General features: G+C 28.1%; 6 protein-coding genes, 1 long non-coding RNA gene and 1 pseudogene across 7 annotated transcripts in view; 3 read left to right on the top strand and 5 right to left on the bottom strand.

The window, feature by feature from the left end:
- Nucleotides 1-1,688, top strand: part of LOC112693722 — a 10,743-nt gene extending 9,055 nt beyond the window's left edge. Inside the window, exon 5 of the mRNA XM_025568909.1 lies at nt 575-1,688. Within this exon, the coding sequence (XP_025424694.1) occupies nt 575-851 (277 nt within the window). The 3' untranslated portion in view covers nt 852-1,688. The remainder of the gene's footprint in view (nt 1-574) is intronic.
- Nucleotides 1,689-24,096: 22,408 nt separating this feature from the next.
- On the top strand, nt 24,097-32,186 carry LOC112693675 (CCR4-NOT transcription complex subunit 4). Its single transcript, XM_025568858.1, has 15 exons — nt 24,097-24,139; nt 24,370-24,748; nt 27,646-27,732; nt 27,800-27,989; nt 28,076-28,172; nt 28,237-28,364; nt 28,599-28,743; nt 28,812-28,978; nt 29,503-29,613; nt 29,678-29,850; nt 29,917-30,038; nt 30,106-30,245; nt 31,473-31,547; nt 31,611-31,827; nt 32,096-32,186. The coding sequence occupies exons 2-14, from the start codon at nt 24,377-24,379 to the stop codon at nt 31,751-31,753; spliced, it is 1,950 nt and encodes a 649-aa protein (XP_025424643.1). The 5' UTR covers nt 24,097-24,139; nt 24,370-24,376; the 3' UTR covers nt 31,754-31,827; nt 32,096-32,186.
- Nucleotides 32,187-35,540: 3,354 nt separating this feature from the next.
- Nucleotides 35,541-39,478, bottom strand: LOC112693662 (deformed epidermal autoregulatory factor 1). Its single transcript, XM_025568840.1, has 8 exons — nt 38,690-39,478; nt 37,682-37,795; nt 37,452-37,616; nt 37,137-37,382; nt 36,446-36,709; nt 36,231-36,364; nt 36,089-36,170; nt 35,541-36,023 (listed from the first exon to the last, which is right to left on the bottom strand). The coding sequence occupies exons 1-8, from the start codon at nt 39,161-39,163 to the stop codon at nt 35,865-35,867; spliced, it is 1,638 nt and encodes a 545-aa protein (XP_025424625.1). The 5' UTR covers nt 39,164-39,478; the 3' UTR covers nt 35,541-35,864.
- A 154-nt stretch (nt 39,479-39,632) lies between these two features.
- Nucleotides 39,633-42,182, top strand: LOC112693663. The gene is made up of 2 exons (XM_025568841.1): nt 39,633-41,003; nt 41,089-42,182. The coding sequence occupies exons 1-2, from the start codon at nt 40,723-40,725 to the stop codon at nt 41,273-41,275; spliced, it is 468 nt and encodes a 155-aa protein (XP_025424626.1). The 5' UTR covers nt 39,633-40,722; the 3' UTR covers nt 41,276-42,182.
- Nucleotides 42,183-42,347: 165 nt separating this feature from the next.
- LOC112693650 (transcription elongation factor SPT5) lies at nt 42,348-46,803 on the bottom strand. Its single transcript, XM_025568819.1, has 14 exons — nt 46,580-46,803; nt 46,409-46,509; nt 46,295-46,352; nt 45,933-46,165; nt 45,670-45,807; nt 45,289-45,614; nt 45,072-45,193; nt 44,604-45,014; nt 44,286-44,539; nt 44,032-44,227; nt 43,819-43,950; nt 43,068-43,752; nt 42,848-43,006; nt 42,348-42,764 (listed from the first exon to the last, which is right to left on the bottom strand). The coding sequence occupies exons 1-14, from the start codon at nt 46,637-46,639 to the stop codon at nt 42,439-42,441; spliced, it is 3,201 nt and encodes a 1,066-aa protein (XP_025424604.1). The 5' UTR covers nt 46,640-46,803; the 3' UTR covers nt 42,348-42,438.
- Nucleotides 46,804-48,690: 1,887 nt separating this feature from the next.
- Nucleotides 48,691-50,028, bottom strand: LOC112693660 (cytidine deaminase-like). Its single transcript, XM_025568839.1, has 3 exons — nt 49,848-50,028; nt 49,732-49,784; nt 48,691-49,103 (listed from the first exon to the last, which is right to left on the bottom strand). Exons 2-3 carry the CDS (start codon nt 49,778-49,780, stop codon nt 48,706-48,708), a joined length of 447 nt encoding a protein of 148 aa, XP_025424624.1. The 5' UTR covers nt 49,781-49,784; nt 49,848-50,028; the 3' UTR covers nt 48,691-48,705.
- Nucleotides 50,029-54,766: 4,738 nt separating this feature from the next.
- On the bottom strand, nt 54,767-56,068 carry LOC112693678. Its single transcript, XR_003149504.1, has 3 exons — nt 55,888-56,068; nt 54,922-55,276; nt 54,767-54,840 (listed from the first exon to the last, which is right to left on the bottom strand). It is a non-coding gene; the product is annotated as an uncharacterized LOC112693678 (long non-coding RNA).
- Nucleotides 56,069-58,636: 2,568 nt separating this feature from the next.
- On the bottom strand, nt 58,637-60,922 carry LOC112693716 (annotated as a pseudogene).
- Nucleotides 60,923-72,089: the final 11,167 nt, after the last annotated feature.

Here is a 72,089-nt window from a genome sequence, read left to right as displayed (position 1 = left end):
ATTTGCTGTTTTATCAACTTCTTACCATGCAAATTACGTATAGGAAATAAGCGTAACACGTATAATTTATACTACCGCTAACATAAATAAACGGTGCTTATAATGATCATAGTGATGGTAGTTACGATATAGCAGTAGTGATGGTAATGAAGTTTGTGCTTTTAAAAGTTATGTATGACCATCTGAAATATTCCCGTTCCCATATAATCATAATTTTCAAAACCAAAAAATGTGTTCCACCAAAAGTGGTTCCTAAAAACATGATACAAAATAATTTATATCGTTCAATATTTTCCCGTGCAGCGGAGAAAATATCAAGTAGCGCTCTACAATTAAATTGATGGTAAAACAAAAATAATTTCTAATGTTTGACCAATATTACTCGTGACACGTAGTACGTGACACGCAAGTACGACTTGAATGCGTTTTTACAGTACATTATCAACACTATAATAATATAATAATATTCAGTGTTCATCTGACTTCCGTTCACTGTAACGACACACTCCACGGTTTCGGAAATCGATTTCGGCAATAATTTTCTAATTTCGATATATAATCGATCGTGTTGCAGGGTCGTCGAGTTGCCTGAAGTACTGTCGTCGAACAACAGCTCACAGTCCGGCGAGGAGGAGGGAGGAGAAGAAGAAGAGAGCGAAGAGGGCGTAGACCCTAGCGAAGAGGCGCTCATCCAAGCATTCGGTGAGACTGCCGTGCAAGGCGTCACGTGGCTGGTCAACGTCATGGGACTGAACGTGAACCAGTCCAATAATAACGGGACCGCGGCCGCCTCGTCTAACCAGCAACAACCATTATCCCCTACGACGCAGCCCGCTCCCGTGAACGTCTAATCACGGCGATCCCGGATCTATACGTGAATTTAAAGGATCGTATCCGTAGTACAATCGATCCCTTTTCGATGACCCATCATCAACACAAACCTATATTTATTATTATTATTATTATTTTTTTTTTTAATTATTGTTATTATTATTAAGTTCAGTAGTTTCATTCGGCGACGCTTAGTTACCCACTACCGAGTTTCCCGCAACCGTTTCCCGCATCACGTATTTATATTTATATTTATCCCTTTTCAAGTCATCGAGAATGGTGACGAAACCGGTCCTACATTACCGACCACCATTTTGATGTCTCCAGACGTGAAGACATTCGCTTTATTTTAAGATTATCCGTGTAAAAGATTGTAAAAGATTTAACGATACGATGACGTCTTTAGTCTCGTTTCATCTCGCGGTCTCTTGACAATTCTAAACACCAAACATAACTTGGCCTGAAAAACACGACTTTGTAATGTCACTTCAATCATACGAGCTGTCGTAACTCAGACAAGTGTAACTATATTATTATTGCATTTATGTCGCACTCATCCCATTTCGCAACTACGGTTTCCTATAACAATGACTTTATATTTTTGTAATTTTAACATTATTAACTGTACACGGTTGAATTATTTTTATACGGTTTATCGTTTATATTTATTTTGATAATAAAGTTTATTTATTCTGTAATTTACTCGAAACGTTTTTTGGTCATCAGAACTTCCGCGTTGTGTTGCAATTCAGCATTCCTTTCCTACTCAATAAGGATCGAAAACCAGAACAACTATAATCATGTTGAGCGGACTACAAGAGAACTGTTTGTACTTTTAAATCTTTCACAATATGTTTAAAGGACAAATGTATTATTGTACCATAGTATATCTGTACAATATGGTACAAATATAAATAATATAAATAATAATATAATATAAATATAATATAGTACAAATTATTGTATTCAAAAAGTGAATTTTTAACGATATACTCGTATTAATAATTTGTTACATTTTTTCTCTAATAAACAACCAACTACGATTTAGTGACGAATTATCACAAACCGGTATCATATATAAGTTCATTCATAATATTAAAGCGTGAAACTATAGATTGTGTTAATTAGTAGTTCAACTCTGTATAGCTGTGATAAGACAAATATTTTAACTAAAATTTATAATCATCGTAATTTAATAATGCGTGTCGGTTAATTATTTTCAAATAAAATATTTATTTTTAAGCAACTGTATTAGTCATCTACTTCGACAAAATCGGTGATAAGAAAATACATTTTAATACTTAAAACGTAACTTATATATCCATAACAATTTTTTTTATTTAAGAACTTTCATTAAAAACTATTATAACTCAACAATTACTGAATTATATAAAATCCATAACAATAAAACATTCAATTTTACAGTGATATCAAATATATATCGAATTGAACTATGAAGATTCAGTAATAATACCAATGTCACGAAAACACCATTCAATGACTAAATTGATTTTCACACAAAACACATAAATAATGATTGATTGAATGCATTGCTCTAAAAAGAAAATTATTTATTTTTCTGTTATATTTATTATACTTTCCTGTTATACTTCACTAAATTAAAACAATATTATACATATATATATATATATATTAATTTGACGTAATTAGGTTAGTATACACCTCCATAATTTATACTATTCGATGTATAATTCAATAAAATGTAATAAAAATTGAGCGTGAGAATTTTAAGTGCCAGAAAAATTTAACATAGGAAAGTTATAACTATAAATCCCAAACAAAACTGGATCTGACTATTGTCTATAAATTACAGACAATTTTTCAAAGTACTAAGTTTTTATTCAAAACTATCTATTCAAAGAAGATAAGTATACAATAGTATTAATTAACACAATCAACTTATTTTTTTGTCAAACAATCTTTAAATACATTAAAATATATTTAAAAATATATATCGAGTTCTATGTTATTTTATGCAACCAAAATTATAAAAGAAGTAACAAAAGTTCATTAAACCACGCCATGCATAGTTTTTAATAATACGTCTATCAAATGTAGTCTAGAAATTATATGATATTCCTTAGAAAAATATCAAATTTTACTCAAAAATACATGAACATATTTATAAAATTTTTCAAAAACAGATTTTTTTAGTAAAATTCAATATCTCATTAAAAATGTATTATTAAGTTTCTACATTTTTTTTACCATACTCATTACGAAAACCAAAGAATAACATGGCTTAATAAACTATTATTTTTTACTATCAATTTGGTCCACTAGGTAAGAGTTAAATTCGAAATCTTCTTTATTATTATGTTTGTACATAATATAATAGGTAGATTATTTAAATCATTTCAGTAAAAAAGCACATATTAATGTGGTTTAATAAAATTAGGAAAAAGCTTTACTGATGAAAGTTAATAAAATTGAGTTTTATTTAAATAAAATACTACAAGATCATAGATTCAAAATAATATATTGAAAATATGGTAGTTAAGGCAGTAATTTAATTGCTAACCAAGTTTTCTTTATACAAATACAATATTTCAAAAACTTCCAGGCACATAATTTTTAGTTAGTAATATTTCTTAAAGTAGTTTCATTAAAAATATATAATTCTGTCATTTTTTCAAATCTTAAAATAGTAAATTGCACTTAGTATCATAACTATGCAATATGTTCATACAATCTTCAAACATTTTTATTTAATTATCATTAATTTAAAAATGAAATAAGTTAATTGATACTTTATGAAGATATAAAAAAAATCAATATAAAAAAATCAATATTATTAAATAATTTTTAATTATAATTATTATATCTTTCAAGAATTCATGGCTTTTATACTTAGTGAACTATAAATTATAAAATTTACTATATGTAAATTCATAAATTTGAAATTAAGCCAGGGAAAGTAAAATGGCTATAATATCGATAGTTATTGTGTATATAATTTGGGAATTTTTTGACGTTGTACTCAAAAAACAGTAAATTGTACTGTATGCATTATCAAAATTACTTTTACGCAGATAAGTAATGTATGATATGGAATTAATATCACCTATAATAAAATAATAAAATAATTGAATAATAAAAAATAATAATATTTTTTTACTAACTATAATAGACTATAACTCTTAATTATGTGTACTATTAGCAATTAAATTCACCAAATTTTGAATAAATGATTCTGATCCAATAATTCTCCTTTCTAACATTAATAATTAAGTACTTTTTATTAGTTCATAACAGTAAATCAATCAGACAATTAAAAAAATGTGATAAATAATTCTAATTCAATTATCAATTTTGAGTACTTAATCCCGCGTTAAGTTTCTTTTTCATTCAGTATATTACATATCATTTACACACAATTATTATCTAGTAACTTTTCTGTACTAAACCTAAATACATTTTTTTTTTCGACAAATTATAAATTATATTTTATCAGAGATCAATACTTTTTAAAAATAACTTCATTAGATTAAATAAATTAAAATATTAACTGAAGATCTCACAGAATTGTTATTGTAATAATGAACATATTTAATTGTTTAATGGTATCAAAAACGTATACCGAATATTTATTATTTACCAATGAACATGTAACATTATAAAGTTCAATAAGTTGTATGTATGCATTTATGCTTTTAAGAAATATATATAATTTTTATTCAGAAACCCTAAAACAAAGAATTAGCAAAAAGGTTTTCGATTTTACATACAATTAATTTACACTAAGAGATTTATTAAAGTTGTTACGATTGATAATATTTTTAAATTTTTTTATTGGTCTTAACTAGAAAATCGACAACTAAGACCATTAGATTATAGGTACATTTAAATGTTCAATTATTTGATTGTCTTATATCAACCAATAGAAAGGTAATGAAAAATAAATAACTGAAAAAACTAAAGTTCAGAAAAAATGATACTTAATTGATATTTAATGCTTCAAAAAAAAAATACAGCTATTTTTATTTTTAAAATGTTTTCAGTACAAATAACATATTTTAACTTATATTATATATAAGCTATACAATTTTTCGGTAAAATAAGTAAAACGTGTGCAAATAAACTGCAATAATAATTAATAATTAACGATATAACTTTTATTTGTTTTTAAAAAATGAATAATATCATGTGTTTTTTTCGGTAAGCTTTTAAATTAATAAAATAAAAACTGGTAATAGATGTATTCAATTTTTTATATACGTACTCTTTCAATCTCAAAATGATTGACTTAAATAATTTTACTGTTTACAGTATATATGTTCAAAATAAAACATTAAATAATTCAATACGTACTACCAAGATCAATTTTAAAAAAACCATTTGTTCGATATACTTATTTTATGTGCATGTCTATTATTGTATTTATCCAAGTTATAAATTTAATCAGTGGTAGCGCTATAAAACCAAAAGTAATACAAAATAAATCTCTATGACCAATAATGCTCTTCATAACGGTACTTTTTTTTCATGCACTACTCACTCATATAACGTTTTTTTTTTTTTTTCAAACCGTCAGTTTTTGAACACATACACATGTCATTTCAGTTGGATAAACACGATTTAAAAACATTGATCCTCGTGCTTCATACAATATATGCTCATATGGTCGTTCATATACATATACATATTGTATACACATTTCTATACTCTTATTTCTTTCTGGGATACATGAATAACTGTATATCTTGAATTCCCGTGTGTTTACGGTGTATAATAATAAATAATCTCTTCAGAGGCATATATGAAACGCAGTCCAATCAGCAATTAGTTTAGAATTGATAGCAGAACCATCACCAATTTATTTCATAACGGTAAGATTTTTTCGTTTCAAAAGCCCCTGATTACAACTAATTGTTCCAGTATTTGTGAAGTTAAAACTAACTGCTATTTTTTTAATATTTAACTGAATTGTCAATTGAGCTTATAGTAATTGTCATATTTAGATTATATTTATTGTAAATAAAATAAAAATTTAAAAGAAATATATAAATAAAATAATAAATATTTATATCTTGTTGAAATTTGAAATAAGTATTAAAATTGTGTGTTAAAAGGTTTGTGAACTTATTTTAGTATATTTTCATGAATTAAAAATAGTTTTAAACGTTTTGATAATTGAAGAATTTGATAGGAAATAATGTTATTCTCAGTAAAGAATAAATATTAAAATTAGATACGAAAAATATACCGGCCCATGAACTACAAAATAATAATCCTAAGCAACTGTTATTAGGTCATCATAATCATCTTTGCTGTCCAATAAACTTAAACCCGAAATTTAACCTAATAATATAATATTTTTATGATCCGAAAAAAAATTGTAAGAAATACTGATATCCTATACTATAAATTTCTAAAATATTTTCATCAAAATATCCTTCTTTCAAGCTTATAGCCTCAATGCAAAATAAAAATAAATAATTACTTTTATCTACATATCGTATAATTTATAATTATTTCTACCACACGCATTTATTGAAAAAAGGAGTATACCCTTATAAATGTTCGTTTATTCATTAGTTGTTTTTAACGATTCGTTAGGTACATTGAACCAGAACCAATAAGTACTATATGGTACAAAATAATAATAAAAAACTTACCAATATATGTATTTTGTCTCATATTGTGTTTCCTTATTTTTTTCTGCCTTTTCGATATTAATGATTCTTTAAAAATAAGAATAAAGACAAATTAAAAATGAACCTAAAAAACACAAATCTCTAATTTTTTGTAGCATTATTAATAAAAAAAAGAATTTTTATTTAAAACCCTATACCTAACCTATGAGTCTCTTTTATTTAACAATAATAAATTAAAATATATACCAATAAATATTATATATGGTTGTTTTGTATGTAAATTTAAAAAATGTATTTTCCACTTTAAACTAAATTATCATAATTCATTATTATTTACTGAAGTATATTAGTTAAAAATATTTTATTTATCAACATATTCTGATGCATAAGAAAAGAAAAGTTTAATATTCATTAAAAAAAATGTCATCGACAGTCCTAGTTTTAATAAAAAATGAAAAAAACAAGTCTACGATTATCATATACATTCATGAACTAGTTTTCTATTTTTCATAGCCGGTCAATACTATTATATATTTTACTTTAATACAAGGAGTTCTAAAGATGAAACAAACATGAAACAAAATTGCAACACTTAATGATTTACTAACAAAATTATAAATGCATTTTTTCTAGTTATAAATCTGTAAATCCATACGTGTTTGTTACAACTCTCCAGATTTTTTTATCGTAACACAATTCTTTCAAGTCTCTGTAATTTTCATTATTAATATCCTGCATTATCTGTGTCATGTATTCTGTCCTTGATCTTACTCTTGTAATGTATCCTTTAAAATTTTAAATTATTTTCTTTAATAAGCTTCCATGCCTTAATATGTATCCTATTGTCTTGCCTCTTCTGGATTGAATATTTTTCCATATGTGTCGTTGTCCAGTAGCGTATACATAACTTTAGTATGGGAAGGGATAATTTGCAAACAAATCATTTTTTTTTTAAGTTTCTAACGCCCTCACAGTAAGAACATTATTTTATAACATTTAAAAAAATGCCTAGGAGGGATCTGACCCCCATATCATCCCTTTTATACACCACTGTCGTTGTCCCTTTATTCTATCTATAACCTCTTTATTCGGAATCCTCTCGGTTCATGGTATTAAGCATTTTCAGCAGAATATAAGCCTAAATTCAAATATCAGTACAATAGTAGTTATACTAATTTATAATTTAAAATAAGGTTCCCCTATTTGTATATTCGACATTTCATAATTTAATTTTTATACAAATATCATTATTTTATTGTATATTTAATAGTACTTAAATATATTGTACTTCTTTTTCCTATTTTTATTTGTCAGATATTTTAATCGTGGTATGCATTTTAGTTTAAAATAAATTGAGAGCTGAATAATTAACAAAAAAAAAAATTAAAAAAAATACTATAAGAAAATTAACTACAATCAAAAACATTATTTTTAAACTAGAAAACAGTATGATTTATTTCAAAAACTAGATAGTTAGATTAATAAATTAATACTATTTATGAGATTTCATAACATCTTCATATTCAATCTTCACACACCAATACATTGTTAATTTAAACAGTAAATTAGTAAGTTTACATAAGTACTTCCTGTTTATAAAAGCCTATTGGATACGACTCTGAAATGGTCATTGATTCACTGACATGTAGTTTATGAACGTATACATATACACAGTACAACCTATTTGTGTCACTGGAACAACTTAACTTTGTGTGTTAGTGGTGTCTTTACAAAGAATCGTAATCACGCATTAACCGATACGTGATTAATAAAACATGCAATAGATTCATTATCGTTAGTTAATAGTCTATAGGCGAATAGGTATCTTTGACTATATATAAATTTTCACTGAACTAAAAATTTAAACAATATAGATATGCGTATTCATAAATCATGCAATTATATATTAAAACAGGCAATTTACAACAGTAAAACACTTATTTCAAAAAATTGCGCTACGTTTGAATTATGATGTGATAGTGCGTTTTGAGAGTTCAGATACTATGCGTCCTTCAACAGTATAGATATATGATTGACAACCGGCAAATGTATAACGTAGGGCATAAAAAGTATTATGTATTTACAAATTATATGATATAACATTTTTATTTTAAATTTTAATTACATCATAACATCAGTAAAAAATTACTTATTAATATTCGACGATTTGAGCAATAGATTTCTATGTTATTACATATTACATATGTTATAACATAATTCTATATTATTTTGCACTATCCTGATAAGTATTGACACTAAGTCCTTTTCAGGTTCATTATCGCTCAGGATATAATTTACACTAATTGATAGCCCTAATAGCCCTGAATAAAAAAACTAATCAATTTTAACAAAACTTAACCCTATTGTCTTCTTTTTAATGTTTATGATTTAATTAATGCAACACATTTCAAAATAATTTATGTTTTACTTAAATATTTAACTTAGATACATAGACGTATAAATATTTTTTCTAATCATTGGCAAAATAAAAAATCGTTAAGTCTTCATCAGGAATTAAGATATACATATCTTGATTCGTGGTGGTCTCTATAATAAAAATAAATTATAACTAATAAATTTCACATAATATTAGCGCTATCTATGAACCATTTTAGGTACCGAAAAGTTATATTTTCTTGAATATCAATACTACATATAAAAAGTAAAACGCCATGTTTTATACAGGGGCGGACTGAGAGTACTTCGGCCCTGGTGAAGATTTGAGCGGCCCACATTTTTTTTTGTATGATCAAAAAATTTGCAGCTCGCTATGCTCGCTCATCATAGGCTAAAATCTCCTAAAAGGGTGTTTAGCACCGCCAATATATTCTGGAAATAAATAATACTTATCATAATTCATAATATTATATTATATCGTTTTTAATACTTAAAAACTTTTATATCTATATTTGGATATAACTGAGACAACAATTTATCAGGTACTTATTTTTCAAATAACTAATGATAAAGCCATCATCATACATTTGTACTATTTCGACTTATTATTATATAATAAAATTCTTGATTATATTATGTTCCTTTTATTATTTTATAAGTAAATTTTTATTTTCATGAATTCGTTTCTGTTTATTTTAATATTTGTTTTAAATATTTGGCAGAGTATTTGAGATTTATGCGGAGTGTGAGTGTCAAAGCCCCCAGGAGTTAATGATAAGTTAATTTTGGAGGGACTTGAGTATCCCCAGAGTACTAAGTGGATTTCCGCCTATGTCGCTTATGATTGGCCAAGCCCTGGTTATGATAATTTGGGGCCCGGGACCAAACAATTTTAGGGGCCCATAACCATTATCAAAAAATTGATGACCCACACATAAATATATTTCAGAGACAAAAAAAAAATTATATTCTAATTTATAAATTTATTTCTTGCTTTTTTTAATACAAAAAATAAAAATGTTATTCATATAAATAATTTTTTCTTTCATTTTGGAAAACAAACCCTTAAATTATATCATCGGTATTAATTACCTTTAAAACAATTCTCTCTGAACTCAAAACCATAAAACTATATACTATTTTATACTTGTTTTTATACGAGCTGAATAAAGAGTTAAAAAACCTTCTATCCACCAGGTGCCTACTATGGTTTGATATTCGTTGTGGACCCAGGACCATGGCCCCTCTGCCCGCCACCTTAATCCAGGTATGTGATTGGCAAATTTTACAGCCTTTACATACATTTATAACAACCCTAGGTGGCTAGATTTAATCTTTTTTTACGTCAAATATAATTACAGCACAAAAATTCATCAAATACATTATTACCACAAAGTAGTGAATTCCTTATTTTTGCATAAATAGTTTATAATAATAATATGAGTATAATAGGTAATAAATGAATGAATAAAATATCAAATGCTTATTATTTAAATTTAAATTTATAAATTCAACATTTAATGCATTATGGTGAATGATTCTTTTAAATAGTTAACGACTTCCGATACATCGATTTCATCCAACAGCACTTTTTTTTACTAACATTAAAAGCAGACACTCCAAATTTTCTTAATTTTAATCTAGTTATAAAGAATTTCAGTTTATTAAATGTACAATCACAGATAACTTCTGTAACTAATAAAGTTAAAAAAAAATGCATAGCAGACATATGTAAATTTAAATTATACATCAAACTTAGACAGAATGCAAGCAATTTTTCTTGTCGTTGTTTACTGTATATTGCATTACCTGAAACCATAAACAACAATACTCGTATTATTGATCATGATTAAATAAACATTGTAAATAAAACGAATATTTACACTATACATTTTACAAGGAAACATATTTTTATAAATCCCATCAACTTCTTTGTTTTCTAATTCAATTTCCATGTCACTTTTCTCTTCGGTTTCGCACTCTGAGTATATAAATTTTGTTCTTTTCTCTACTGGATTAGATATGTTTAGGTAAACTTTTGAAAAATGTTGAAGTTTCAGTTTTAATTGATCAAGAACTTTACTTGCTATAGATTACTAGGTATATTAGCAAAATGTAGATATATCTACGATATTACCATAAATAATAATATTATATAAAACGTCGTGTCCTAGGATTCAGAGCTGTCCTGAAGATAAAAATCAAGGGAGGTGAATAATATGAAAAATGCCGAATACATTTTTTTTACTCAATGTATATATGTGTCAGTGTCTCACGTTCTTAAAATTGACAATTTAATTATATATATGTAATAATATTTTATATTGTATAATAAGTAGTTCTATAAATTTTATTCATGTATACACTATATTACGAAATATGTAATATTTGTTTTCCGTAAGTAAAATTAGATCCTTCTAGGTTATAATGAAATAAGTCCGACCACCGACTTTTGTTTTCGTTGGGAGGGAAGGAGACCCCCCAAAATCCCCCTTCGGGACAGCCCTGCGTTCTATATATTTCTACAAATTATTTGTGCATAGTATTCGCAACAAAATTGCGACATTGATAAAATAAATTATGACGATCTACCATTACCTCATTGGTATATCAGGGTAGTGGGCATACTATCGGTTTTTAGGGCGAACAAAATTCCAACCGTACTCTGAGTAGCCACAGGTGGTATTATTTGAACAGTCTATGTTTTTTACCTATTATTATTAAGTTAGCGTTCTTTTTTGGTTTCCAGAGCTTATAGAGTTAATGATACGACGTACGTGTATTTACTATAAATGCAAAAAATTTAACACTCACGTCAAATTATTGAACTTGCCCTTCAACAAGTATTTTTAACACGAAACTGTTGCTATTTGAAGTGTCATGTTTATGTATTGAAAACATGAAAAATTTCAACGAAATCTACTTTCAAAACTTCAACGAGGAACGTATTACGTACACACCTCACTCGCTTCAAATATTTATAGTATGCTAATTATGAGGTTTAACCTGATATGTTAATGATAAAAATACTTGTTAAGTCCAATATCAAATCATTATCGAGACTTGAATTAATTGAAGTTCTTGAATTAATGTTTAACTTATTAAATTAAATTGTAACTTTAACTATTTATGTATAATCACAAGACATGGTATGCAACAATGTTACAAATAATTTATTTTGAAATAAAAAATATAAACTGATATTTACAACTTGAAAAATCAAAATGGTCAGTTATTAGAATATAATCATAAGTGTGTCCACGAGGGGTGCCAATTTTGCCAGGGCATTCCCCGAAATATTGTAAATGAGACCCCTCAAATTTAAGTTTAAGAGTAAAGTGTTCGTATTTTAACTGATATTGTTTAAATTAAGTGTAATTTATTCTAAAATGTTCAGTAAAAAATAAATTATATTTCGTGTAAAAACTAAGACTTTATTTTCGTGCAAATACTTAATATAATAATATAAAAGCTGAAATTGACTACAAAAACACAAATCTAAATAATTATAGCTATCTGATAAATATAATATATTATATAATAATAATAATAATAATAATAATATAATAAATATATGAGATTCGAGAAATGCATATTAATTGGAACTAATTAACACAATATTAAATAAAAAATTTGATTTATGTTTATTTAGTTATTTATAAATTATAATTTTTTAAATATACTTACACGTTTTGTTAAGATAAGGCTCAAAAATATATTAGACATCTGAAATACAGGTCTCCACATGCCTATAAGTATAGTATACTAGAATGCAAAATGTGATTGAAAAAAAATTGTGTCTTGCAATTTCCAATAATTCGTTTAAGAATAAGGTTTATACAACTTAAGTAATTTTTTCATAAATTACAAAAATAATTGTTTTCACAGTTTCCTTACATTTTTTTTTTTTTTTTTTTTTATTGTATAAGGTAATATGCAACCTGTACAATTTATTGACACAATAAGCTCATGCGTGCGATGTAAAGATAATAAAAAAAACAACAAACGAAACAAATATATTTCTTTAATTTTTTTTCTTTTATATATTTTTTTTTTTAATATTTCATAATGTAGGCTTAAAAAGGGTAAGAATATAATTAAACGTTTTACCTGGTGGAACTATCTGCTCCATACATGTCTACATAGACTATCTCCGGTAACTGGCAAACCCGCTATTTCAAAAATTGACAAATCGACTACTGATCAACGATATTGCAAAAAGAGCTAACAGTTAACCGTTAAGTTAAAACTGCTTATACTTGAAACTTTAAAGTCATAATGAAACTTATAAAGGGAATTGTACGGGTTCACTTACTACTCCGTTGATGATGTGACAAATAATTCATAGGAACTATTGTTAGTTGAAAAGTTAAATTTTAAAACGTCATGGCAACGCGTTATTGTTAATAGCCAATAAAATTTATAGTGCGAATGATGTAATTTTTTTTTCAATGTTTTCAACATACCGATCAAAGAGCTAACGCATTGAAATTATGTTAAAAAAAATGAAATAAATAAATTTGTATCTATGCAATTGTCAATAACTCATTTGAGAATAGGATTTATAAAACTTGAACATAAACTTAAACTTTAAATATTTTTTTAAAAAATTACAAAAATAATTGTTTATCTTCATTTGATCTTGAAATCACAGTTTTCTCAAAAATATTTCCTAATTGCTTGAAAGAGTTGGTAAAGGGTTAAAAGTTCTTACCTGGTAGAACTATCTGCTTGATGGACGTCTGCATATCTCCAATAACTGTCAAATCCGTTATTTCAAAAGTTGACATATCGACCACTGATCAGCGGTATTGCAAAAATAGTTCACTGACAAGTTAAAATCACTTAAACTTGAAACTTTAAAGTAATAATGAAACTATTGAAGAACATTTTATGTATTACACTTACAACTCCGTTGATGATGTGACAAATAATTCGTAGAAACTATTGTTAGTTGAAAAATTAAATTTTCTCATGTCATAGCAACGCGTTATTGTTAATATCCAATAAAATGTATAGTGCGAATATAGTATGTAGTATAATTAACTATATGTAGTCATATTTTTACTTTTTAACATGTATATATGTGTCTGTGTTGCACGTTCTTAAAATTGACAGTTTAATTATATATATTTATATGTTACGGGCAAAAGCCGAAATCGGGCAAAACGCGAACTGCCCACAATCCTTGAGCAAAATGTCATATTTCGGCTTTTGACCGGACAAACCTAGTTATGACCAACCTCATTTGGGTAAAACTACCAAAACCGTATACTGACTTTTATCGTAAGGGCAAAACCATAGAGTTTTAAATATGTTTGCTAAATATAAATAAAAATAAATAAATATATAAATATATGATCTAACCTTAAATATATGGAGTTGTTCTATTTACTACAACTAATTATTAAAATATATATAAATAATGGAACACTGTGTTCAAAGTGATTCTGTAAAAGTTACGTTTTTTATAAGTCTCTAAAAACTGTTCCATTAAACACACTGAAATTATCATTTTTAAACGCGTTTTACAAAATATAATTATGTGTATGTACAACTAGTTCTTTGTTAAAATCAAGTTTAATATGCTGCATTACAGAATTACTTCATAATCTTTATACCAATAGATATGTATAGAACATTTTGTAATGAGTAAACAACCCACTTATACAATAAAGCTTCAAAAAAATAATACGTATAGTTATATAACAAAAACACTAACATAAATGTTTTAATTAAATAACTAAAATTCAAACATTAAAAACAATATAAACATATAAATAACATGTGTAGTAGACTTAATAATAATTAATATAAAACTAGATAAATAAAGGTATTATTTTTAGTATAATAGGAAACACCATTCACTTTTAAATTGATATTTTTATAAACGTTTAATATTATGCAATCACGCTTAATACTTGTTTTCTTTTGGAAAAATTTAACCACCGAGATTAATTTTATTTAAAAGGTTACATTATTATAATGTTCTAGGGTTATACTTTAACTATTAAGTGTTCATATCTCTAATATTATTATTGATTATATATTACTAGTAATCAGTGGCGAAGCTTAGGTTTTGGATTAGGGGAGACAAAATTTTAAATAATTCAATTATGTATAAATAAACAATATTTTTATTAATTTATTTTTTATAGTAATTTTAAACTTATTTACCTATATCACTTTGTAAGTTAAATCAATTTTTCTATTTTTAATTTTTGTGAAAAGATTAATAACCGTCAATAAATGTCGGATCTGCAACAAGCTCTTTTAACATTGGTTTTTCAATAGCCAAAGACAATAGATTTGACCATTTGGCCATTGTTCATAGAATTCCATAAAAATGTCGGGGAAACAAATTAATATACCTCAATTATCTGTATATCACTAATTTCTTGGTAAATAATATTATTTGACCGTGGTTTTATAGGTGTGATTAAAACAAAATAAATAATGTTTCGACTTAAAAGTTTAGTAGTCGATTGTCGTTCGCGTTCGTCGTGTTGCTTTCGTTTCCGTATTTATTTCGTCATCGTATGTGTGCGAATCTTCAACATTCATCGTCTTGTTTGTTTTTTTCGTCATCGTTTGTATCCGAGTATTTAAATTAATTTAGAATGGGAAAAGAAAAATCATCCACATGCGCTACTCTAAAAAGATACGTTTCTGAATTTGGATCTGACATTTTTTCCACAGACGGGCATGTTTTATATTGTAAAATGTGTGAAATAAAAATTAATTTTAAAAAAAATATAATATATCCCAACATATGAAAACCGATAAACATCAAAAGAGTGTCAAACGTCAGAATGATCAAGGACAGAGAAAATTACAACAATTACTAACCAATCAAAGTTCAGCAAAATCCGATTTCAACAAGGATTTATGTCAAGCAATGGTATCTGCTAACATTCCGTTAAATAAGCTTTCTAACAATACATTTCGAGTTTTTTAGAAAAATATACTGGTAAAAATATTCCTACGGAAACAACATTACGGAAGGGTTATATTGATGATATTTTTAATACTACTATGGATAAAATGAAAATGGAAATAAGGCAAAATAAAATTTGGGTGTCAATTGACGAGACATGTGACGTAGAAGAACGGTTTATTGCCAATGTTATAGTTGGAATTCTAAAACCCGATTGTCCAGGACGCATGTTTTTACTTCATTCAGAAGAACTAGACAAAGCAAATCATTCAACTATCTGCAAGCTGTTTGAAAAAGCTATGGGAATAATATGGCCTGGTGATATACAGTATAATAATGTCTTGTTATTTTTATCTGACGCCGCTCCCTATATGGTGAAGGCAGGTACTGTTCTGAAAAATATTTATACAAAAATGACACACGTAACTTGTTGTGCTCATGGACTTCATAGAATCGCTGAAGAAATCCGTGGACAATTTGGAACAGTAGACGAACTAATATCTAATATTAAAAAAATATTTCGAAAAGCACCTTATCGTGTTGAAATCTTTAAATCTGAAACTCCTAGTATAAAACTACCCCCTGAACCAGTTATTACCCGTTGGGGCTCTTGGATAGAGGCTGCAATATACTATTGCGAACCGTATAATTCTACTTTACCGGACACCTTTTTTTTTGCGATTTTTGTAATTGAAATATATGTAGGTAAGTACGCTGAAAACGATGGTGAAGTCAGAATTTGGGGCTCGGACTTAGTTTCAAAGTTATCGGCGAATGAAGTTCGCTATTTTAAGTTCACTGTGCCTATCATGAAGATTGATGCTAGCAAAGCATCACTGCCCATACTACGACATAACTTACCCTGTAACCTACTTAAGGTGATGTTGCACAGCAAGTCGAGGGATATTTTCGATTTGCGGAGCGGAGCGACGGCGCCGAGGAGCGTAGCGACGAGTGCCGCTAGCAAGGCATCACTGCCCATACACGCGAATAATCGCATGCGCATACGCAGTAACGCCACAGATTATATGAAAACAGATTGTGCACTTCCTATGCACAACAAATTTTTTCAACTATTTTAATTTTTATTCACTATCAACTACAATTCTTATACATTATATAAGAATAAACATTTTTGGACTTCACTCGTCGTCGTCGTCGTCGTCGTCACCGCCGCGGCCGTCATTAAATATAACATTTTCGTTTTCTTTATGGTACAGTGTACCGGCGTTTTTGAAAAACTCAGCTGTCGGATCAAAATTGTAAATCCGACAGTGTTTGGTAAACATGTGTTTGGCCAAGTATCCCGGGAAAAATTTTTTTTTTCCGGCAATAATTGGACATTGATGCCTTGGCGTGTCTCCAGGAAGTCTCAATGGAATTTGAGTGCACTCCAGTTTCCGGGTCGAGGGATATTTTCGTTTTTAATTACCTGATAAAGTGGATAACCTCGCACCCTAATCTCCATAAAAGCACAAGTTTCAAAAACAAAAACATCAATCTTTATGATAGGGACAGTGAACTTAAAATAGCCAACTTCATTCGCCGATAACTTCGAAACTAAGTCCGAGCCCCAAATTCTGATTTCATCATAATTTTTTTCGTCAAAAATATGACAAAGTCCACCAAAAAAAATCGCAAAAAAAAGGGTGTCCGGTAAAGTAGAAAAGTTCCTTGCGAAAATTTTAGAACAATTCGTCACGTAGTAAGTTGTCTAGATGAAAACGACGCAGACAGCATTAAAAATGCAAAACTGTGCATTGTAAAATCGGGTTTAGAAGCCGATTTGGCATATATAAAAAGTAATTTTGAAGTTCTTACTAAATCCATTATAGAACTGCAAACAAAAAATGTTTTATTGTCTGGTTCACTTGCTGTGGTTGAAAATGTGAAACAGAAATTTTCTTTGTTAAAAGGCAATCGTGGAAAACTAGTTCTAACTAAACTGCAAAAAGTTTTTGAAAAAAATAATGGCTTAAGGATTTTAGAAAAAATATCAAAAATACTTGACGGTGAAAATGATAGTAATTTAGATGACTTCAGTGAATTTCCAGATGACTACTCCAGCGATGATATTGTATACTTTAAATATGCGCCTATTACATCAGTAGATGTCGAACGGTCATTTTCGGCATATAAAACCATATTATCTAACAACAGGAGGTCATTTGTATTTGAAAACCTCAGAAAACATTTGATCATTCAATGCAATAATGACGGTAAGATTTAATTAATTTTTTTTTCACCTATTTGTAAGTATTGTTTACATTTTATTTTTCAGAAAATCCCTTGGAAAATCCATAAAATCCTCAGTCCTGAAAATGAAGTCTAATTTTTTTTATAATATAAAGATACAGTTTTATTTTTTATTTTATTGCTTTTTTTAATAAATTTTTTTACTTAAATTTAAGTTTTTTAAATGCTTATTTGAGAGCTTATAATGATGTTTTTAAGTGCTTATTTTAATGATTTTAAGTGCTTTAAGTCCCGAGCCCCGGTTATGAGAAAGATTGCGATTCTGTTATTTTAAGAAAAATGAGGTATGGAAAACTAATGCAATGGGAAGACACTAGCTTTCAAAACCAAAATGTCTGCCTGAAACTTATAGTCCTAATGTGTGTTATTTCTTCCTTGGAAACGAAGCCTTCGTAATACACAAACACTTATTACGATCGTCTGTAGGATCAAATTTGTCAATAGAAAGAAAAAAATTCAACTATCGCTTAAGTAGAGTGAAGAGATATTTTTAATGCACATTTAGAACTTTAAGTAATAAGTGGCGAATTTTCCACCAACCAATTAACGTGGATCCAAATTTTGCAGTTTATATCGTCAAGGCTTGCGTTGTTCTATATAATTTTTTGAAAGAGAAGGATGGAGTAATATTTGAACATAGTTAGTACAATAATTACAAGGTTGGAGGATTAACTAAAGGATGAATACTAAAAAATTCATCATGCGGAGGTTAATGCGATCAGCAAACAATATATGACTACTCTAAACGTTGGATCAGTCCCGTGGCAAATGTCGAAGTATAAATAAATGTTTTAAATTACAATTAAATTAAATATAACTCACTAAATTTGTTCTTTTCATTATTTTTAAATTTTTTAAATTCAATTGCCGTTTAATACACACTTCTTCCCAAGTATATTTTGTTCTATTTCTATCTTTATAAAGATCTTGTGACTTATCCCATAAAATAGGTCTGCATTTCACAGCAGAGATTAACATTTCTGTGTCAATACACAAGTGTTTTTTATTACAAAAAGCAACAACGAACGGCAGATGAATAAAAATCGTCTTTTGTGAAAGCGTGTTCTGAGTCACGTAAGTCACTGATAAGACACAGCACCGTACTTTTCAATCATTGGCACGGCAATAACACGGCGACCGTACGGAAAAAATCCGTACACCGTCCTGTGTGAAAGCCACAACTAGTTTCATGTACTTACTGCCAATTTAAATCCGTACGGACAAAAACGTCTTGTGTGAAACGGGCCTTGCACTTTACAAAATATCAACAATAAAAATGAACAGTTATCACAAAGTAGGTTAACTAATTAGTTATTTATAGCACTTTTCTTTCTTTTTTTTTTTTTTGAGAAAAGTTACTATGTATTTTATTAAGCTTATATTTTATATTTAAATTTTTCAATGTCCTTTTCGACCAATATATATAATATATAATTATGTACGATTTAAGTACTATAATCAATATACTACGAGTATATCCTGTTTACAATTCAGAGTACATTTTTCTAGATATCATATAAATACCAAATTGAGCATAAGAATAAAGATAAGTATATTATTTACAATCTATTTGCAATTCTACTCGTATACACAATCAGCCAAACTCCTGGTTTCTGATTTACTGACTTAACAATATAATTAAATATTTACAACTTGGCTGCCATGAGACCCGCTTTGGGATCTCGCAAACATTCACTTTTCTGTCATGAATTTTTAGAACAAACTTTTCAAAAATGATAGGGTACTTGACTTTGTTATTTAATATTGAAATTATACAGTTATTTTAGTAACATAAAATAAAAGAGTTTAGACAGGATTTTGTATTTTTAGAACGTGAGATCTCATATTGTGTCTCATGGCACTGGAGATTGATTTTTTGATTGTTATGAAAATAACTCTTTAACTGAGATTCAATATGAGATCTCAAAAATGTTCTTTTTTATATATAACCAATTACTATCAAAAATTAAAATAAATATAACTGTATAAAATTAGAATTTTCATTTATGTATATACTATATAGCTAAGATTTCTTCTGGTCGATATCGGAAACATCAATTTCATTAGATAATTCATAGTCAGAATCGATTAAAAGATGAATTAATTCCTCGTTAATATTCATAATAAAAATGTCAAACATTAACTCATACTTCATAGAAAAAATATTAACTATAACACTTTTTGTAATATCAACCATCAATCATTATTATGGTTTAAAATCACAAAATGTATTATTATTCATCGACGTTATCAAAAATGAAAATACTCTTAAAATATAATTTAAATTGAATATTTATATATATTCATAATAATAATGTATAGTATAATACATGATATTTGCATAGTAAAAGTATATATATTTAAAAATAATAAAATAACTCGTGTGTTGGTCACACTGTAAAATGTAACTGTACCACAATAAACCTAATAAAAGAGATTCCTAAAAAGATCTCAATTTTTTAAAAACATAGTGACTGAGATCCCATATAGGATCTCATGGCAAGCAATTGAAGTTTTCAAAAAAATACGCGGCAGCCAAGTTGTTAATAATCAATAATTCATTCACTGGCATGTAACATTGCACTTAGAGTTAACACTAGCCATGTGTTCGAGCCCTAAGTAGATAATTAAAATGTTATTAAATAGTAATTTTACAAATTCAAACCTAATAAGAATAAATACACCTATAAGACAACTTTTCATCTAGCAGTGAAAGCTAAATTATATTGTCTAAATATACTGCAATAAAATGATGATGGCACTCAATTTAGTGACACTGAAAATTTAAAATTACGACGGATAAACAGCCGGACATAACGAATTTCATTAATAAGGTCTTATAATTTTTTTATACACGTGTATATACACACTACAGAAAATAGAAACTTGAAAATTGGAAGACATTCTACTTTGTAATATTTACCTACATTTTTTAATTTTATTATTAAAATCTTTGACCTCGACCCAATTTTGTTTTTTGCCAATTATCTGTCTGTACCCTGGCCAAAATACATTCAATATTTCTACTTTATTTACCCAAAAGCTCTACTACAAAACTTTTGGTTTAATGAGCATCATATAAATAGACTGAATTGTATTTATAAGTATAATTTGTTAATAATATTAATTCATTAATCGCAAATACCTATTATGTTTATTAAATACATTAATACATGTAACTCATGGAAATACATCAATCAATGGCACATTTATTTTACTAATTTACTTTTAGGTAAACTAATTCACACCTTCTAGTTTAACAGATACCTACTGTTACAGTATTATCAATGTCTACCAATGACAGCCTGGGCACACATTACTTTGTCGGATAAATAAAAAATAGCTTCTCCATTTAGGTACATTTAAATAGATGCTTGTATGTTTTTATTTTTAAAAGTCGATTATCAATTGCCATGGATAATAAGTCAAATATATCTCGAAACTTGTCTATATATAATTTAATTTTCAGTTATTTCATTATTTTATAACTCGTCAATTTTTTTTTCTTTAATTTTCTTTTCTGAGGTAACGATGTTTTATTAAAAACATTTGCAAATTGTTGTGTTTTATTTTCATTCTTTCAGTGAAATTTTTAGCTTGGACATCAATTTTGTCAAATTCATCACTCCTCATTTTTAAATCATTTCCAAATGAATCAATTTGGTTTCATGCAGCTAGATAATCCAAGCATTTCTTTTGTAAATGCTTGAAAAGAATTATAGCTTTACTAAAAATGTGAGGGTACCTATAAAAAAGCCGCAAGTATGATTTTAAAACGTGTCCATTTATCTAACAAAGTTCTTGCTTCAGTGGCAAATCGCCATCTATAATTCCATCAAAATCAATAGAGTGAAGAATTTCTAATTAACATAAATCTGTCCCTTTCATTATTTTCTCCTGTAACTGAAAGAAATTTGATTGAAAAGGAAAAATTTTTTTTGATTTCCAATTTTTTTTTTTTTTGTAAAATATTTTGCCACAAATATATTCTTTCATATAAACGTGATAGAAATACTGCAGTTAGTTAACAATATTCAAATACATTTTGAGAAGGAATACAACAGTTTGTTATATCTCATATTATAAGATTCAATACATACTACGCATGACGGTATGTAAAAATTGACTTAAAAGAATAATTTTTCAAATGAAAATGCAATCCAGAGTACTGCCCACTCATATGATATTTTCTGCACCGCTAAAAAATTAACTTATTAGGTTTTTTAGATTTTCTATGTAAATGAATACTCGAATTTAAAGCTATAAAAAACAGTATGAAAAACTTTAAATACTAAATACTTTAAAGAATCTAAAATTATTCCGAATACTAACCAAGTCTATAGCTGATGAATATTATTTAATTTAATATAATATATTATATAGTAAAATAAATTGTGCATTGCACAGTAAACAAAAATGTATTTGTAATTTATTAAACTACATTAGCAGTAACACACAAACCAAAGTAATATTATTATGATATTAATAAATAGTGGAACATCTAAAATAATTAAAATTAAAAAATCAATTTTTATCATAATAAAAGCATGACTAATTGCAGAACCTAAACTTGTGTCCAGTGTGACACACTTTGTGTAATACGAAATTAAAAAGTGTGTTGTGGTTCTATTCTCCATATTATGGTATTTGTTTTTAATAATACATTTTTTTATTAAATTATTTTACATATTTTTAAAATTCCAAAATGTATCATCAGCAAAATCTAAAATACCAACTATTTTAACTGTGTTAACCATTACTGTTAACGTTTGAATGAGGAGTATTACAAAATCCTTCAGTATACAATACGAACAAGTACATATGCCTCATGAGGCAGACTAATTGATGATTGATTACATTTTGTCGCTATGTTAAGTTGATGTACTGATAAAGGTTTACGACTAATGCTTTATTACTAATACATAATTTAGTCACTAGTTAGTTATAAACCATTATATAATATATTAGACCATAATATTATTGCTGTGCTGAATTTATATAACCATATATAATATGCAAGTAACTATGCTATTAAATCATCGTAAAATTTCAATTTATAATCATAAAGTACCTCAGATTACCAATTAGTTTTAATATACACTGAACATTTTATTGACAATAAAGTTAATTTGAGGAAATCAGTCATTTTGGCAATGTACTTATAGGATTTTGTCAATTTGAACTGGCGCTGAACACCTATAGGTCGGGTCAATCTCATCAACAATAACCCTCAATAGGTCCAAACTCCGAATCAAAATACAATTTACAATTTGGACTTAACTGATCAATCCAGGTATAAACCGAATACTTAATTTTTAATATCTAATAACCGAATTATTACTCATAAAATGCAATAATGGTGTTATCGTAAAAATAAAAACGAATACGCAGAACTCTTAAAGTAAAAAAACAATAGTCACACGATCCGTTGTATTATACAACTGAAATGGCCAAACTTTTTCGACACGTACTGACTAGAAAATTGGTGTTTTCATTAAAAAACCAGCTTAAATATAAACTCAAAAGAATATCCGTCTCTCGAAACAACTATGCTGCATTACAAACTAGAATAAAAAATTAAAATTTTTTTAATTTTAAACAACTTTTGTACTATTTCTAATCTTTAAGCGTATGTTTTGTATTATTACATAATGAACATAGGTAATCATCATGGATTAAGCGGAAATCCGCCGTCGTCTCGACATTCAAATTCTCGTGCGCTCCGGAATCAAAGACGTCCAAAGAGGTTGGTTTTAGGATTATCAATAACGTTCACTCTGTCCCGCCTCCCGCCCACCGTTCATTAAACAGCTGCCTGCACAACAATACACAAAAAATTTTCTGAGTGATTGTCGAATGTTGATTTGTGTGCGTAATAGATTGAAAACCTGTGTCAATTGTCGAAAGTTTCAATAGTTCCACTCTGCTTTGATTGTCAATATTTTCGAATAGTATTGTATGATAGCATTTTATCTGGACTGTAAGGGTTTTCATTAAATGTACGCGTGTTAGGAAAGCGAAATTAATAAATTTTTACAATTTTACTCGTACAAACAAGTATTTATATATATATATACATATATAACAATTAATTTCTGAGGTAAGTACAGCAACAAAAGGTTATCTATTTTTTGGAGGACAGTAATACTTCAGTCTTTCCAATTCCAAATCAGATTTTAATTTTAATTTTTTTCTGAACTAAATCTTCTACCTATTGGATATTTTGATACATTAGTCATAACAACGATGGTCTAAATATGACTTTGCTAACCTACATTGATGCTGGAGTCAGATTGCTGTTGAACATTATTATTTACTTTCATCCTATAGATTTGCCATGTCCGTTTTGAATCATAATTGTGATGATCAACCTGAATGTCCGTTGTGCATGGAAGCGTTTGAGGTGGATGACCTTAACTTCTTTCCATGTACATGTGGCTATCAAATATGTCGTTTTTGTTGGCATCGTATCCGTACCGATGAGAATGGTTTGTGTCCGGCATGCCGCAAACCATACCCCGAGGATCCAGCCGATTTCAAGCCACTTAGTCGTGAAGAGGTAGCTAAATTAAAGGCAGAAAAAAGACAGAAACATCAACAAAAGAAAAATAAAATTACTGAAGATAGAAAAGTATTAAACAACATGCGAGTACTACAGAAAAACTTAGTGTTTGTTGTTGGTTTACCAAATCGGATATCGGAAGCTGAAGTAAATATTATAACTTTTTTCTTAAAATATTAAAAATTGCACTTTTTTTTTCATATTTACTAAACATAAATAATAACTGCTAAATTAAATTAAAAATTTATCTTTTGAAAAAATAAAAACCATACATTTAAATGCCACTTGTAAGTTATTGTAAAATTATGTGATCATTATTATTATCAGAAACCACAGTATACATTTGAAGAAAATATTGTAATTCAAACAAATTTTATTTATGTAATTAAGTTACATGATTATTATTGAAAAATAACTATATTTTATCAATTATTTCTGACATCATTTTTTTTTTTTATATTTTTTTTATAGAAAAAATTTTGAATAAATTATGTTATATATTATCCACATGACTTTTGTGAGGCCAAATTTAAATATTTACTTCAATATTTTATTGGTAATGTAGAGAATACTTTAATTTAGTCTTAAAAAAAAAAAATTCAAATATTACAATATACTGTAGCATGCTGAGTGGTGAGATCTTAACATATTATATATGTATTAGCATATTACAATATGTATATAAAAAAAGGTTGAAAATGTTGCAATTGTACTCAAATTTAATTTATTTTAATTTAAATTTTTTGTTTATGTTACTAATTAACTTACTTAATTCGCCAAAGTAAAAAATAAATAGTAAACTAGAAAATTATGAAATTTAAACTATAATTAAAATCGTAGAATCTTCTTGAAAAATTTGTTTTTTAAAATTATACTACATTTAGTATGATTTGAAATTTTAATATTTTTATGTGATACGTATCTATACTGTTGAAATAATGAATCATAAATTGAAATAAATTAACATCATGTCACCATGTTTTTAAACTATCAAATTGAATATGAAATTATTTAAAAACTACTTTATTATAGCTTGGTTTGAATATACCAATACTTTTTTTCCATTACTATTTGTTCCCATAGTTTTAATTTAAACCCCTATCATAAAAATATTTTATCGTTCCTTAAGTTTATGTATTTGAAAAATGATATTACATTATATTACAAATATATATATATTACAGCACTTATTCTTCTAATATCCTTATACCTTTTTGTAACAATTAATATAATCACCTTTAATTTTTATATATATTGGTGATTATCAAAAAGAATAAAAAGAATAATTGTGTACTCATTACTTTACAATAAAACTCATTCCTTTAAATATTAATATATTTTGTTTGAGAGATATAATTAGGATTTATTCCAATAAATAATTAAAGTAATTTTTATTTTCTATAAACAATAAACATTCAGATACTAATTAAGAACTATAAATGTTTGGATTAAGTAATTAGTTAAAATTTTTATATTTCTTCTAATTTTTTTAAGCACCAAGTAGATAGTTTAATAATACCTACTTATTCTTATTATATAGAAATTAACGATTTTATTATATATATACTTTTTTTTTATAATCAACAAACTAATTTATCTTAAAATAAACAAGATAAACACAATATCCTTTTTTTTCTTATATACCTTTTGATTAAATTCTATCTTAGGTATCTAATTAAATAGTAAATACCATTTTCAAACCCTATAGTTTAATATGTTAAATTAATATAAAAACCACTAAATTGAATGTTCAATATTATAGATAATTTACCAATTATACCTTATAACTAATTACATAAAAATAAAAACTTCAACTATGTTTACTCATTTTAAATTAAAATATTCATCATACTCTTTCTTTTAAATATAATTTATAAACAATTATTTCTAAAACTTGTATTTATATTGTGTAGAGTGTTTCAAAAAGAACACAGGATTTAAATCTGCTACAAATTAAATTTATTTCTTTTAAAAAAACATAACAAATATATCATTCTCTTCAGGAGAAGTTAATGTTTAACAGTGAAAAACAATATCGAACTTATGACCCTCCCTATTAGCCTGCAGACAATTATACTTTGCATAAAATTTTTCATCACTGGATAACACATTCCCCCATCAAGTTCTTTGAGGGCACGACAAATTTCTTGCTAAGTTCCAAGATATTTCAAACTTTGTTCTGGTAAACTTGTGACAATGTATCCCTATAAAAAAAAAATCACCCTCCGTCAAGTTGCAAGATCAAGGTGGATAGCTTTCGTCTCCAAGCAACGAGATTAGTCTGTCTAGGAACTTCTCACGCAGCAAAGTTATTGTTTCTCTTGAAGTGTATCAAGTTGAAACCAAACATTTTTTATGTTTATTTGGTCCAAATAAGGTCAAAAAAAATTACTGAGCTCAGTAGGTATTCTTGTAAGGTAACAACAAGACGACGCAACTTGTTACACTTCAAGAGAAACAATCCCTATGCTGTGTGAGAAGTTCCTGGACAGATTAATCTCATTGCGTAGCCAAAGCTACCCACCTCAATCTAATGACTTGACGCCGTGTGATTTTTTTCTTATAGGGATACACTAAATCACGAGTTTACCAGAACAAAGTTAAAAATGTCTTGGAACTTAAACAAGACATTTTTTATGTGCTCAATGAACTTGATGGGGCAATGTATTACATAAAGTATAAGTTAAACAATTATGGTAACTTATGATCACAGATTTTGTTTATTATTGACAAAAAATATTTTTATTATTGGTATATAATTAAATTTTCTAATTAGATAAATGGACTCGCTTCAATTATTAAATTATTAAATTAAAAAGATATACCTGAACTTAATTCTTAGTCAAGTATCTTTGTATTTATTTTTATATGTATTAACATGCATCTCTAATGGTTTCATATAAAATAATCACATAATGAATGTTTTCTAATTTATTTTACTCATTAATAGTTAGTTCTAAATTATATTTATTTATTTTTATAAATTAATATCAACAAATTAATTTGTTAAACGGTTAATAAATGTTTGTTTTATGAAATTTTAGACACTCAAAAAACATGAATATTTTGGAAAATTTGGAAAAATATTAAAAGTTGTTATAAATCAAAGTACTTCATATATTGGCACACAGGTAAAATAATTTTAAAATAATCAAATAAGTCAATTTCCCTAGTTAACCGCTATAATATTATTCCTAGGGTCCAAGTGCAAGTGCTTATGTGACATACTCAAGATGTGAAGATGCGCTTAGGGCTATACTTGCTGTCAACAATGTCATTATAGATAATAGAGTATTAAAAGCATCATTGGGTACAACAAAATATTGTTCAAATTTTATGAAAAATCAGCCTTGTCCAAAAACAGATTGCATGTATTTACACGAAATGGGTAATTTAATAATTTAATTAAATATATATTATTAGTATTATATAATATAATTTTTCAATAGTATATTTTTTTTTTTTTCTGTGCAGGAGAACCAGAAGCTAGTTTTACCAAAGATGAAATGCAGCAGGGTAAACATCAAGAATATGAAAAAAAATTATACGAACAATATAATGTTGTATTAAGGTATGTTTATATTAATTAGATAATTTAAAAATTGGTTTTTAATGGTTTTTGCTTTTAAAAATAGAAGACCAGACAATTCTTCTCCAATTCAAAATTCTTCAGGTAATAATTGTGTCACTGAAAATTTGTCACAAAATAATAAGGAATCTTGGCCTTCTCTCAATAATGGTACATCACGCAATCAGTCTCCAGGTAACTATATTTTAATTTAATTTTGTTATTACTAATAGCAGTATAGAATAATTATTAATCTTAAAGAACTTTATTTTTATTAATTTAATAATATTCAACAATCGTAGTACCTTAATTTATTGATTAGTATCAGTTATAACAATTAATTAAATTTTCTATTTTCATAAATCAATTATTTATTTGTCTCTTAGCTATTTGTACTCATACTTATTAATACATTTTTGTTGTATTTAGTTGAAGAAGATATATTATATGAAGTTGAATTTAATTTAACAAATCATAATTCACATTCTGATAAAACTATAGAAAAGGGTGAATCTCAAAATGTTAAAATCAATGGACATAAAAACAAAAAAAAATCTAGTTCACCAGAAAATAGGTAAACAATGTTTAGTCTGCACATTAATGAAATAATATTACATTTGTTTATACATTTTTAATTTTCAGGAAAGGTAAAGTGAAAACTCCAAGTTCTGTAATACCATCTGCTGAAGAAGAACAATTAAATACATTAGAAGGTGAATGCACAGAAAATAAAAGAAATTTGATAAAAGAAATTTGGAATACTGAATTATCTCTTAGCAATAATCAATCAGAAAGTGATACCCAAAACGGTATGTTTAAAATAAAAATAAAATTTAATTTCATCACTAAATATTTACAAATTTTCACTATTTTTTTATTTTTATTTTAAGCCTCAATAAGGTTATTGGTTAACATTGTTTACAATATTGATATTACATTATACATTATATACATTTTTGGAATATATCAATTTAATTGGCTTAAATGAGTAATAGAAAAAAAATAATTAAATAAAGTTATACAGATTGGTTATTTTTACGAAGATTATGATTTTGTTGGAGTTTTCTTGATCGGGTCCCAGTACTTCATATAAGTGATACAGTATATTCAATGCTTTTCTAGTATCTGCATAATTATGATAGTATAGGTTAGGTAGTTGAGTTTTATTGTGTTTTCTGCGTTCAAGGTAATACTGTTATATGATCTTTGAGCTTTTAGAAGTAGGGTCTTATGTATTCTTTTCAGGTTGAGAGGAGCATACAAATTTAAATCTTATTAATATATTAATATTTATTATTATTTTTTTATTGATGAATTATATTATTTGATCTAGAATCATTATTTGAAAATCCACAAAAACCAGCCTCAATATTCGAACAAGATAACAATAATTCATTTTTTTCTTCAAATTTCTCTAAATTAACAAATGGTAAAACCAGTCCTGGTAAGATATTTTAATTTTTAGTAACATTGGAACAAAGTTGGTTATATTTGTCTCATATTTTTAGTAATAAACAGTGAACCTGATTGGAGTCCTCCGGTTAGTGCAATTTTACCTCCAATACCAGATGTTTTACCCCAAGTACAAACATCTGAAGATTGGCAAGCAGCATTTGGTTTCTCAAATAGTAGTAATAATTCTCGAAATAATTATCAGTCTTCAGATGTCAATAGAACAATGGTGTGAATACTAATAACATAAAATATTTTATTTTAATTATTAATAATTTTACATTTTATGTTACAGTTAAATTTACCAACAGATGATGATATATTTGATTCAGTTTCGGTTACACAGCGTGCTCTTTCTGAATATATGGAACAACAAAGCCATGTTAATTTGTATCAATCTAGACTTCAAAATTCCGGGTAAAAATATTAATTATGTGAAGTTAAAAATTTAATTTTCTATCTCTAGTGTAACATTATTTTATAGATTTCCTTATTGCACAAAATTAATGGATAATCTTCATATAAATAATACGGCTCCAACTAGAACATGTTTACCGCCACCTGGATTTTCATCGGCTCCTAATCAAGTCAATTCCTATGGTATCAGTATTCCTCGTAATACAGGTGACTGAATTTCATATTTTAAAAATTAGTTTTAATAAATTTTAACTAAGGACTCATGTTTTGGTTCTTTTTTGGGACAATCAAATACTAGAGATTAGTTTTCCATTCATTTAATTTGAAGCAGATAACTTAATATAAAAATCTTAGTATAATTATGACAGGCTATCAATACATTTGTATTGTTAAAAGTTGAAGTTATATCTTTAGTTTTGAAATATAAATATAAAATTTCAATAATGTTTTTTTTTAAAAAATTTTTAAAAATGAACTAAATTTTAATGATGAATAAATTTAATAATTCAAAGTTTATTTTTTTATTATTAATTTGTATTTTTATTAATTAATTGAAAAATTAAAATAAATTGTGTCAACCTATTCATTTGTATTTAGTGTGTAATTTTCTTAGTGATTTCTTTAAAATAAAATACAAATTTAACCTTAAAATATCTTAATTGTACAAAAAACAACTATAAATATTTAATATTTGGTAAACATTATTACTAATATTTCTTAATGATTAATATATAATCATTTTGAGTTTCTTTAATTATTATCATATCTTCTTCTTCTTCAGCTTAACAGTCCTTGAAGGACCTGAACTGTCACAAACAGGGGTGGATAGACCCATAGGGAAAAAGGGATTTTCCCTGTGAGCCCTCGCCCTATAATATGTTGGTGGCCCCCTCGACACCATTAATTTTTTCGTGGAAATTTATTATTTTTTTTTTTATAGTTAAATTATTTAAATTAAATAATAAATAATATAATAATATTAAATAATAATAAAGGTAAATATAATATATTTTTTAAAAGCAATTTTTTTTTTCCATTTTAGTGGCCCCATTAAAATATTTCCCTGTAACAAAAAAACTACCTATCCCACCTCTGGTCACAAATATTATTATATAATATTAATTAATTTATAATATATATAATTAATTTATATAATTATTATCATATCATGTTCTTAATATGTTATGTTGCAGTATGAATTCAAGTGAATACCTTAATTTTTATAATTATTTATTATTAGTATTATTATGTCACACAGTGTAATTTATATCTCAAAATATTTAATTTATTAAATTAATGAAGCTTACAATTAATTCTTATACCCTAAAAAAAATGTACTTAAATCACCTAATAACATTTATCATTAATCATTAAGTTTCATTATTTATGTCTAAGTAATTACAACAATAAATCATCTATTATTTTAATACACAGGTAACAACACTAATAAATTACCACAAAATAATCCATTTACATTACAACAACAATTACGTCAATCGTCATCACACAGTGAGTTTCAATAATTAACTGACTGAAACCATATTTTTGATTATAACAATTTGTTTTCTTTAGATTTGGATTGGTCATCTATAGATCCAGCAATAGTAACAGCAACACCACATTGCAATTTATATACAACACCACCACCGCCACCAGGTTTTAATATGAGACAAGCATTTGACTCAAATCTATGGTTGTTTAACAACCTCATATAAAATGTGCCTTTACCTCCATGTGATACTTGCGCAAGAAAGATATAGTAATGGCAGAAATTTGTATTTCAATATCGGTTTGTATAATATTATGATAATTTATTTTAGTTGTTGTACTCGTGCCAAAATAATGCCTTACTTTGCTCTTATCTCTATGGATTCACAGAAAACCATGTCTTCTCTCAATTATTTATTTTGAAGTTTTCGTGTAATAATCAACTTGAAAACTTATAATGATTATGAAATTCTTCTTTACTTTTGGCTAAAGTACAACATAAATTTTATATTTTAATATAATATAATGAAATTGTTTTTTAGTTGTTGTTTTTTTTATTGTTTTTACAGAACCTAGCAAAATCCAGCGCAATATTTTAATTTAATTAAATGAATTATTAACGATTCAAGAAAATAAAAATTGCCAAACATTTATTATTAATACATTTATTATCTTAATTATTATTCTTAAATATTATATAAATTGAATATCATACAATTATTTAGAGCTGCTTTCAACATCATTTTATTATTTCATTTTAGTTAATAGTTCTTTTAACATTTAAATACAGCCTAATTATTAACTCTGTCAAAATTACTGGAGGTAAACACGTATTGTGCAAAATGGAATATTAAAAAAAAAAATTATTTAATTCTTTTATTGATTACTATTTTATTTGCTCAAAATGTTGTTATAAAATTGAGTAAATGTCATATAAATGAAATGGGAATAAAACTACTCCTGATTTTAAGAAATAATATTTTAGTATAATTTTAATATTTTATTGTTACATTTTTATCAATAAGCCAACTGTGTAGCAAAATATTTTCCAATTTAAATAATTTCGTCTGATATTTGTACATTTTCTATTTATTTTAAATAATAACAATACATTTGACTTGTTTGTTTTAAGACTTTTTGAGGCATAATGTTTATTATAGACTGGGCTTTTTTTAACATAAGTTCTACTATGTAAATAGAACTTTAAAGAAAAAAGTATCACCGTTAAATTTAAACTAATTATGACCTAGGAATCATTCTAAAAATTAAATTTGTTCAAGCTGTAGAAATGAAATAATAAGTAAATATTTGGCCCCAGCCCAATGCCAAAAACAGATTAAGTTATTGAAGTTGTTGGGTAATTCATATTGAAATAGAGACAAACCAAAATCACCTAATTATAGACATATTTAATAATTTTTAAAGTTCATCTTCAATGATAACCAACTAAAAATTTTATTTTAGTTTATACTCAACACCTAAATTATCAAATTAATAACAAATTGTATAATACAGCATATTATTAACATTAAGTAAATTAATAAAAGTATTGAACCATTTATTCATAACCATTCTTGTTACCAACATCGTATAATACTTAATAATTATTAAGAATTGAGTATCACATAATACCAATTTTTTGCATTGGTCAAAATTTCAGTTGACGCAATAACCATACCATTAATACATTTTAAATTTAGTAAGGACCTCTTTAATGTTATATGAATGTGCAAAAATATAAAAAAAATTAAAATAGTTCAGGGTCTGGGTACAGAATACATATTTGAAAATACAGTTTGCCGTGAACATAATACAACCCATGCAAATAACTAAATTAATAATTTTAAATAACTGAAATAATTCCATGAAAAATAAAAATAATCTTCAGGTATTTTGTCAATAATTACTTTAATTACTTGTATATATATTAAAATCCTTGGGATAAAGAAATCAAAGTAACAACTGAGAGTTCTTAGGAATATAGAAAACTATAAATTTATTAATATTTAGTACAGTATGTTACCTGAAAACAATAGTATATCAAGGGTTGTAACCCCCCCCCCTCAAAAAAAAAAAATTAGAAAATTTTACACAATATAAATTAAACAAATTCCATACACTGATTTCGTTATCAAATTTTATTTCAAAACGTGATCTATTGTTTTAAATATGAATTATTATTATAATTTTTTTTTTTAATACTTTGGTTTTTCTGTTAAGTGATGTGCAACTGATCAACCCAACCGAAAAAAAGAACTTGAATACACTACTGCACATTGCATTTTTTTCACTAATTTAGGCAAGACAAATATCGTAGAGTGCAAATATTTTGTCACCTAATTGATAGTATTTTGAAAGACTGGGTAAAATTATGCAATGCGAATGTGAAATACCATCATAATATTATATAGGTATTGACTATTTTGAAGTAAAAAAAATTATTTGTTGTCCATTCCTTATAAAATGCACTGCTACTGCATGAAAACAATACAATAACAATTATTTGACTGACCACAATGTTAAAAATTGCCAACAATTTTAGAAATTACCTATGTACAGATATAGTATCTCATTCATCGAAATACATTAGAAAATTTGCATTTGTTTACAATAATATTTAATTAAAAGAACTTTCATGAAATACAAAAATGGAACTGAAAAATTTGCCAAGAACATTTCGCCTCGAAATTGTACTTGGTCACAATAATGATGTTAAATATCTCGACCACTGTCCGATGATAAACGAATGTAAGATCGTGACCATGTAAATAGTATGGCGTAATATTACCGAAAGATAAAAGAAACATCAATTATTGTTGTCTAGAAACACGATCAAGTTTATTGATACTTCAAAATGAAGGCACTGGAAACAAGTACCACTCCCGTTGGAAAAAAATAAAGTATATTTAGAAGAACATAAGAATATATAAAAAAATAAATTTTTTAGTACAATATTGTCACATTATTTTTGAGAGGGTCGAAACCCCTCTCAAAACATCCCTGCATACGCTTATGATTAGCTATAATACATGTATAATTTCATCTATAAATGTCCCGACCATAAAGAGATATTGGATCCGCTCTTGACTAAACGTAGGAAAGTACTAATATCGAGTGAAACGTCAATACAGTACTGCATACATTAATTGCAATTACTATTAACCAATAAGTGTCTCACTCAAAGACGATAAGCAAATTAAATAAACAGAAAAAAAAAATAAATATTCGTGTTACGCATTCCGATTGACAATTTTTCACGAATAGAGCTGTAAATTTCCGCTGAACAATGTCGAGTTACTGTTGTTACTGATCAACATTGTTCGCCATAAATCGTATTGGTTTATACCGCTCACAATTCCACGCGATCCACAATGCAGACGGTTATAAAATATATTTAGATATTTTTTAGGTAATCCAGTGAAAAAAATAAAACTCCGTAATCGCGTGACACATGTTCGTTACATGAACCATTCCATATGTGTAATTAACTACCCCGTTAAGACCTAACTCGGAGATAATGAAAACGTGTTTACAACATCATAAATGAGTTCAATGTCCGTAAGAAAAAATGTACCATTCAATGAAATTAAATCTTTTTTCCCTTTTTCACAATATGATATTGTAATCAAAATAATATTAATATTCAAAACGCTTATTATAATTTTGACTATAAATAACTTAGAAAAATTTATTCCATATAACTGATAATCGTATGTCGACGCGACACTGTGTCTTTGTTTTTAAATTTCAATCGGTAAATAGATTTTATTCAATTTCGTACAGGCATTACTTTAGCTTTATACTATTTTAAGTATGCTTAATCATCGCCTGGGGTATACGAAATGTAATCTTATAGCGAATAAAATCTATCATGGTCAGATTGAAAAATATATGATTTTGATAGATTGTAGTTCTCTATTTTTGCTTAACATAAATCCATAATGCATAAAAATGTTTTAGTTATTAATCTTAAAAAATTAGAGCAAGGAAAAAAAATCTTTTGGTCAATTAAAATATTTAATATTTAATTTAATCAGTCAATTGTACAATGCAAGTTAAATTATCATTCTACTTGATTATATATTTACAACAGTTTTTTTAATTTAATATAAAAGCAGACCAATTCGGTTAGAAGAAATTTGTAATATTAACTTAATTTTGTTAGCAAAACATTATTTGACTCAAATTAAACTAACATAAAAAGGCAACTATTCCAAAGATAAAAAATACCTAATATACTTAACTAAACAAACTAATGATATCCATTAAAAAAAAGTAATAATAAAAATTAGGAATTGGTAAAAAAAAGTATTTCGAGTTCTCCAAATTTGAAATGTTTCATTCTTGAGTTTGTACAATAAGCATAATGCTTCCTTGAGAGTTGTGACATTCCACTTGATGGTTATTCCAGTCTTTACTTTGACAAAATGTAGAACAATACGGTGTACGACGACACAATGAACACTCAGCAAATGCATCTCTATTACAATTTGCACACTAAAGGAAAGACAATTGATTAATATTTGGAAAAATATTTTACTTTTGAATAACGTGTGTAATACCTTTTTAACATCTGGTATATCGTCAGCACTAGGTTGTAGGCCAGCAGTCACACTTGAAATTGTCTCCACATCAAAATCATTCCTATAAAAAAAATTGGCATTTATAAGAGATTAATATATTAAAAAAAAAATTTGAAATCACCTATTTTCAATAGAATTTTCTTTGGCTCTTTTGAGTTCAGCTAATAAATCCTGTTTTTCCGTATTCCACTTGTACTTGGCAACACGCATAGAATTGCGAAAATGGTGAACCATTTTTATCATCCTTGATGACATCTTAGTTTCAAATAACATAATATCAAAAAATAGTATTGTACGAAAAATTATTTTTAGAAATTTTTCATTCAATTAACTTACATTTTCCAACTTTTTAAACATATCTTCAATAGAATCATTTGATTGTACAATGTCAGCTTGAGAAATATCACCAGTCTGTATAAGTAGAGGTTCTTCATCTTTAATATCCCCATTATCCATCGATATACCAACACTACTATCACAACTATCTTCATCGTTACTCATAGTAGTGCCATCTTCAAGTTTTGTCTTTTTTGAATTACTGGATGAATGTTTTTTGGTACGTATTCGTTTATACGGTGTAAATAGTCGTATAGGACCAGTCTAAAAATATATGAACTGTGAAAATAATTTAAACTCGGAACAACACAAAATAAAAATACAAAGAAAAATAAAGATTATTTTGAAGCACTGATTAAAATGCAGAATTTTTGCAGAGTTGTAGACTAACCTCCAGATTGAAAAATATAAAAAATGGATTTGATTATAAATATTAACACAATTATAAAAATGAATATATGTACCTTAAATGTACCTAAGGTAAACTAGAAAATATATAAGCAGTAAATGTTACAACCTTTCAAAACTTAATTGAATTTTTATTAATTTTAGTTAACCAATTATGAGTTATAGTTTAATTCGAACATTAATTTAAATATTTCTAACAATATTCTGATAACAAATTAAAATAATTTATTCATGTATCTATTTATTAACAAATTTAATTGACTAATTATAACAATGAACTTACTGCGGATTCATCATCACAACAAGCTGCACATGTACAGCTCATAGCATGTGGTAATAAAACCCCATCGTATATTAATGTTTGCAAACTACGGCCACCAAATCGTATACTCCTTTTCCAGTCTTTGCTAGAAGCCCTCCCACAGAGTGCTTCAAATTCACTAGGTGTGTACCACTGATTTCCAAACTTAATGCATTTTCCTCTACAGCCAGAACCAAATTTTTTTTTATGAAGTTCTGCATTAGTAGTCTATTGATGTGATCAAAAAATTATTACATAATAACAGGAGTACTTTAATAAGTTCCTAAGTATGCTTACTTTGCATCGGACAGGTAATATTGGCAACCTTGCAGCCTCGGAATAGGAATAGCAAGGAGTTGTGTTTGGAGATGATACACCTTGGTCAGTTTCTTCCTCATGAACATTATTGGAGGTCGAGTTGTCTGATCGAAGAACAATATGAGCTGTTTTGAAAGTGCCATCCTAGAAAAATTGAGTTATATGGTTATTAATAATGATATATTTATAAATTCCTAGTATTAAATTACCTCACTTCGAAGTACAGTACGCCAAGTATCATTATCAACCTGAGTGCGTGAATCACAATTTAAACAACTGTTATCTACACATATCAGAGGTTTAAATTCGTTTGATTCAGATAGCTAAATCAAAAATCAAAAATATTAATTATTAATTTTAAAGTGGGGAAAAATATTTAACCATCCAAAACATTTAAGATATTGGCCCTGAGGATGAATATATTTAATATACTGTACATATAACATGTTAAATTCTAGGTTAACTACACAAAAATAATACATGAACAAGGATGTTCATCGAGTGAACAGTTCGTCGAAAATAATTTCAATGGGGACAAGAAAATTAACACCACAGAATAAATTAACCTATTTACACGTTTAATAAATCTGAAAAGAAATATGTTTACCCATTGATACTAAGTACTGCAATATGTCCGCTTTAGCATTGCCGCAAATTATTGATGAATTTAAGGGAAATAACACGATTGGAAATTCGGAATTTTCATCCACAGGTGCCTATAAGATTCAAAAATTGCGCATCATTCAAGTATAATTTGGGAATACCATTTATTGCGGGTGTACTAATTTAATTTTTCTGAGTTAAGTCAATGAAGACTTGTCCGATTAGTTTAATCCACCGCAGGTGATTATTTCAGAAAGGTAAAAAAAACGAACAATCCCCCCCCACCATCCAAAAAAATTATAATTTTGTTTGCATAAAGAATTTACCAAATTTTTTTTTCACACCCATTGAGAATTTACGATACCCCTCCCCCAGGAGATAGGTGTAAAATTGACATTGTCAAATGTCACAGAAACATCAACCGCTGTACCGTTCGCGCGGCGGACGCTTATTGAAAACAGTGATTGCATGTGTGGAAACTTGAGCGGTATTGCGAAGACCACGGTGATGAGGGTGGGTGGAAAAAAAATTGGAAAACAGAAAACGGTGGGAACGGAAATATTGCAACGAGTAATGGCGCGCGATCGGTCGGAGTGAAACGCGATGATTTTTACCTGCAGCGAATCCGCGGAGATGACGTTGAACGTGCCCGCGGCCGACACGTTAATGAGCTGTCCGACGGGTATGGAAGACACTTGCACTTGAGACGACGTGACGTGTTCGGCTGCGGCCGTGGTGTACGAGGCGGCCGACACGGAGACGTCCGACGACGACGGCCCGTTACGGTTTTCTTTCACGACGTCGGCGGCGGTGACGACTACGACGTCGGCGGCCCTCGTACCGGTCTCGGCCATGTCCGTCTGCTCGGCGACATTTTCCGAATGACGCTGCCGGCCGCCACCGCCACCGCGTTCGTCCATCGTCGCCGCCGCCGCCGCCTGCAGTCGCTGTTGCGTGTGGTGCGTCTGTTGTAGATGTCGACGGTTTTGCTGCTGCTGCTGTTGATGCTGTTGCTGCTGCTGTTGTTGTTGTTGTTGCTGCAGCTGTTGTTCTTCGTCCGCGTAACCGCCGCTGTCGATCACGGACATTTTTCCGTTTACCACGTTTCTACAGAATAATACAATATTATCCGTTCCCTCCAACTCGTCGATGTGCAGCGACAATCGATCGGAATGAAATGTGCGAAAAAAAAACCGTCAGTAGTTGGGGGGCCGTCGGGTGCGCGCGTCGAGATTTAGTGGTCGATCGGGTTTCCCGAGGGGCGAAAAAAGAAATAGAAATTAATCCGTGTTGAAATGCGTGAGGACCTTTCGCGTTCCGTTCGTGTGATCACGGCATTTCCGCTCCGATCGGGGCGTGCCGAATGCGGAAACGGGTGGGCGCAGCGGTACGCAATATCCGGGGTATCTCCGATGACGATTCGCTCGACGCTGCAGGTCCCGTGTTATCGATGTTAATAATAGTAATAATAATAATAATGTGATCGCGTATTATCTACAATGATATGTTGCATATCGTCCACCGACAAATATTTGTACGCTCAACTATTGTGACTTGAGTGGCAAATAAATATTTACTAAGTTTATGGTGTTCTTACGCACAACGATTAATATAATAAATCTTTGTATTTTAATGTATTTTTTTTCGGGCATCGATTAATATTCATAGGAACCCATAAAACAGTGTTTTTAACTCGGAAAATCCATTAGTCCGTCACTGCCGATACACCGTTGCAGTTCGGCAGTTTCGTCATCGCCAAATGTTCGCACGTACTTAGACCACCACGGATTACGTACTATGTAGTCCGACTACGCGTTCGTTTTCCGCCTACGAAGTTTTTCTTCATTTCCCGCTAGTAATGTTCGATCGATTTGTTGGCAACACCAGTTAATAATTAAAAAATATAATACAGAATATTACATCGAATTAAACGACATTGAACATAACCTCAAACGTTAACAGTATCCAACGACAAAATCGTACACACCACTATAACTGCTCACCAAGCTTGCTTGCACTTCTACAGTTGTTTAATCATATCGAATTTCCATACGAGAACCACTTTACGAGTTACAGATCTCTATATCTATATTTTAATAAAAAAATACCTGTACTATGGGTACATAATAAAATAGTATCATTTTTCTTCATACAGGGAGTCGAAAAGAACGTATAAACGGGAATGTCGATTAGTTTTTGTCGTATGCGATTAACATTTTACACGGTTGCGTTTGTAAACACATTTTTTCCCCAGATTTGTTCTCCTCTCAAACAAATAATTGTAGAAAATACCTATATTATACATGTAAACTAAAAATCATCTAAGACCTGTTCGTTGGCTTATAATACGCTGGGCGTGTTTATAAGTGCCCAAAATATATAAGCAACAAATAATACAAATATACTTAAAATATACTTACAATTTGAAAGATTCGTAAAGCCATATGAATTGTTAATTTATTTAGATTGACGAAAACCAAGTATTGGAAGGACACGTACTTTTCATTTTTTTGATAACGTTTCTTAAAATGCTTTATAAATGAATACATAAAAATTTGTTTTCTAAATTAGTAACTATATTATTCTTAGGGCGAGTCCAGACCAAGAAACATTTGTCGTCGACTTTGTCAACAATGTCGGCGACAAAATGTTTCTAAAAATGTCACCAACAAAATTTAAAAACAGGCGCGTCCACACCAAAGCAACATATTTGCTAAATATTTGTGAATTAGTCTTGGTGAAAATGTGGAACGAGAAAGACGTTGCTATGACTGCAGCTGCTTGCGTAATTTTAAGTTTGGAAACGAAAAATACCTCCAAAAAGAGGTATTGGGTTCGTCTTAGTCTTTTAGCAAAACAAAAGTACAGTGGAAATGATTTAATGACTGATCTTAAACGTCATGACATTGGTCTATCTGGAGAATTGAGGTAAAATTATATTTGTTACAAATTAAAATATCAATTTATCTTTATAATTAATTACTTAAACATTTTTAAACATTTTCTTATGTAGGTGTAATGGTAGTTTTAAGAATTTTCTACGTATGTCAAGCGCAGATTTTGAATATTTAATAAATCTTGTGGGTGATCGAATAAGTAAAAAAGACACAAATTATAGACAGTTTTTTCGTGGTATAAATCAATTAGATGACAAACACTTTCTTTCGACCATTCCATTATTTGATAAAAAAAAAAGTTAAATATCCGTTCAAAAGAAATGTACTGGTTAAAATATGCGATATATACAGACGGACCAGGTGAACTTTAACGGATAACCAAATATGACGTGTATTTATAAATGTTTATCGACAAAATTTAACAGGTCTGGACGTGTCAATACATTGTCGGTGACTATGTTTATAAACATTGTCGCCTTTTTCCCGAGTCGAATGGAAAACAAAAATTTGTTGGAGACAATGTCGTCGACACAATTGTTGGTCACAAATTTCAGAAACATTTCTGATTTTTGTCACCAACATTTTCGGCAACTCATGTTTCTGACAAATGTTTCTTGGTCTGGACGCGGCTTTAGACAATTCATAAATATTGTAGCAAAATCCGTCCCTCGTGGATTAACGTACGCACAACTATGACGGTTGTTAAAAAAAAAAAATAATGTACATAGTACAAATGGGGTTTTCGGGGAATGAGAAAAGATAACAGAATACAAAATTTCAGAAAAATTTAAAATTATTTACCAGAACGGCACGCGTATGTGCAATATAACTTGTTTTTTTATATATTCGAATAGAATATTTTTTTTCAAAAATATAATGTTAATTTTGTAAATTTGGGGCCTTCAAATTCCGAGGTCCCCGGCCTTAGCCCTTTAGGCTCATTAATGCCTTAAGACGGCTCTACTGATGGCTCTACATCCAATCATAATACTGAATAACAAAAAAAAAAGAAAAAAGTGATTAAGGAAACTGTTGTGCTTGGGATGTGTCACGCGATGTGGTGGAACCCAGAAATCAAGCCAGCTCAAAAGTTACACCCAACACATCTTTGCTATGGCCCTCATCGCTTTCCTTTGATAGATGAGTGAGCGAGGTGTCACTAACTGATGATATTCGAGAAAAAAAAAACAGCTAATAACGGACCTTTTGATGACGGATCCACGTCAATATTAATTTATATTTATATATACTTATTTATTAAATTAATTCAATAAATATATTACTATATTATAAATTAAAATGTATTTATTTTAATAATTTTAAGAAAATGTCAATCAAATATTATTTAGTCCTTTTTAAATGAAATATTACGTAATTTAATATATGTATTCCTTATTTGTATAATCTAATATACTTACTAAATAGCCAAATATTATTACAATAAATATACACAAAAAAAAAGTAGATTATTTTGCTCTACACAAATGCAAGAGTGGGATCAATATAGGATTTTTCTCGTCAGGCATTACAACAACACCTTCACTACCTTCAATTGCCATCATATTGCCCATTCTATCTCTATATGATCCACATAGAACTTTCACATAGTCATTTGATTTTGGCATGATGGGTTCCAAATTATCATTTTCTATAGTGACTACACGTTCTTCTTCGGGCAAATAAACACTACAAGTTGCTTCACTAACATCTCTAATAATTCCAGTTTGTCCTGCCAAATCTGAATCAGCAATACGAACAAAAATATCTGTGGTTTGCCATCCCGGTGGTAAACCTACAATCCATAAAATGATTTAAATGTATTATTGGCAACTATAAATAGAAAATAACTGCTAATCTGATTAAATATTTGTATACCAAATGATGTTAATGAAGGAGCTGCCAATCCTGGAGAAGATACTGATGATGGAGTCATTAAACTTGCATATGAACCTGAAGGCGATGGTGCTGGATGATACTGAATACTACGAGGACTGGCAGTATTTGGACTTGGGGTATTTATATAAGAATTGCTACCTTTAATAACAAAAACAATACATTTTACATTAAATTAAGGATATATAAATCTAGAACTTACTATTATATCCACCACCTCCAGATGGCGATATCGCTTGATACGGCGAGTAAGAATGATCTGAAGAACCATACAATGTGTTTGGAGTTTGTGCATAAGGAGTTCCAGGATCCATAGGGTAATCTAAATCACCATCTGTAACTCTTGCAGGAGTATACCCAGCAGATGGATCCCAAGCTTGAGTAGGTGTTTTAGAACCATCATGTGATGGAGTAACATTTCCAAAGTGAGGTGTACGATTGCCCACCTCATAGTTGGGTGTCATTATGCCTTGCACAGGAGTCTTGCCTCCTTCACGGTATCCTGGAGTCATCATAGCATTAGCTGGTGTTCTAGAGTATGATGATGTTTTTCCATCCTTGGATTGTTGTCCAACAATTGTAATATTTCTCCTATCCACCGATATTGTTTGACATGAAGAATGAAGTTCAACTCTAGCTGTACACTCTGTTGCATCTTTTACAATACCAACAGCACCCTTGTAAGGGCCACCAGTAATTCTAATTGTCTGGCCAATTAAATCTCGATCCCTTCGAACTCCGCCAAATCTACCTCCTGCCCCTCCGCCACTTCCACGACCACCGCCGGCAGCAGCACTACCACCAGCACCAAACGGACTACCTGGAGTATAACGAGGTGATGTAATTTGCGGAGATGCAAATCCATTTTGTGGTGCAGATATGGCTTGCTAAATAATATATAGTGAAAATCCAATAAGAATAAAATTACAGAATAAAATATGCTAATGTACTACTTTATTAGTGGAGTTTCCAGCAAGAGCGATGTGTCTCAAACGACAAACAAAAATCCCTCCATTGTCGGTCATTAAACGAGAATATAAAAAAGCATGGTGACGATATAAATGTTTGATTTCACCATGCATACCCTAAATTATACCAAATCAGTTATTACTCAAATAATGAACTTATTTAGTGTTTTTTAACATATAAACAAAAGGTTAAATTACTGTGTGTGGACCATCAATAACTTTAACAATATCTTTTCTTTGGATTGAACTTCCCAAAGCATCTACTCCAATTGTATTCCTATGTTCTTTTTTCTTGTTCAAAGATTGTGGTTTAGCTTCAACCAACTTTCCTGACATATTCAAAATATGCATTTTTTCACGCTCAATCCGTACTATTACTCCAACATTTTGCGGGCTATAATGAAATATAAATATTATAGTTCCATATTGATAGAAAAGTTTTAAATACATACTCTAACTGTACAAGATCTCCCCATTGGAATTGACCAAGAGAATCAACACCAGATGCCATATCAGAGCACAATTGTAAATCACGAGGAAGAACTTCAAGTTCATGCATTGTAACATCAGAAAATAACACAATACGATTTTGTTCTACACGTACAATAAGTCCTGTATCACCCTCATAACGTCCTCCTACAACTCTTACATGATCACCTTGTTTAAAAAATTTCCGTAATTCATTAGCCATGAACTCCAGAGGCATCTAAAAATTTAATTATAAAAAAATTATTTAAAAATTAGACTATCATAGACTAAAAAGTTTTTACTTTGAGTTCTTCGTGTTTTGGCATAATAGTGACCATATCACCATCAATTGATAATACTTTTCCTTGTAAATTGATTAACTCTCCAGTGCATACTTCAACATTATCACCAGAACTTAATGACTGACTGTTAGCAGAATTATCTTTATTTGACACAGGTAATTCTATGTCTATGCCTTCAGGTGCTTCTTCAAATTTTTCAAGTTCAGATAAGGTAGGTTTGACTCCATCAGCAGTTATTGCATTCATATAGAAATTTTTGTACAAAAAGCCTTTACGACTATACCTATTTCCTTCAAATATTAAAAAGTCACCATCACTAGTAACTTCACCACCTATAGCTCTGATAGCTTCTGGATCAAATGGCTTAGCTGCAGGACGTCTTTTTTTCTTTCTCTTCAAAGCTTCTGGGTCCTAAAAATGATGATACAGTTTAATAACTAATATATTTTAAGTTATATAATAGTCTACCATTGATGCTCTAAGAGCACCACGAGGTCTAGTGTAATCAATCCTTGGGAGTAGTTTTAAATGTACATGGTTTTGAGCTAAATCTACATAATCCACCTGAGCTATGTCATCTTTGTATAGACCTATTATAAATAAATAATAAATATTACTCATGCTTAAAAATTATATTTCTATCAATTTTATAATAAATTAAAATATTAAAAAAATCACTATATACCTCTTTTTAATCTAACCCATTGCTTAGATCTTAAACCTGTTTGTACTTTAACAACTTTTAATACATCAGTCATTTCTTTAATAGGTACCATTTGTTGTTTCCAAAATCCCATTTTAAGACTACTAACATTTTCAATAGCTGACTTGACATGAGTTTGTTTATAAGATTCAATATATATATAGCCCTTAACACCTTCAGGAGAAACTATAGATTTGATTTTTAATGGATCTTCAGTAAACTGATAAGCAATATACTTGCGCATTAACAATAAAGCTGTATTTTTTTCATCACCAATACGACATTTTACCATCCATAAATTAGGGTCCCTTTAATAAGAAACATATTAAAACATGTATAATTCATAATATTATTTAACCTTACTTAACACCAGGTAAAAGAGTTTGTTGTGTAATTTCATCTGCTAATTCTTCTCCAGCATCTCCAAAATGTTTTATTGTAGCTGAAGCATCGGCATATTTTTTACGCAAATATTCTTCAATTTCATCTTCATTTTGAGTACTAAAAGGATATAACAAAAATTTCAAAACCAAAATATATGCAATGTATTTGCATACAAAATAAACTCATCTATGTTTTTTCAAGGTAAAATAGCTATAATTTAATAACAATTGTTAAAAACTTACTCCCAGAGATTAGTTCCACGTCTTCGTCCTTCAATTTCTCTTGCAGTTGGACCTAGTTCATCAACTTCATTAGCAACAATACCATATTCACCAGCCCCATCTTCCCAATCATCATCTTCTTCAGCCTCATCATCTACATCAGCTTCGTCAATAATAAAACCACCAAATCGTTCATTTTTCTTCTTTTTCTTGCCCGGGCGATCATCTTCTTCATCTTCTTCTTCATCATACTCCTTCCAAATTCATAAACAAATATAAAAGCTATTTTATTAGAAGTTAATCAAATCATTATTTAAGGTACACTACATTCAGATACTCCGAAGGTTCAAAAACAATAAAAAATTAAATGAATTATAACTTACATCTTCAGAATTTAAATCTTCGCCATCTGGTTCTTGTTCATCAGCAACTTCTTCTTCACTACAACAATAATTATATTTTATACTGAAAGTAAATATTAAAAAATTCAAATTTACTGATTATTTTCTTCAGCTTCGGATCCACTTGGTGAATGACTACGGCTTCTACTTGCACTGCGACTTGATGCATGCTTACGATAACGTGGATTTGATTCCTCCTACAAATATTAGCAAAAACAATATTAAATTAATTTAGTTATTTTCTATTTAATGAAACATGTAAATTACCTCAGCTTCACTTCCACTACCACCACGAAAACTACCTTGATCACTGTCGTCGTCTGACATTTTCTTATACAATTTTAATTTTTTTTTTTTCTGTTGATCAAATTTAATTCAACTCATAAATAGTACCAATTAAAATGAAGCTAATAACAAATGTTTCGATGTCTCAAGATTGAGATTGCTTCATTGTTATATCTCAAGTTTATGGTTGTATTATAGTTTGCATTAGCTAAAAACATTTGTTATCAATTAATATTTGATATCAAATTGTCAAAGAGGTTGTACAAATCATTTCATAACATAAAAAAACATATTACCGCGATTTTCAAAGTTATATTTAATGTGCTTTTTTTTTTTTAATTAATTTCATTCAAACAGTGACGTAGTGCATATTTTAACTAATATATTATTAGTATACATTTATGTTGCCTAGTAAATATTTTTTGTGGTCTAGAAGATGATATATTTAATTATTGAGCAACAACAATATTTTGGTAAAAATTGAGGTATTTATAATTATTTTATAATTAATGCTTGATTTTGTAACTTGTTTATCATTTCGTTTGATGATTTGAAGTAGAAATATAAATTATATTATCAGTATATCTACAATGGAAAACCCATGCAATAAAAACGATACGATATTGTATTCTATAGAATGTTTGAAAAAAACGTTCAGGAACAAACGTTCACGAGTTCATGTTCATATTTTATGAATGACACTCGCTTTTATCAGATTAAACATGAACACGGAAAACGTTTAAATTTTTAATTAATTTGAAAGATTTTTGGAGTTTTCAAATTTATTTACCATTTTAAAAATATTTAACTATAGGTTTTAAACATAAAATAAAATATACCTAATAAATTTTGTAAAGTTCCCATTTATACAGAATGCAGGTAGATTTTTCCTTAATATAAAATAAAAAAATTTAAATAAACGACCAGATGTAAGCGTTCACTTTTTCATAGAAACTGAAGGTGAATGAGTTCCTCTTTAACGCACTAAATGTGAATGATTGCTATTTTTAACTAAATGTTCCGAACACTGATGACATATAACAATACCATAAACTTGTTAATTAGTGCATTCATATAGTTAATAAGACATTTTAACATTTAAAATTTAAAAATATAAAATTGCAATCTAAATTCATTATTTGCATATAAAAAAATTTGTGAACGCTATTTCTATTCAGACATAAATAAAAATTAAATTATATTAATTATAAATACATTTATTAATGTATTATTAATTAATATTTAAATTTAAATAACAATTTTTCAAAAAGACTACAAAATGAACTTTACTTACTTAGTACTCATCATTGCATATAAGAAAGTATACAATCAATATTTTATAGTAAGTATTGTGGTACAATGGTATAAAAATGAAATTTGTACTATTTTATGTTTTTGTAATCAAAATAATGTATTCACTTCCAATAATGCTTGTTAAAAACATCAACTTACGATTTTTAATTTTCAGATACAATTGTTGTGTACTTAATTCCAATTCAGACTTATGACATATTATTATCATTTATTGTATAAATCGGTTGAATTTGAATATCTATATTAATAGTTTATTAAAAGAATTGTTCAACATTCATATAAAGTTATTATAATACTACTAATAATAATAATAATGGTTATTCCTTCAAAATACAATTTAGAATAAAAATATAATTAGAAGTGTATACAATAATGTAAATGGTGAGTTACAATTAATGATATACATTATTAATTAATAGTTAGTTAAATATTTCTAGATTCGTAAAATGAACTTACATTTTTTGATTAATAATAAAAATAAAAATAAGACAATAAAGAAAAAAATTATTAATTAAGATCGTTAATTATAAGAAAACAATGTTATATAACTTATCATAACTTAAAATAAATAAAAACCTATAACATTATTTTTTCCATAAATCCAGAAAACTTGTCAGTCAAAGTATTAGTATTAATATTTTATTTAATAATTTTTCAATAAATAATATGAATTAGTTTCACAAAACCATAATTATATTAAAGGCTTATATATATAAATATTTTTAGTTAAAAAGTTAATACCTAATATAATTAAAACAAATAAATAAATATAAACTTAAAATATTTTATAATTATTAGATTTTAAAATCTAATGGTAGTAATTTTGTCACACTTGTTACAAAAACATGAATACCATTTGGTTGGTATAAATAAACAGTCATATCATTATTTGGATCATTAAATTCTGTTAAAACTTGTCTGCAAGAACCACATGGGGGTACAAATTGGTTATTGTTCAAACCAGAAATAGCTATTTTAGTGAATTCTTTATGTCCTTCACTAACAGCTTTTACAATAGCAGTACGTTCAGCACATACTCCAAGACTTGTTGAAACATTTTCTACGTTACAGCCTGAAAATATGTTATCATTAACACATCGCACAGCTGCTCCAACTTTAAATTTGCTGTAAGGAACATATGCTTTCTCTCTAGCAAGTGTACATGTTGATATTAAGAGTTGATCATCACTACCTGTGAAACAAAGTTAATTTAGATCAAATTAAACTAGAGTAAACTTATAAAGGCAAAGAATTTTAAATAAATAAATAACCCAACTTTTAATAAAAAAATAAATAAAGGGAATAAGAAATCACTATAAAATTATAGTAATAAAAACTAATGTGGATTGAAACATAACTGAATAGGCTAATATAATCTGATGATGTATGTGGTTAAATTGAATAAAACGTCTATTGTAATATTGAAGAATGTTAAAAATTAAAATTAAGAACGAGAGTGAACGTCCTCAAATAATTGTAAAAATTACCAACTATTTAGACCAATCAATTAAAAAAACATTTAAAGCAATAATAGTCAATAACATGATTTTGAATGTTAAATGTCGTAATTGTTTTCAGGCAAAATAAAAATACACAGGATTGATTAAACAATTAGAATATAATCTATTCTGTGGTTAATAGACAAAAGTCCAGAATGATCACGGAGTGATAAATAATAATCCTGATAATAAAACAAATAATAGCTACACAAAATATATTATTTAGATAAGTATTAGCATTAATTATAGAATAAACATTGCATGAACTATCAGCTTATTATATAATTAATGGTACAAGTAGTAATGGTTAGTTTTAATTACTTAATTCGTCGAGCAGCACAATTTGGCCAATACCACGGTTAGAATCCATTTAACTGCAATTGTAATCAACAAATAATGATAATAATAATAATTATAATCAACAAAGTAGCACAAACCTTAGTGTTTGGTGATATTGGAGCGCGAACTAATTGATAAAATAATAAAAAGATAATTATACTTAATTTTAAATCTGAATCTTAATAGCAAACAAACGTATTACGAACTTAGAATTTATTACGTAATAGCTATGACAACTTCTGTTATGAAATCAGAAGACTAACTGAACACGTTTTATTATTTAATTTAAATTCTCTCTATAAACTATATAACACAATTATCGATCTTATTGGTTAACCCCACTAAAAAGATATTCTGCTACAATGTATATTTTCCTCTCTACGTAAAAAAATATACAACCTAAGAATTACCTCATTAATCTTAATTAGGTAATCATGTTATTCAAGCGTGTTGGAATAAAAAAAAAAAAAATTGTTTAACCTGCAGATAGAATTTGGCATCTGCTCAACACGTGATTGTTCGTGGTTAAAATTAAAACAGTTGCCTATACATATTACATACAGTTTATTTATTTAGGTCTAAATAATAATATATACATGAAATGTACTTGAAAATAAATAATTTGTAATTTATATTTATTTAACACCAATTATAAACTTAATCGCACTTAAATCATATTTTTAAATTAAATCTAGTAAATAAAAAGATAAAAACAAAATAGAGTTACAAAAATGTTCGATACAGATCAGAGATCAAACTATGATTTATTACATGTGTTGTTACGATTGTCCTTACAGTACCTATAATAATCCCATAGTCCCATGTAGACATAAAGTGCATAGCCGTCACCTGAAAAAAATCACACTTTTCATAGATCCTCTGTTTTAGATCAAGAAGCTGATTCAGTCAATAATAATTGATGCAGGTGATTAGAAAGTGGAGAAAAATTTGCATATTTATGTCAGGATTGAATTTTGAGGGAGAAACGGATAAATATATGTCCCTGGTGACAATGTTTCCATTAAATGAGTAATTTTAAGATAATGAGGTATTTTATTCAAACCCTACCAAACGGGCAATAATATAAATCATTCGATATTTTATAAAAATAAATCTTTTTTTAACCTACTTCTATTCTAGCTTATTTAAAATTGCCCGTCTATAATTGTTTAAATCAAATAAATGTTATAACAAAAATTTTAGTACACCAAATTGTTGTTTATTCAGTTGGTACTATTTGACAAAGTCGAGAGTACCGATAAAGCGAACGTATTTTAGTATTATTACTTATAAATTAAAAGCTCATATTCTTTTTTTACTGATAGGCACAATAATTTTTTATTACTTAAATTTCGACTATTCAGGTTTCGGTATATTTCTCCTTTACGGGAGACCCAAAATTTCGAATTTTTTCTTATATCAACTTATACATTTTTTAACGCTGAAAACGATAGTGTGGACAAAAATTGGGAAAGATGATTAGTTAAGAAGTTACAGCCTATTGAAATTTGACATTTTTGAATAAATAATCTATTTTTTCCATAATTATTATAAGTGTTGTCATGGTGCAGTTAGTAAGGCGGGACCACCATAAAATAGAGGGATACCGAGTTTTAGAATACCGTAGCAGCAGTGAAAATTAAAATACTTTTTGCATTTTTTTTCCACTTTTTTTTTGTAATCGGTATAATAATTATTGTATAATGAGGTTAAATCAGTACTTATAGTCCATTCCATAGCACTAGATATTCGATGTGCAAGAAAAAATACTAAAAAAGTACAAACAATTTTATTGACGATTTAGGGTTTTATTCACGTAGCGAGGTTTTAGGTTAACATACAGGGCATAATCTCATTTAAAACAGTATCAAAATTTATACAAAAACTAGGTTATGCTTAGACTATAATTCCTCTTGGGGCGAAGCCCCATCCCCCCGAAAAGTACCACCCAGAGGCACTCGAGTTTGTGAGTGGAGCCGACAGCGTAACGAGCGAAATCCTAAAATTTTTAAAATTAAAGTTCCGATTTTTCGAAAAAAAAAAAATGCAAACAATTTTCATTAAGATTAGAGATCAAAACCAGATACAAAATTATCGTTAAAAAAAAAAAATGCAAAATTTTATATTGCATGTGCGAGGAACGAACTCGATTACGGTGCGATCCCACGGAGCGAGGCGCATTATTCGACTATATACCGCGTCACCACGAACGCGCTTCTACGTAATCCCACGGCATGTAGCTCGGCGCGTTTCTAGGCGCAATTAAATGTAGTGCCAGTTTATTTTTTTTGGTTTTGAATTCTAGTGAGTATTGATCATAGTGTTCCTTTGCTTTATAGAGAAAGGACGTGTATTGGACGTTGGTTATAATTACCGTATTTTTGTATAAAAATATTTTTTATTACCATATTTATTACTATTTTATTGAATAATACAACAATGGGAAATCGTGATGAACTATAACTAAGGAACTATTTAACTATATGTATAATTATTTGTGGTTAGGACTACCCTCTGTATTTTGTGTGACTCGAGGTTGAAAAATTCCATGCAAAAATTTCATCATTATTCCATAGGCAAACCAGTCGGGCTCATATACGTCAACTATACCTGAACCAATATTTTTACTTTCTCTTACTTTTGAAGCCAGTCTTTGGAAAGTGGACATTAATGAATTTCTCTTTTTTTTAGCTCATTTGTAGTACCTACATGATGCACTAATGTTATTGGCAATCCTTTGCCATACATCGTTAACATGGTTCTTATTCTTATATTTTGGGTCTCTTGGGTTCCAAAAAGCAGGTGCCTTCTCATACAACTCCAAGAACTCAATAATAAGATAATTTGACCAATTCATAGTTATAAGGTTTTTTTTTAGTTTGAATAAAAAATTAAATAAAACTTATTTAAAACAATAATAATAAATAAAAACTTAATAAATTATTAACGAAAACGTTATTGACGAAAAATTGAACGAGCCGCGCCGCGCCAATTTCCTGTTGACGCGGGACACAAAAACCAACAATCATCGGGAACGGTCGCGCAATGTGGGATTAAATTATTTTATACATTATTAAAATATTTTTTAATATATAATTAATATTTTAGTATATATATTTTTTATTTTTATTACTAATTAAAGTACTGAAACATCCCTCCCTGCTCCGTTGACAAAACATTTCATGATAACCATTTCGGAAATTATTCGCAAGTAGCAATAGTTCTTCATCTGCTTCATACTCCAAAATTGTATAAAGCATAACCACGTCCATTTTGATGTACATAATACTACTAAACATCAACTGACTAAAATTTTCTACTCCAAACCACGTAGTCGTAAACATGCATCGTAGCAAAACACTCCCATTACGCATCACGCAAGCGTGATCGTGCAAATGCGCATCACGCACCATGCAATCACGGATGCGTAGTTATAGGAAACCACGGCTTAATTAAGGAATTGATTATATGTGAGATACACATTTCAAATTTTTTTAATGTGGATCATTTTATAACCAAATCAAATTACACCTTGCTGTGAATACTGAATTGGGTTTTTTGTCGAGTCCATACTTAGTGAAAAATCAAATAAAATACTAGCATAACTTTCAAAACACAGACAGGTGTTAAAACAGAACTACGCAAAAGTTGATTCTAAGTGGATCCGGCATTAGATTAAAAAAAAAAAAAAACCCACAAATATTAAAGATTCACCTAATTTAAATATTAACAAACATTTTATTTGTAAATTTTGAACTTGAATTGAAGAAAAATTTAAGCCCCCCCCCCCCTTAGAAGTAAGTCTGAATACGTCCCTGAAATCTATATAATAACATAACAATAAGTAAGCATGAAAGTCATATGAATATAATTGACATGGGTAACTAGATTGGGGAAAATGGCTCATTAGCAACAAAACTTTGGTTCTACAATAGATCATGGAACCAGTTCCTTTTTAGGCGTCGTTCTTGGTTTTCGGGTGAGAGGACATATTTCTTATAAGGGGGATCGTGTGGGAGTCGAATTTGAAATAGAACCATTTGATAGTTCTTTAACGGTTGGGATGTTCAGGTGTTTGTAAAGGGAGGTATTGCTGGTGTACCACGCTGCGTATTAGTCCAATCAAATTAGAAATAAATTCGGAACTAATTCCACGAAAGCAGGATTTTGGTTTTTTTTTTAGTTTATATCTCACTGATGAACATACTAAAAGTCCTGACACCTACCCCCTGTGCGTAGCTCTCCACACCTCTTCAAAGGGTGGCGCGCCCCTTTCACTATTTTCGCTTATAACTCGTCAGATTTTCAATTTACATTAAAAATACATATGACCAAAATTAAAGACCATAAAATATACCATAGACTTAATGTATTTTTTGTATATATATGTTGCGATAAGTGTTATACTTTAAAAAAATATAAAAAATAAAAATTTTTTATCTTTTTTTTATTGTGTTTGAGCAAAAACCGTCAATGATACGCTGAAATGACCTATGACAAAAGTTAACGAGCAGATAATTTTACATAATAAAACGTTAAATTATTTTAAAAATTTCAATTACCGTAAGTAATAATGTTTTTTATATCAGTAGTAGCGATATGATTGAACAATTTGTTGACAATTACAAAATACAAGAATCAGAAATTTAATTACAATCTACTAAAAAAAATTGCCGAAAGCTGAATTTTGGTATGTGAGTAGTTTATATTTTACTTATAAACATACCAAAAGTCCTGACACCTACACCTTGTGCGTAGCTCTCCACCCCTCTTCAAAGGGTGGCGCGCCCCTTTCACTGTTTTCGCTTATAACTCGTCAGCTTTTCAAGTTACAATAAAAATACCTATGACTAAAATTAAAGACCATAAAATTTACAATAAGAAAAAATTATTTTATTTGACATACATATTTATAAAAGTGAAATATAAAGAAAAATTGAATTATGAAATAACTATTAATTACAATCATTTTTAAAATAAATACAAAAATTGAAAATTATACATTTATTTTTATTTTTTCAGACTATAAGTTACGAAATTAAATTTAAAAAATGGTGTAGGTCCTGGAATGGTGTAATGGGGATGTAGGTCCTGAAACAAAATTAATTAATATACTTAATATTTTCATATTTATATTATATTATGTATTGAATTATTAAAATCATACTGTACCTTATTAATTAAATTATGTGGGTCGAATTTTTTTATTGTCCGTGTGTTGGTTTCTTCTTTTTGATTTTCAATTAGATTTATTTCGTCAATATAGTCCTCTAAATTGTCTTCTTCTTTATCATCTATGATCGGTTGCTGATTTAAACACGAACCACCTTGACAATGCTTGCATGTAACTGAACATAGCAATCTTGCTTTTCGACAGCTACAATTTTGTTCACATGTTTTTGTGCAAGCACAACTAATCACATTCAAAAGAGTATCCGGTGCTGGTGACTTTTTCGTGAAAACTGGATTTAGTTTACCATTATATACTTTCCAGCCCCAATTCTGTGGATTTATTGCCACGCCACAACTGTATTTGTAAATAAAGTACAAGTACAGGTAATAAAATTTTTGAATTAAAAAAAAAAAAAAAGAATTAGATATGTTGAATAATTATCCAGTAATTAAAAAAGTATTTATTAAGTACAACACAACTCTTCCTTCATCTGCACCTGTTGAGAGACTGTTTAGTGGTGCAGTACAAGTTTTAACTTCAAGGCGTGATCGCCTTGGTGATAAAACATTTGAAAAATTATTGTGTTGTAGGATCATAAAAAATAAAAAATTGTATTTTAAACTCAAATATAATATATAATATTTATGTATATATTATATATTATATATATATATATTTAATATATATAATATATAATACTTAAAAAATGGTAATTTTTTTTTTATATAATTATTAATGTATTTTAGATATATTATTTTATTTTAAACAGACTAAATGTAAATATTTATGTTATTATATTAAATATCAAAATTGTTTTTACTTATGATTATTTTATTTTCAAATGTTAACAAATTTATGTATAGTATTGATTTTTTCTTTTTAGTTTGAAATCTATTTTATATGTATCATAAATAAATGTATATGTATAATTCAACATAATAGTTTAATAAATAATAATTATATACCTTTATAGCTTATACAATGTATTCTGCCTGGCATCTATATCCACAACTAGTCTTCCTTTTCAGAAAATGGAGTAAGTATTGACATTGACACATTGTTGTTGGAATGATCATTTCAATTATTTATCAGATTTTACAAATAGTTATTAGTAATTTAAACTAAAATTATATAGTCATAACTCATAATTTTATTAGTATTTTCTACAAACCTATTATAAAAAATAAAATTTAAGAATAACATTTATAAAAAAATCATCTCATTTTCATCTAAATAAAATTGATTTTATCTGTATCTATATCTAGATATATTTTAATTTATCATTATCTATCTCTATCTAGATATATTTTGAGTTCATATATCTTATCTATATCTAGATACAAAACAATTATCTAAGCACAACACTGGATATTATTGATTAATAATTACACTCTACAACAGCGGTCTTCAACCTTTTCGACTTGCGACCGACTCACTTTTCCTGCCATACATTTTTGCGACCCATGTCAGCTTCGTTAGCCATGAAATCCATAAAAACAAAGTGAAATTTGCTTAATGTATGCCATTGTAGAAGCGCTTTTATAACTCAATAAATTAAAATTTATATTTTACTAAGTAATATTTAATTTTTATTATAAGTGATGATACAAAAAAAAAAAAAATTAATGCAATATTTTTCCCTGACTGTTTTCATACAAAATACCCCACCTACCTCGGATCAATTTCACGTAATGCAGTTTGTAGGTATGCTATTACTAGGTACATTTGATTGTTCATTCTTTTTTTTTATTTAAAAATTAAGGCTTCAACAGTAAAGTTTATTAACCATTGATTGTTACATATTACATACATTAAATGTGAGGTTAAAAATGTCAATATTACATATTATAATAGTAAAGTTAGACTTAAAGTTACAGTTTACTAATAATATTTGTGATGCTTGAAAACGGGATCGCTTTCATATTTTGGCTCTTGTCCTTCTATGTTGGATGGCATGTTCAGGTCGGTGCGTATTGAGATAATTGTGTACACTCCGTCTGTGTTCGTAGTTAATATTTTGTGGAATGTGTCACCTATTGGTCGAGACTCTTTTCTAATTAAGTATGAGTATGACTATATGACAAAGAAGTATTCAATCTTATCTTCTACAAATGTAGTACGGTTTCGGGTTTATTCGAAAATTATTTTACCCGATATGATATGACATATATAATATAATATGTATGAATATGCATTTTTTAAATTTTATTTAGGTAGACTTATCGCTACCCAATCTTAAAGCTTACGCGATTCACTGATTGTAGACCACTGCTCTACAACATAATTATTATAACACGAGTACTAGTTATAATAGCATTAATCATTATAATGTACAGTAGGTATGTCGTAGACTGATAAATGTGTTATATATATATATATATATACATATTATATATTTCGAATGAAATAACAGAGCAACATAACTCATAATTATTTTAAATAAAATAGAATAAAATAAAATTCAACATGCATGTAAAATAAAATTAAAAAAATATTACAAAAATTCGTTTAAGATTGTTTTTGATTAATATCCAATCAACAGAAGTTGTAATGTTTCCATTCATGCATCAGGTAATTGCATCTTTCGTGGCAGGTCCACAGACGATTCAGTCACTAAAATTTTACTTGTCGTGTTGAAGCTGAGTTGTTTGATGGTTTACAATGCTTTGTCTGTCAGGATTCTATGATGTCCAATCTTAATGTCATTTAGTATTTCCCGTGAAATTTTCCAGTAATAAATTATTTGAAGTTATCTGCGGACGTCTACAGGTCTTAAGTCGGAGTTCTCCCCCTCAGTTATCATTGAGTCCAGTAGGTTCGGATTATTAGCATTCTCGGTCCAATTTCGGATTTGCCTGTTCTCTTCGGATGTTTGTGGAGGAACTGGTAACCATTTTAATGTTCCCTCTATAATTCTAATTGCCGAGTTGCGCTGGATATCCAGTTTCTTAGTATGTGTACTATTTGAATAGATAGGTGCGTAGAATTCTGTTGTTGAATATACCGAACTGAACTCCGAACTGTACATTTATTTTCTGATTAGCTTATATTATTACCAAACGAAGAGAGTAACTTTCGTTTTTGATGGATTGGATTCAAGCCTCCATTGTTTATAGTATTTATGTAGTATATCAAGGTCAGTGGGTTTTCCAAGTGTTCTAAATCATTAGTAAGCTAGACTACTTATCAGCGTAGATAAATGTTTATAGAGGTGCCAGCACGGATCCTTGTGAGTGGACATTATTGAGCAACTTTGTAATTCTTTTTTCCTCTAAAATATACATAGTGGGAAATCTGTTACTAAGAATGTTGTTAAAAAGTTTTAGTAGCGTTTTACATAGGATCACATCCAGAAATTTCGATAAGTCCTTTTTTCCAACAGTGTCTTAGGCAGATCTTAAGTCAATTCCACTGCAGTCTTAACGTTCATGTCAAAGCCATTTTCTATGTGAGTAGTTAACTACCAGTAAATAGCACATTTATGGTAGTAATTAGTGCTATAAATGTGCTTTTAATTTAATTGTTTAAAAGTGATCTCCTTAAATCTCTTTATCACTAATAGAACTAAAAGAACGGTCCTGAATATGTTGAGAATTATTCAAGTATAAAATAAATAAATAAACACAAAGAGATTAAACAATTTATGTTAATAGTAGGAATCGTTTAATTTATTAAGAAAACAATGCAAATCAATAACAATTTAAGTAACAGGTATTTGTATAGCAACCACTATAAAGGTGATATATATAATATTTTAATGACATGTTATAATATTACACTATCTAATACCGATCGGTACACACCTGCGTTTTAAACGTAGGCAGTACAAGTCATAAACATGTTTAATGCGAACACGAGTACCGATATAAAATGAGATTTTATATAAAAGGAAGTTCAAATTTCTATCATCTAGGTTTACTATTTTTTTTCGGACGTGTCTTGTTGTATGTTCCATAACTCTGAGTACTCGGACGCGTTGTCCATCAGCATTTGATGATTGCCACGTTCTACAATTTGGTCGTTGCGGAAAATTAAAACCTCGTCAGCATCTTTGATAGTCGACAGCCGATGAGCTATGCACACGCTCGTCTTGTCCTCGGTGGCTCGTCGCAAGGCCTTTAAAATATTCTGTATCAATAAAAAAAAAAAAACGAATCAATATATTAATTAGTTCTAGCAAAGGGACCTTTAGAACTTCATTGCAGACACAAGCGATTTATTAAAAATTATTAAGAAGTTATTATGTAGGTCATCAAAACAAAAATACTAGTGTACAGCTCGTTTTTATTCGGTTTTGAAATACATATAATTATATAATTATATAAAAACGGAAAACTATGACGTTTTTTTTTTTTACAAAGGAAATGTATATACACCCAAACCAATATTTATAGCTATTTCTGGGTGTGAAACAACTTGATGACGTTCGGAAAACGCTATAATTATACCACTAATGATTTTTATCCGAACTTGTTCAGTAATAGAGTCTAATGACGACGTGGTTTCGTTGAATATTAGAATAGGACTGTCCTTAAGTATGGCCCGAGCAATGGATACCCATTGCTTTTCACCACCCGAAATCATCAGTCCCCGTTCATCCACTTGTGTGAAATATTCGTTGGGCAACTTCGTTACAGAGTTATGGAGTTCCGCGAGTTTAACTGCCTCAATGACTTCTGGCTCGGACTTGCTTATGTCTCCGTAATGAAGATTGTACATAATGGTATCGTGGAATAAAATTGAATCCTTAAAAAAAACACATTATACATAGTACAGTCTTAATCAAGTCGCGTGGCGCGCTCGATCGGCGATCGGGTATACCTGAGGAACTACAGCTATGCTTTTCCGAAGACTGGTAAAACATCAACGTCTTTGATGTTCTTACCTCCAATAAGTATCTCGCCCGATGTAGGTTCAAAAAACCTGAACAACAGCCGGATTATCGTCGACTTTCTGAAATAATCGTAATATAAATTATGTAGGTAGCAAAACTCGATCGCTAATCGTATACATCTAAATATTATATGGGGCTCGGATCTCGTCAAAGAGTCTTGTCTAAGTACAGAACAAGACAATACTCCTTACAGAAGTAGCAGTGTTTACCCGTTTCCAGATCCTCCAACAATGGCCATTTTTTGACCGGGTAATACAACAAATGACAAATTGTTCAGAATAGGTTTGCCATTCTGGTAGCCAAAGCAGACATTTCGATTGAAGCATTTTCTTTAGTGACAGCCAATTGGGCAGCATTTTCTAGGTTCTATAATAAGGGGAAAATATAATGTACAATTATCAAGGCGGTAAGTATAACACTGAACAATTTGAAAGTACCTACCTTGACGGACGGGTCGCAAGCCATGATAGAAAACATGGACTGCATGTCGATTAACGCCTGTCGCACTTCGCAGTAAACGGATCCGAGAAATCCGAGTGGCAGAGACAATTGAAAAAGAAAACAGTTTACCATTGCCAGATCGCCGATTGTCATATTACCTAAAGTAAAGAACAGTAATTTTTAATATTGTTATATTTTTTAAATATTGCATGCAAATCGTATCAGTTATTATAAGCAGAAATGCTAAACGTTTTAACTAAATATTAAAACCCAAATTACGAGTACATTACCTTCGAATATCTATTTAGTGGCCAATATCATAGCCACGTTTATTGTCACGCTGAAAATGATATTCTGACCGAAGTTCAAAACAGCCAAACTCGAGCTGGTCTTCAACGAAGCTATTTCGAATTTTTGTAAGACCTTGTCGTATTGGTTGGCTTCGTATAATTCGTTATTGAAATACTGAATTACAAATCAAAAAATCAATCTGATCAATTTTATTATTACTATTATAGATTTAAATGTAACTTTTAATTCCTGTTTTAAAAATAAATTATTTATTCATAATTGTCATTTTATATTTAGTAGTAAACATTTATAATAAATTATTATACTATATGCTGCTGTTTGCATGAGTTTTTTGTTTTATTTATTGACCCCATAGTAGCTCCAAGTTATCAATCTCTATTTACAGTGTAGAACAGTTATTACATATGTCAGTCTTCAATTACCAAAGTATTAATTGTATTTCAAATTATTTAAAGAAAATGTCTTATTTATCTAAAAAATAGATAGACCATTTCTTCAATTGATGTTACTTATAATTCATTATTTGTTTGCATGATTTTCATAGAAATACATAATAAAATTAATCGTTAATTTAATATGCTAACATTTTTAGGAATAAGTAAATTTAACGGTATAAGTTGCTAATCAAATTCATAAAAAATTTAAATCAACGAATGCAATATAAATATACTTTTAAGCCTATAGAAAAGCTATTTTCCCTCTTGAGGCTGATGTTTTTCAGTAAAAACAATTAGTACTTGTTTTAAGTTAATTTTTTTAATAGCTAAACAAAACCATTAGGTTACATTAATTATTTGACATAAATAAAATTATTATTATTATTATTATTATTATTATATAGAAATATTATTTTTTAAGGGATATATTATTTATAAATGGGGAATTGACAACTAGATGGTCTAATCCAACAACTTATTTATTCAATTTTTTTATACACATAATTAAATCCTTAATAGCTTTTCTTAGACAGCTGGTGAGGCTTCTTATTTGTCCTTAGTCTTTAAATAATGAAACTTAAGATTTTTTTTTTTTATAATATTATATAATGTAAGTTATACATTTAAAGACATTGAGGAACGTTTGAGTCCGATAAAAAAATATAAATATATAGGTATATATTTATGTACGGAACTAGTCTGCTTAGTCAGACTAAATATAATGTTTATTAATTTAGAATGGATTCTGTAATAAATTAATGTAAGAAATTGATATAAATATGTTATACATAGTTGCATAAAGTTAAAAAAAAAAACATATACATATATTATTGACTTTGTAAATAAATTGAAACCATAAAATAAGACAATTATTATACAAATTGATATCGAATTGTTTTATTTATTATTATTTTTTTTTTTTTTTTGTACCTGTATACAATATACATATTTTAATTGGTATAAACTAAAATTTGAACCATAAACTGCCGTTAAGCGTTTTAAAACCAAAATACAAATATTGTAAACAAGAACTATGTAAATATTAATAAAAAAAAAATATTAATTATTAATAAACAACGTTTGCTTATTATAATATTCCCACGACTTAATATTGCACAATATATTATGAACAATATATATATATTATGAACAATATATTACAAGCAATGAGAAATTTAAAAAATACCTATCTCTGACTTTGTTTGGCACAATTAAAACGTATTTCTAGTAGGTTAGGGTACGAACGCTGATTCCTTATCGTAAATATTCTAAAGCCGGTCCGACAACCGTTTACTTTGCAAACGTATACTCGGCGAGTGTACTTGCCAAGTTTGTACGATGTACGATGTTTGTAATTATGTTGCTCCTACACGACTCGTGTGCTCGTCAATTATTCTTCAAATTAATATACTTTTCTCGTCATCGCCAATGCTCCTACACGACTGGTATTAATAATAAATAATTGTCTATTTTGGGGGGAAAATCCAAGATTAAATTTCTTATCAGCATGAGTCATTCGTGTTGTATCCGACACCGACGGGAAACCGTGAGTGACTCGGCGAGTAAAAATAATCGTCGTGCTTTACGATTAAATACCTCACACACGACTCGCAAAGTAGCACGATTGACGAATATTCGCCGATTACACGAGTCGCGTGGGACCAGTTTAAGAAAACTAAATAGGTACTAGTTATTTATTATTATGTATAATCAATATTGTTACCAAAAATGGCGATGTATACGAATTGACAATATAAATAGGCCTGTTGGCTGTTGAATTTTAAATTAATTTGATTTAAAATCGTTTTAATTATTGAAATGATTTTGATTTTGACATAAAACATTGAGTTTAACTTTTTTAAATTTCAATATAAATTTTGAAAATCATTACCAACAATTAACGATTTTGATCAGGGCCGTATTTTAGGGGGGGATGCGAAAGGGGCGATAATACCCTCCCTGAATCCATATTTAATGAATCGATTATATGTGAGATAAACATTTAAAATTTTTTTAATGTGAATCATTTTATAATGAAATCAATTTACATAAACGTAGCTGTGAATATTGAATTGGGCTTTTTTTCGGGTGCATACTTAGTGAAAAATCAAATAAAACACAAGCGTAAATTTCAAAACACAAACAGGTGTTAAAAAAGAACTACACAAAAGTCGATTCTAAGTGGATCTGGCATTAGATTAAAAAAAACTACAAATATTAAGGATTCACCTTGATTTAAATATTACCAAACATTTTACTTGTAAATTTCGAGTCTGAATTAAAGAAAAAATTTGAGTTGTGTCCCCCTAGAAGTAAGTCTAAATACGCCCCCGATTCTATATAACAAATCTATATTTCTAAGCTCATGTATATGTTTTCATTTTTTACAATGGTCGCCCTGATACTTTCCGGTTTTTTGTTTAAAATTAATAATTTCGTATTGCAGTCACAATAAGGATCAATGAGAGAAAAATATCGAAAAATATACTGTACGTGACTCAAGACAGAAATAATTTCACTGAATTCCGTAGGTAGTACCATCTAACATATTGTGAGGGTTTGAACTCATTATTTATCTATATAAACTATTAGTAATTCACTCGTACAGTTAAATCTCTGAACTATGAAAACAAACAATTCATTTAAGATATAGAATTTTCAAATATATTTACTTATGTACAAATAGATTATAATAATAATCTATAATTTAATATTTGTCGGCTGAAAAAATGTATAAACAGTGGAAAAAAATTTATATTTGTGGCATTGTCACAAACATTCGAAGCAAATCACAATATCCCAGATAAGGACTCCCAACTGTTTAGGGCTCAAATTAATACTAGTAGGAATTTAAAACCAAAAAATTTACTAGACCTATGCTTATGTGTTTTATGTATAAATGATGTCCCAAATGCTGTCCCGACTAATATCGAGACTGTGACGAGTGGAGGGGTATGACAGAATACTTGAAAAGTATGGAACAATTTTACTTGAACAAGGTGAAAAATACAACTCATCCAGTTAAATAGACGGTTATTTTTTTAATTCAAATATGTTATCGCAATATTAATGAAAAATTAATGGAAAAGCTGAGTATTGATTTGAGTTAATTTGTTTTTTAGATTTTTCTAGCTATCTTAAATTGTAGAAGCTATATTTTAGTCTACGATTTACGTATTTACGAGTAGATATATAAAAAAAATAGGAATAGAATATACCGATACTTCAATTATTGTATTATTTAATATACAATGACAATGATAAAAAGCCCAAAAAGTACAATTCATTATTATAAATAAAACCGGTAGGTTTTAAACTTATTTTTAAAGTAATTACTTGAATAGGTAGACCTAATTTTTAATTCTTTATTGATACATATTGTTAGGTTTTATGATTTACAATGAATTTATTGTTTTGAGCTAATCATTATTTTAATTTCAATGTTTATGCACATTATGTTACCATGTTACCATAAAATTATGTTATTGACTTATATTTTGTTATTGATTTATTCAATGTGTTTGATCCTCATATAAGATGAAATTGTATTTTATAGATATTTAATAATACATTAATTTTGTCGTTTCAGTGAATATATTCTCGAAAATTGAGATTGAATAAAGCTACATTTGTAGTGTAGACGTAAAACAACTGGAAAGTTACCTTATATTTTTCAAAACAAAGAATATATATTTTCATTTTTTGTAAAGTACGTAATGCTGAATATTTCAAATACATAAGTATTCAAATAATTAACATCTTTAATTCATTAACAGTAACTTAATTGTCATCACACTTCGTGGTGGAGCTGAACATAAGTTATTCCAAAATATCCATAACTAGAAATCTTTGGGTCCTAAATAACGCGAGTAAATATACTTAATAATTTCTGATACCTATATATTATGACTAAATGATGAATGTTTTATAATTAATAGGTACTGATTAATTTATTATAATTGGAAAAGCGAAATTAAGTCAGGTATCAAAATGAATACATGGCCAAATGATAATTTCAGATTTCCATTGGAAGTAACCGAGTAAATACGCTAAATTATTAACTACTCCTATACAACACAAACGTATTTTTATATACATTTTAACTAAAATCTATGTGCGTATATAGTTTAATGCAGCAGTTCCCAACTTTTTTGACTCTACAGAACAATTAGAAAACTGTATATACATCAATGACCACTTCGATTTTGTAGACCATATTTTTCTTATACACAAGAATCAATGTTTTCACATATTTTGGAATTTAGATTATAAATAAGTTAATATTAATGCAATTCCTTATAGTAGGCTTATAATAATGTTTATAATTATTGAATTTTAAGTAAAAGTTTAAAATTAATAACAATTTAACGAAAATTACTACTATGAAAAAATGTACACCATATAATTATAACAATTAATAGGTAAATTACAATTAAAAAAACAATTTAATATGGGCTTGCATTTTCTTAACTAACAGAGATATTAGAATATTACTCAAAGATGATTTCATTATAATTAATGTAAATAAGTCTGGAAAATTGTATATTTGCTTTGTCCTATTTTCGTTTTGGAACCATTTCACTTAACTGTTAAATTTTAACACGAAAAATTAAAAAGAATATGATGTGGACTACAAAGTATGGAGCAATTAATAATAAAAATACATTGATCATTAAATTTGTACAATATCAAACTTCGAACATGGCTGTTGTATTTTATCTGTAATCTTATTTTGCTGTATAAAAAATATTAGATTATCAATTGAAATAATAATTTAAGTAGCAATATGTAATTTAAATGTTTAAAATACAAATAAATATAGAAATATACACAGTTGATAGTATTTTTATAACCCACCAATGGAAGAATGAAATATTTTTAAATTTTGTAAGTATGATTTCCGGAACACCAGTCAATGATGACTAATAGTCCGCGAACCATATAATGGGAACTTCTAGTATAATGAATGCTAATTATTTCGAATAATTTACAGAAACGATGAGCTTTCGGTTCTTTATGCTACAAGAGATCATCTAGTTCTAGCTTTAGAACTAGACGAATTAAAGCATAAAAATACAGTAATGGAAAAAGAATTAGAATATGCTGATTATAAAAGCAAGGAAAAGATGAACGAATTAAAAGTACCTTCTCACATTACCACATTACCGAATTCCTAAATATTGATTTAAACATAATGTATTTTATATATATTATGAATGAGTAATTTTATTCTATTAATAATTTACAAAAATTATTTATTTTAAAAATAAATATAATCAAGTACTATTATGTTGAATAATAGTTTAAAATACTGGCTTTAGGTAGCTTGACTGTCATAATAATTCGTTATAGCCTGTAAGTTTTTGCTACATTCCATTAAAGTTATCCTTAGCATTCATAGAAGCAGAAAATATTAGTTATAACCAATTGTCTACATCCTTATTTCTGTATTGTTCAATAGTTGTGAATTATTATTTTGTGGTATGAATATTATTATTATCGAACAATATATAAAAATAAAATAACAGGGTTTTGAAAGAAACAACTAGTATTGAACCTATAGTAGGAGAACTTCGGATTCTATTTTTGGAGGTTTTTTAGTTCCATACAAACTAACAATATTTTTTAAAGTTTTTTAAAATCTAAAGTAGCTGATTAGGTGGAATAGAAAAAACTAATCTAAAATTGGTATTCACCCGTGTATGTGTTCTAGTTATAAGACTAGAGTTTAACTATAGTTAAATTATTCATGACTTATTTAATTTTTGATAAGTATAACAGTAGTAAAGCTCCCGAACTAAAACTAAACTGCAATACAATTTTAATGCATTTAATCTAGATACACTTTTATTTTTATGTAACTTATCAGAAAGCATTCATAATTATCATGCGTTTATAATGTTTTGAACTTTTTAGGCAAAATATAAAAAGATTTTGGACCTTCGTAAAAAGGAAACTAATCTTAAACGTTCAGCCAAAGATTTGAGTTTGCTAATTAATTATTTAAAAGGAGACTTGAATTATACAAAGAAAAAGTATAATAAAGAACATAAACAATTAACTGAGTTAAAAAGTTATAATAAGAGAATAAAGGTAATAATATCCCACGAATTAAACATTAAATTAATTATAATTTAATTAATAACATTAAATATTAATCATGTTTAGTAACTAATAGTGAAGTTTGATTTTTTAGGAAAAAAAAGATAAATGTAAGATAAAAATTGACAAACTCAAAAGTAATTTAAGAATGAAAAGACTAGAATTACGTGATGAACGACAAAAATGTCGTCGTTCAATTGAACATTTCGAAACAGAAATAGAAGCATTAAAAACGGAAAAAGTATTGTATTATATTAACTCACAATTATTAATTATTACAGTAAAATTATTTTATTTATTACACAATTTTCATTAACTTCAGCCGTCATAACATTTGGTTTTAGTAAGCAAACATTTAGGATTGTATTTTTAGGCATATAGGCATATGTGGTTTATTAGATATTCGAGGGCACATCATGTATGATATCTTAAATAATATTCTTGCTAAAATCCCGGGTGCACCATGGTCAGTGGTCACCTAGTTTGGACGCAGAGTCTATTAACCATAACGGTTAATCATCACTGTACCTCACCATGTGCTTATATTTTATTTTATTTCAGCAAAATATGGAGACATGTATAACTTATAAAAAGAATGAAAAAAAAAAAAAAGCTGATGAATTACTCAAGTGTAAAGCGGAAATCGGAAATTTAAAACAAAAAATAAACCACTTTAAATATTATATTATATACTTGGTATGTTATTTAAATATTTATCAATATTAAACGGACAAGTTTATTATTGCCGTTTAGATTATATATTATAAAATTAATGTAGGTTAATCTCTATAAACAACAAAATGAATTATAAAACGGCCTAGCGTGCTTTTAAAATTGAATAAAAATAATTTTGAAAGTTTAATAAAATCTTAAAGAAAATGTTGACAATTTAAAAAAGATAATCAAGGCTAATGAAATAATCAATAAGTCACCAAGAAATATAATTGTAATTTATAAAATGTCGAAGGATGTTTATCACAAAAATTTTTTGAATAAAAAGTAAGTTTTGTGTTTCTTTTCAACAAAAGTTATTGTTTTTTATATCTATATATATGTATATATATGTAACCTATATATATATATATATATAATCATTCGTAAGACATAACAATCAAGTTCTCTATCGATAAATATTAAAAATTTTTAAAAATATAAATGATTTTTATAAATATTTAATAGCTCTTAATAAATATGTATAGATTTACTCTCAAAATAAATTGTAAAAACAGTTAAATAAAACCAGTTCTTCGTGATTTATTAATGTATTTTTAATTTTATTATAGATTCTGAACAATGACGTGTTATTTTTACAGTGGTGTTTCCATGTATTGAATCCTAAAAAGTTACTTCAATAATTATAAAATATGTATACAGTTACATAGACGTGTTTTGTTTACTTCATAAATTATAAATATTTACAATGTAATGTAATTTAAAAATAAAACAATGTTATTCTATTTATAAAATGACATTATGTTTTATTAATATTATTAATTATAATTAATACCTATGTTAAATATGATTTATTAAGAAAAATTATTATTGTTTCATTTTAATGGTGATTAATTATAAAATATGACATACTTATAAATTCAATGGTTATTTTTTCTATAATTTTGAAATGCCTCTAAAATGTTGGCGCCCAGGTCGATTGCCCCCTTCGCCCCCTCCTAAAATGCTCATCTCTAGTACCTCTGTTCTTTTTGAACCCTAATTAGTCGTCGTTTCATTACTTTTCTACAATATTCTTAATTCAATTGCATATTATCTTTACTAGGATTTTGGTTGCGTAATAAATATTATATATAAATAAACAAATATTTTATACAGCTATATAAACTACTTATTTATTTATTTATATATTAATTTACGAGTATTAATTATATTATTTTATTATTTAATAAATATTAGTTATAATAAATATAGTATAATTGAATATTGAAGTATAGTCACAATTAATTGATAAAACAGTGCTTTTTATTTGTTAGCCAATGATTATAAAACACAATGTAGCCGTTTTAAACTTGCAGGAATGGGTATATTTTAGGGGGGGGAGGGCGAAGAAGCGATCGCCCCTTGAATCCGTGGATAAATAATCGATGCTGCTACCATTGCGCAACGCTTTTAAACATTTTTATTGAAGCAAAATAAGTATTTAAAAGTTTTAGTATAAAGTTATAAGCTTTAATTAACTATAACTTCAAAACTAAGTTCTTGCGCCAAATTCTAATTTCACCATAATTTTTTTCACCCAAAATATAACTAGGGCCCTCCAAAAAATTGCCAAATTTCTGGGTGTCCTGTAAATTAGAAATTTTTCCAAGTTTCTAATATTCATGAAAGTTTCAAAAAGATAACTGTAGATTGTGTGTGAATGACGAAATTGAATGTTCAATCAACCCAGATTTATCAGAAGCGATACAGTCCAATGATCTTAGGAGATTTTCCAAACCACAAAGCTTTTTTTTACAAATAAATTAAAAAGATACATCAGATAAAATTTTTATTATTTCTAAGGGACCGTGTCAACTGGATGACCCATTTACAAAAAAAATAATTAACAAAAAATATCATTCATTTTCTACAGCACATTATAAATAAAAAAGTCTAGGGGGTATAACATTACACAGTAAATGGATTTGTTACTCAAAATCACTTAATTTAGTTTGTCAACCATGTTGGTTATTTTGTACATCGATTTCATGGACCAATGGTATTAACCTGTCACTGGTTACATGGGGTAAATAATCTCCCAGTATATTAATAAATATGTGTATCCACTTCATTATCTGTAATACGGATTTGTAATTCAAGCTCATCAAAATCACACCATTATTCGATAATGACATTTATTTCATTGAAAACTAGTTTAGTTCGTTGTACACACCCGTGTAATGGAAAATTTATCTGCTTGGAAAATATTTACCCTGCACGACTGAACGTTCATTTGAAATAACTAAATGTAGAAAAAAAATCACACGACCAGCGACAGGTTAATGACTTTCCAGTCATTTATATATATATATATATATATATATATATATTTACATATTTCGGAGAAAATTAAATTGCATGAAAAGAGTTTATCCCATACAAACGCGTGACTTAATGTAGACCGATGGGAAAAAAATGATACTTTATCTGAAGAATTAAAATCTCAAATTAGCATAGTAGTTGGATTTATAGCCAATTCATAAAACGTATTATAAATGTTACTCTGACTTTATGATTTCAAAATCTATCATTTCGAGGTCACAATGAAAAATTTGATAGTGAGAACCATGATAATTTATTAGCAGTCATTAATCTTCTAGCGATGTATGACCCTATACTATCAGAACTTTTACAACGAGGACCTAGAAAAATTAATTATTTAAGTGCCACTATACATAATGAAATAATTAATATAATTTCTAAATGTGTAAAAAAATCTATATTTTCTGATGTTCGAAAAATTCCGTTTTTTTCATATAAACTGATACCACACAAGACATTAGAAAACAGGATCAAATGAGTCAAATAATTCGTTTTTAGTCATTGAAAAAAATGAAGACAATAAACCGATCAAACTTGGGATCGAAGAATCATTTCTTGGATTCTGTTTATTGAATGACCATTTACATCCGGATTTGCCGATCAAATTGTAGAAAATATAAAAAGTAATGGATTAGATATTAGTAAATTACGTGGAAATTTTACGGTCATTGAAAAACGCTGGAAAATTCTAACTGATGTTTTACTAGTTGGTGGAGTACCTAACACTTAAAAAAGTTTTCTCTACCAGGTGGTCATCACGCCATCAAGCTATTTCTCTAATTTCATAAAATTTTCTAAATATTTTAAAAGCTTTTACAAAAATAATATTATTGTCTAAAAATAAAAACGAAATTTTAGAAGCTAAACAACTTGTAAACTACGCCACTGCATCGTGTATTAAATGCCAGTAAAATTTCATAATACCCTTCTTCTGGTCTTAACGTAAATAAAGGATGTTCCCCTGATCTACTAATTGTTCTAAAAGAAGTTTTTTTTCGATCTCTTCAAGAAGAAGGTATGACAATAGTCTCGTCCACTCATCATGAATTTTGATTTAATTTTAATTTTAAAATTATTTGCACTTTTGCTAACCGGTTAACGCGGGCCTTATCCTGACCTCGATAAATGTCAGACTTGGTTATTTCGCCTCAAATTTATGTTTATTTAGAAATAATTTATACGCATTATAAATAGATATTTATAATCCAGCATACTTTTCAACAGTTATATATTGATTCCGTATTATATTTGAAAATATACAGACAATATGTTATGCTAATTAATGTATAGGTATATACAATTTTTCTTTACAATTGTAACTTGAAAGTAACATGGTCATTTTTTTTCAATTTAATAGACAATATTGTAAATCTTGCGTGCTGAAAAAGCCGAGAACGAAAAGTGAACCTATGTGGGCCATGACTATTTTATCTACTGACAATATTGATTGTTTATAAATAGAAATATTTGAAATATAAATATACATTAGCATAAACCAATTGGTTTTAATTTAAAAATAACTTATTTATGGCAAAAATATTTTATAGCTATGTTCTTGAGAATTGTATATTAGTGATTTGTATCTACATCAATATAATAATATAATATCATATTACTTATTATTATTATTACTATTACAATATGCCTGTATGCCACAATATGGTATGGTCAGGGCCGTATTTGAGGGGGCAAGTGTCCTTTGTTGCCCGGGGCGGCAAATGTTTTAGCTTATTAGGGGGACAGAAATTTTATATTGAAATATTATGGCGTACCTAATAACAAAAAAAAAATGTTTTTATTTTTATTTCAATACATTTATTGGAAAACTATTTTGATAATTATTATTTAATATTAAACTAGCTTCTGTGTGCCTCGCTCCGGGTGAAATTCGCTTATATTACTTTAGTAATTAATTATTAGTATTAATAAAATTATATTAATAATA

This window comes from Sipha flava, unplaced genomic scaffold (assembly GCF_003268045.1).
Source record: "Sipha flava isolate LNK unplaced genomic scaffold, YSA_version1 89_pilon_pilon, whole genome shotgun sequence".
Classification (NCBI taxonomy): Eukaryota; Metazoa; Arthropoda; class Insecta; order Hemiptera; family Aphididae; genus Sipha; species Sipha flava.
The sequence above is the reverse complement of the archived record's forward strand: the minus strand, read 5'-3'. Positions and strand labels throughout refer to the sequence as shown.

Bases quoted from the DNA above. Each gene is read 5' to 3' on its own strand.
- LOC112693675 (XM_025568858.1), top strand. From the start codon at position 24,377: ATGTCCGTTTTGAATCATAATTGTGATGATCAACCTGAATGTCCGTTG. The intron at 27,990-28,075 runs GTAATTTAATAA...TTTTCTGTGCAG, and splicing joins CATGTATTTACACGAAATGG to GAGAACCAGAAGCTAGTTTT. The intron at 28,744-28,811 runs GTAAACAATGTT...TTTAATTTTCAG, and splicing joins TCTAGTTCACCAGAAAATAG to GAAAGGTAAAGTGAAAACTC.
- LOC112693662 (XM_025568840.1), bottom strand. From the start codon at position 39,163: ATGTCCGTGATCGACAGCGGCGGTTACGCGGACGAAGAACAACAGCTG. The intron at 36,710-37,136 runs GTAAGTTCATTG...ATATATTTTTAG, and splicing joins GTTGTGATGATGAATCCGCA to ACTGGTCCTATACGACTATT. The intron at 36,024-36,088 runs GTATTACACACG...TCTTTCCTTTAG, and splicing joins ATATACCAGATGTTAAAAAG to TGTGCAAATTGTAATAGAGA.
- LOC112693663 (XM_025568841.1), top strand. From the start codon at position 40,723: ATGTTTCTAAAAATGTCACCAACAAAATTTAAAAACAGGCGCGTCCAC. The intron at 41,004-41,088 runs GTAAAATTATAT...TTTCTTATGTAG, and splicing joins GGTCTATCTGGAGAATTGAG to GTGTAATGGTAGTTTTAAGA.
- LOC112693650 (XM_025568819.1), bottom strand. From the start codon at position 46,639: ATGTCAGACGACGACAGTGATCAAGGTAGTTTTCGTGGTGGTAGTGGA. The intron at 45,808-45,932 runs GTAAGTTTTTAA...ATATCCTTTTAG, and splicing joins CGTGGAACTAATCTCTGGGA to TACTCAAAATGAAGATGAAA. The intron at 45,015-45,071 runs GTAGACTATTAT...CATCATTTTTAG, and splicing joins GTGCTCTTAGAGCATCAATG to GACCCAGAAGCTTTGAAGAG.
- LOC112693660 (XM_025568839.1), bottom strand. From the start codon at position 49,780: ATGGATTCTAACCGTGGTATTGGCCAAATTGTGCTGCTCGACGAATTA. The intron at 49,104-49,731 runs GTAATTAAAACT...TTTGTTTCACAG, and splicing joins TGTGCTGCTCGACGAATTAA to GTAGTGATGATCAACTCTTA.